At 32.7% G+C, this 72089-nt stretch overlaps 4 protein-coding genes and 1 long non-coding RNA gene across 5 annotated transcripts; 1 reads left to right on the top strand and 4 right to left on the bottom strand.

The window, feature by feature from the left end:
* Positions 1-14452: 14452 nt before the first annotated feature.
* LOC115700128 (polygalacturonase-like) lies at positions 14453-16278 on the bottom strand. The gene is made up of 5 exons (XM_061103334.1): positions 16275-16278; positions 15945-16012; positions 15397-15705; positions 14785-15300; positions 14453-14686 (listed from the first exon to the last, which is right to left on the bottom strand). Exons 1-5 carry the CDS (start codon positions 16276-16278, stop codon positions 14453-14455), a joined length of 1131 nt encoding a protein of 376 aa, XP_060959317.1.
* Positions 16279-19369: 3091 nt separating this feature from the next.
* LOC115700129 (exopolygalacturonase-like) lies at positions 19370-21585 on the bottom strand. Its single transcript, XM_030627691.2, has 4 exons — positions 21260-21585; positions 20836-21144; positions 20141-20662; positions 19370-20045 (listed from the first exon to the last, which is right to left on the bottom strand). Exons 1-4 carry the CDS (start codon positions 21389-21391, stop codon positions 19821-19823), a joined length of 1188 nt encoding a protein of 395 aa, XP_030483551.2. The 5' UTR covers positions 21392-21585; the 3' UTR covers positions 19370-19820.
* A 29711-nt stretch (positions 21586-51296) lies between these two features.
* LOC133030245 (uncharacterized) lies at positions 51297-55060 on the bottom strand. Its single transcript, XR_009684107.1, has 2 exons — positions 54657-55060; positions 51297-53695 (listed from the first exon to the last, which is right to left on the bottom strand). It is a non-coding gene; the product is annotated as an uncharacterized LOC133030245 (long non-coding RNA).
* A 475-nt stretch (positions 55061-55535) lies between these two features.
* On the top strand, positions 55536-57254 carry LOC115699051 (exopolygalacturonase-like). Its single transcript, XM_030626260.2, has 3 exons — positions 55536-55773; positions 55849-56157; positions 56247-57254. Exons 1-3 carry the CDS (start codon positions 55645-55647, stop codon positions 56994-56996), a joined length of 1188 nt encoding a protein of 395 aa, XP_030482120.2. The 5' UTR covers positions 55536-55644; the 3' UTR covers positions 56997-57254.
* A 6626-nt stretch (positions 57255-63880) lies between these two features.
* LOC115699751 (threonine--tRNA ligase, chloroplastic/mitochondrial 2) lies at positions 63881-67771 on the bottom strand. The gene is made up of 8 exons (XM_030627291.2): positions 67294-67771; positions 67062-67208; positions 66812-66959; positions 66171-66424; positions 65681-66058; positions 65127-65435; positions 64667-64867; positions 63881-64383 (listed from the first exon to the last, which is right to left on the bottom strand). The coding sequence occupies exons 1-8, from the start codon at positions 67609-67611 to the stop codon at positions 64123-64125; spliced, it is 2016 nt and encodes a 671-aa protein (XP_030483151.2). The 5' UTR covers positions 67612-67771; the 3' UTR covers positions 63881-64122.
* Positions 67772-72089: the final 4318 nt, after the last annotated feature.

Genomic DNA, 72089 nt, shown 5'->3' on the forward strand with positions numbered 1-72089 from the left:
ATAATCAAAGTGATAAAAATCACAAAAGGATTATTTGAAAAACTTCCTGAAGAAGTCTTACATACAACTGCTACTTCGAGTAGTAAAATATATTTGTATGTACCTAGATGTATAACTTTTATCTAGTTATGAAATTAATAAGAAATAACTTATTATATGTACTGGTTGTACATTTAAATATATAATATATCAAGTCATGATAATTAGACTGATGAATAGTCTATTAATAAATTAGACGACTTGTTAAAAAGATACCAGGAAAAATGAATGATATATTATGGTTATATCTATTTGACCATTACAATAACGTGATGAAGTTTTCATGTATCTTTTAAATTATACAGATCATTGAATTGATGATAGTATTCCTGAAAAAAAAAATATAAAGTTTGATAAACATAATAGTGACTCCTGAAGAGTATTCCTGAAGAGTGTATATGTTTTGGAGAATAATATAATTATATTATTCGTGTATATAAAAATTAAACTTGTAATGATTATGTTGTAATAAATTTACATTACCTTTTGAAAGTTTCATTGAAATAAAAATTATAGTGAACCTGAAGTTCATGAATTGAATTATTTTGACATGATCAATCATATGCAATAAATTGTCAAAGAATTTGACTAAATTTTGTTGAAGAACCAGAAGATTCTTCTCATTGTTAATTTATAAGGCTCAAAAGAAGAATGTGCATATATTTGCACATAGAAAATATTTAAATTATATTTCTTTAACAATCTTGAGCCATTGTTAGATTTTTATTGCATAGTTTCTTATCGATGTGATAAGATCATTATATGATCATGTATTTACAAAATGTGTAAATTTATGTATTTCTAATTATACACGTATGACTCATTCTTAAAAATGAATTAAGTTCATAATATTGAACTTGAAACTGAAGTTTATTGAACCTGAAGTTCAATGTCATATAGTATATATGAGTTTAAATAAATATTGATTCATTGTGATATATTGAAATCTCTACAAGTATATTAATATTATTAGATATCACAATTTTTAAAAATTCTCTCGATCAGGGGGAGAGAAGCAGTTGGGAACGATGATAATTTTTAAAAAATGATCCTTGCACAAAGTATATAAGAACAATATAGTTCAAAATGATATATACCAACTGTAAATCAATATTATTTAAAGTTGAGTTAAAATGAGTTGAAAACGCCTGAAGCGTAAATGAACAATATAAAAATTATTAGTAAATGTTCATTTGATTTGCCCTGAAGTTGTTAAATCTAGAGGTACTCATGGAGATACCTTAATGTTATAAAGTATTGATGATTAAAATAATAACCGTGATGAAAACGGAACTTGAAGAGACTCCCAAGAGAAGTTACACATAACACATTTGATTATAATTGAATCCCTGAAGTGATTCTATATAGGTACCTATAAATGATAAACATATTTGAAAATATGTAATTTAAAGAGATCTCTATAAGTTATGTCAAGGGAGGAAATTATCATTTATTGAAATTTTTGTCGACAATGAATATTGAATGTGTGCATATGCAATAAACTAACATGAGATAGCAAGGATCATGGTATTAGATTTGTTGAGAATCATCGACATACATTTTGTTTTTGGCCAACATATTATGACGCAGTCCAGGCAAGTTTACTTGCATAAAGTGAAGTAAGACTTGTAGGGTGTGCAAATAAATATTTCTAATGAAAATTTTGCATATATGTATTTGTACATAATGAATTGTTGTACAAAGTTTGCATAGACATGAGATTGATTGAAGTAAGGCTTAAATATTGAGAAAATATAATCATGATTTGATTATAGCCTGAAATATATTTTATGAGAATTTATAAGTGTCACATAAATGTTGCAACAAAAGGTTATTTATTTGGAGCTCCTAATATAGTGAGATCTTTGTATGAAATAAAGACATGTAAGTAAATTATTGTTTGAAAAATATGTATGGTTGTCTATGAAGTATAAATTCGTAAATTATACGTTGTGATAGACTCTTAAAGAGTTTTTGATTAATTGAAGAACAAAGTTTTATTTCTTTTGTAAATCGAAAAATATTAAATGTATAAAGTTTGTTCATTAGTATTGAAGTCTTGAAGTATTTCATATGTATCAAGAATTATAGATATATGATCATTTGATATGGAAATTAAGATCATACAACAAGATGGAACAAATATATGGTCTTGGAGTACCATCATTGTCACAAGTGAAAATTTACAGTACCATTAATGTATTATATTCATATCTACTTGAAATTTTATATTTTTGTATGAACAAAGTTGTGTACACACATGAATGATACAACTAGTTGGATAAAAATTAATGTTCCACGAACCCCTCATCTATAATTTAGAAGTCCATACATACTCTGGAAGAGTTATAGAAAATATATGATCAAAGATTATATATGGTGATATTTTAAAAGTTAACAATAATCTATGAGATCTATTATCACCAAAAGAATTATGGATCATATGTGCATGAGGGGGAGACATATTTATGTTGTACTCTTTTTGCCTTAGTTCAGGTTTTGTCCCACTGGGTTTTTCTGGCAAAGTTTTTAACGAGGCAACTTGCAAATAATTATGAATATGAAATATATATTGTACTCTTTTTTCCTAGGTCAGATTTTGTCCTACTGGGTTTTTCTAGCAAGGTTTTTAACGAGGCAACTATAAATCATGTTAACATACTTGCATTTTATGAAGCAAGTAGAGAATGTGTGTGAGTGAGATCATTGACATAGCATATTCGGGAAACATATGGATTGCAATCAATAAAGAAGTATCAACCCAAGCAATTCTCTATGGATAATACTGCTTGCATCGCTCAACTAAAAGGAGGGTACATTGAAGGAGATAGAGTTAGAACACATTTCACCAAATTCTTCTTTATACGCTTCAAGAAAATGCATATTGGTGTTCAACATATTCAATCAAGTGGCAATCTTGCAAACTTATTTACAAAGTTATTACCAACATCAACATTTGAGAAGACGATAGACAAGATCGAAATTCGTCGATTAGAAGATCTCCACAAATTCCTAAATGAGGGGGAGTTAGTTTACACTATACTCTTTTTCTTTTGATCAAGTTTTCAGCAAGATTTTTAATAAGACAGTTATTATGGACTTCCAAGGGGGAGTGTTATAAATATTAATAATTATGTGGATGTGCAAATTTTTTATTTATTACCATTAATTCTAATCAATATTCCTCTTTTCTTAGTTTCCTTTTTTCTTAGTTTCTTAATATTTCACTCTTGTATTTGAATAAATAGGGGTTTACCCCATTGGAATAAACAACTGAGAAATTCTCTTTCACTTTCTCTTTTTCTCTTTGTAATCAACATTCCTCTTTTCTTAGTTTTTCTTTTTCTTAGTTTCTTAATATTTCACTCTTGTATTTGTATAAATAGGGGTTTACCCCATTGGAATAAACAACTGAGAAATTCTCTTTCACTTTCTCTTTTTCTCTTCTTCTTCCTCTTCTTTCTTCTCATCTATTTTATATTATTTTATAACATTTATTACATTATGGTATACTATTTTTTAAGAGACGATCTTTATTCCATGTATAACTACTATCTTTTTAATAAAAATTTCCTGTTAAAAAATAGTGTCTCATCTCATACTATATTAAGCAAATCTAATTGTGACAAGTCAATTAACTTAATTTATATTAAACATGCTAACTACTTTTGTTGACTCTTTTCTTAAAAAATTTATTGACGTATCAAACTTAGAATTGTTTAACACATTATGAAATACTACTTTTCCGGGGATCTTGATTAATTTTCTGTTTTGTGGGACAAAATAAAATTATACATATTCTTTTAAAAAAAATAAAATTTGCGGCACAAATACGTAAATTCAAAATATTGCGGCAAAAGTGTCAAAATTTTCAAAATAAATGGTTTGATTAATAACTAAATTAACATATCTTTTAGTTGCTTTAAAAGTGTCACATATCAAACAACAATTTGTTCACATTATAATTTTTCAAAATAATAAAATTAAAAAAAAATATATGTTTTAAATTTAATAAACATTAAACCACTACAAGAAAGGAGATTTTTTATTCCACTTTTAAAGTTTAATAAAAACAAAAAATAGAATAAAAATTATATTCATACATTTTATACCACTTTTAGATTTGGTTTTGAAATATACAGTTAAACTTTTTCAGACAAGACCCTTTTTAGTAGAACATTAAAAAAATATCAAAGGTCAAAAATAAGTTCAAGACTCAATTTTTAGGGATAAATTACGGTAATACTCTCCAAAAACTTAGACTTCATGCAGATTAGTTTTCCAACCTCAAAAATTGGCAGTAATAATCCCTAAGGTCAAGCTTTTTGTAAGTCCGTTGGTCCCTCTTTCTAACTTGTGAAACCCAAATAAAATACCACGTATGTCAAATTTTCATTACTCCAAATAATAATTTTAATTAAAAATTTAAAATAATATAAAAAAAATAATAAAAAATATATATTTTAAAATCATAAAATAACTTTTTTTTTTCTTTTCTTTTTTCCTTTGTCTTCTACCTCTCGCCACTCCCCGACCCCCACCTAAGATTTCTCTTTCAGCCGCACCCCATTCTTACCCATCCGTAGATTTTCCTATATGTAATAAATCCAAATATATGTTAGTGTAGAAAAAAATATAGTAAAGAGTAAAAATAGTCTAAAATAATTGAATCACCAATAAATATATCATTTTTCCATTTAATACCTTCAAGAAATTTCTCCCATCAAACCTGTAACAATAACACAAATAAACTAAACACAAATAGTCAACATCTCAAACCCCCAAAAATTATGATAGAAAGAAACTAAGAAAAAACCAAAATGGAAAATTAAGCTCCCATTCCTAATAAACCTAAACCTAGATCTTAACTCACACATCAAAAACAAAATAAAACTATACCCGAATTGAAATTTTTGTCTTCATCTTCTTCTGTTCCATCCAGTTCTCTTTTCAAAACCTTCAATCCCATAAGGAGAGAGACGAAAGAGTATTTAGGCTTCAATGGTCTCGATCTAATCACCGTCAGGAACAAATTTGTGAAGATGCTCTATAAACGTTGTTGGTGAGGGTCGATTGGCTTATTGTGGATGGGATTGAGGATGATGACATGAAGTCATAAGCTCATAGCGTGGTCTGGGTTTTTTTATGTAAGAATTGTCTGTGTAATGACCGCTTAGTAGTTTAGATTAGTAAAGGTAATTAGCATTAAATTCTTATATTTTTATAATTTTTTATGAATTTAATTATTTGTGGGCCCCATTGCTAGAAATGGACATTAGAGTTTTAATTTCTCGATTCCGGAGATTTTATTAAACTTTAGGACTATTATTTGACTTATATGTGAATTCTACAATTTTTGTAATTTTTGTTCGACGACAACGGAAAATGTGAGGGATGGCTAGTTCGATCACATGGGTAAATTTAAAATCTTATTTCTTAGTGGGATATATATTGGAGAAAATAAAATACCGAGGTTAAGCAGGGTTATGGAATTTGACTATTTTACCCCTAGTCTTGAGAAATACCTAAGTTATAACCTAAAGGGCATTTTAGTCATTTTAATTAGAGGATTAGGTGGCTGTGTGAGGGTGTGACAACTGCCCTTTATTTTTGGCTTAGTTAGTGAATAGTAAATGCATTATCTAGAATTATTGAATTAGGAAAATTAGGAAAAAAAAAACAAATTAAGAGAACTCTCTCTGTTTCTCTATTAGCTGAAGCAAAACCAGGAAGTTTCATCTTCAATCTTGGTGTTTTCTGAGTATTAAGCAAGATCTTTGTGAGGATCAAGCTAAGGTAAACCCTAGAACTCTTGAGTTAAGTGTTTCCCTTTCTCCTGAGTTAGTGTAATCCCTAGTGTATATAACAGAGTCTGAAGTTATAGGTTCGGGTTTCCTAGATTAGGGTTTCGATCATGTGATTTACCCGGTTTCGTTATGTGATTAGGGCATCCATCTAGCACGAGACTTTCTGTTCAGGTTGGCCAGCACACTTGAATCTGTAAATAAGTTAAGAGCTGTGTATAATATGTAATAGGAATATTTGAGTGTGTATATATATGTTAAGTGTATATGCATGCTTATATGTTAGTTGCACTACCAACACTTGTACGGTTATGGTACAGAGTGCATTGGTATAGTGAATATTGTCTAAGAGTACATTACAATGATACGAGCACAAGTACGAGAAAGTACAGGGTGTCTGTGGTATATCACTCAGTTGTACTCAGAGTACGAAACAAATCCTACCAACACTCGTACAGCAAGGTACGTAATGTATGTGGTATAGTGGTTGTACCCTAGTATGGAACGTTCTTACTCATCTGTTGAGCCTTGTAAATGTTGGAATTATTTTACCAGGATCTACATTTACTAACAAGTATGTTTCATTAACATCCTAATATGAATTTCTAAAACAATGAAATAAACACATAAGGGTTTAAGAAAACCTTACATTGGGTGCAGCGGAATATAACGACTCCTTCCGTTCAGATCTCTAGCCCTTGATTCTTTTCTGTAGCAGAGCATTATCAAGATCTCAACCTGGATCTCTTTCTCTCATTCTTGAGCCCGATTCTCCTTCTTATTGATTGGATTTTTCACAGTCTTACACACTATGATTAAGATACCGCTTGATGTGTGTGGGCACTCACTCTATCACTCAAGGTATGAAATTTTGAAGAAGAAAAGAGAAGAATAGTGGTTCAGATATAGGTATAGAAAAGGTGGCTCAATTTTTTTAAAGACAGGAAATTTCATCAATTTTTAAGTGTGAGCCATCACTATCTATTTATACGCAAACACTAGGTTTAAGTTAGATTTATTTGGCATTAAAATAATAAAAAAAATTAAATGGTAAAATCTACACTCAGTTGCCGACCTTTAGGATGTGGATTGGGCCCCACTTTGCAATTTTGCCATTTTGTCATTTTCCCATCTTATTTTCTTAAAAACGCCAATGTTCTAATTTAACCATGTAAATGCCAATTCTAATTATTTAATAACTAAAAATTAATTAATAAAAAATATTGTCATTTCATATATTTATTAATTACACTTAATAAAGTCTTTCAATTAATAAATAAGACCTAGAATCTCTTTTCTTCACATTTAAGCCATTGCTTAGTGAAAATTCATAAACTAGACATAGTCTAATTTTAGAATTATAATTGATTAACTAAAATCAATTAACTGAGTCTTACAAGCAGTATGGTCTCAACTAGTATGGGAACTATGGGCCTATATATCCGAGCTTTCAATAAGCGGACCCAGAATTTACCAAGTAAATTCACTGACTTATTAATTCGTTCTTGCATCCACGCATAGAACTTGAAATTTTACTCTCAGTCATATAGAACGCTCTATATGTTCCACGATATAGATACGCTATTAATTATCCATTGTTATAATCCCAATAATCAATGATCCTCTATAGATGATCTACATTGCATAGGGATAAAAATACCGTTACACCCTTTCAATGTATTTTATCCTTAAAATACTTGGCCACCTATAAATGATATTATAGTGAACTAATATAGTCACTAAAATGAGCGCTCTATCATTTATCTCTATTTAGCAATAAGCTTAAAGGAAATCATCATTTCACTTCTAAATACGTATAGAAGCTATAGATTCCATATCTATGATTAGTACTCCCACTCAATCGCACTACCATGTTCTCAAAATGTATGTATCGCTCTGACCAAAAAGTAGGCTTAACTAACAAATCAAAGAACACGAATAACACTCTTGAGATCGAACCTAATCATGTCAGGATTAAGATCATTTGATCTAGGATGAACTATTGAATTCAATAGATATTACAGTTAATTTATCATATCTATTCAAAGTTCAATATCGGTCCCTTCTAATTAAAGTATACTCCATACATCCGATACTGATAAATTTTGCCAATGCCCTGGAAAGGACATAACACTTATCCAAGGTGTAAGTATACCTATCGCTGATTATCAAGCCACTCTAAATCCAGTGAACTAACAAATCAGGGAATTATACTTTTGAATATACAATCATGATTATATTCCACTGTGTTGACAACACTATAATCATAAACAAATACATATGTTCCGGACTTAATAGAATTAATACATTAAAGATAATTATGAAATAAATCATGTGAACCATGCAACATAAAATGATTTCTGATCTTTATTAATTAGTAAATCTGATTATATTGAAATGAGTTTTATTTAAGGCATAAAAACCAACACGCTCATCAAGAGAACACGCACTTATGACTCATCAAGGAAACTGACCTCATGGTATCCTTGATAAACTAATCCGACAAGGAGGGGGAACCATGAGACTTTACCAAACATTGGAGTTTGCGCAGGACATGCACAAGAAACCCAGTACACTATACGAGATGTATCCTCAAAACAATAAATGAATCTGACTTCTATAATAGAAATAACAATTAAGACTCTTTATGATACAACTTATTTGTATTTTAAAGGACGTAATTAAATACTGATTTACGTGAATCAATAAAACTAGTGAAGTCATAACTTAAGTGGTTAAATTTTTAAAGAATCGGTTCATCTCAATAAAGTATGTATGAATATAATCTTTAGTATCTTAAAGATACCCTACCTCTTTGTATAAAAAATAAAGTTGTGTTAACTTTAGTTATTTTGATACTACTTAATGATCTTGAAACAAACGCAATGCAAAGTCTTATTCAGACTCTTAGGCATACATTAGTCTTCTAAAAATTGAAGCAAATGAACATTCTTAATTTATTCTCATTCCAGATCAATTTACAGATATTGTTGGTTTGAGTTGAATTTATCAAACATAAGGATAAAAGTAACATGAGATGAATAATACATAATTTTATTTAATCAAAAATGTTGTGACTACTCTCTAATTAATTAAAATTAATATATGTTATTTATATTCTTTATCTCAAAATAATAATTTAAGATATAAATTATTTCACCTTATATAGAAAACTTTTATCGTTATTTACAAGTAACATATTGTCTATATATAAAATAAATATTACTCCCACTGACCTTCTAGTATATAATAAATTCATAACTCTTTTCAAAACTAAGGAAAAAGATGACAAGATGAAATGCTAATTATGAGAAATTTGATTCAATCTATAGCTAGACTCTTTAAGCTTGCATATGTTCATCACTATTAGAAGAAAATCTTTATAGTAATTTGTATACCTTCTCCTTTAGTTCACTGTTTGGAATTGATTGATGAATTAAACCAGCAACAAATACCAAGGTTACTATGATAGAATCTTTTATAATCATTAGAAACATTGATCTTATTGTCCTAATAATTTATGAGTAATTTGGAGCATAACCTCTATAAGTTCTTAATTTATTGCAACTAACCCCCAATTTTAAAATTTTTGTGGTGAAACTCCCAAAACTCGTGTTAGCACTTTAATATTTCCATCCATTTTGGGTGTTCAATGTCATGTTGGAATATCCACGTGTACACAGTGTACACGTGGCACAATTTAATTAGCCCACGTAAATATATATTTAAAATTAAAATAATATTTAAAATAATTTAATTTATAATAAAGAAAAATACTTTTTTCATTCCAAAAATATTTTTCTTCATTATTTTTAATTTTTTTTCTTCTTCATCTTCTTCATATGATCAACATTCACCACCACCAATCCACCGAAACCACCACTACATACTAACCACTGTACAATCCACAACCACTACCCAGCACCACCAAAACCACCACTACTCACCAACGCCACTACTGTACCCTATTTTTTTTATACCTAAATCACACATACACACAAAAAGAAAAAAAAGAAACAAAAAAAATAAACTAAATCAGAGAACCCCAGATTTGAAAACACTTTCACGTTCATCCAACCCCAGATCTAAAGCCTTCTTGCGTAAGCCTCCATCGCTCCTTCTCTTGCCAAAAAACTTGGCAAAAAATTGAAAATGACCTCCCTGTCCACCTGGGGCTTCTTCAGTCATCAGACGGTTAGGAAGCCATTGGTCACTTCCATTTTGGGCGTGGATGGACGGAGATAACCCTACGGCGTTGGGTCGATCTAAATGTAGAGAGAGAAAGAAAGAAAGAAAAACGAGAGAGAGAGAGAGAGAGAGAGAGAGAGAGAGAGAGAGAGAGAGAGAGAGAGAGAAAGGAATCAGGTTGGGGTTTTAGGTCATGTGAATTATTCAGATGGCGATTTGACTTAGCGGTGGTTGGAGGATGGATGGGATGTGGCTGTGCGATAATGAACAGAGGGATAGAGTGGGAGATGCGGCTGAGAGGGAATGGCTGAGAAAGAATTTGGGTTTCTAGTTTTTAGGTTTCAAAATTACGGTTTTTCTTTTTTAATTTTTAATATAATTATGTTTTATATTTTATTTATTTTAAAATTTATTTTTTCCTAATTTCAAATTATTTTTGAATTTTTTAATTTTTGAATAATTATTTATGTGGACCAATTAAATTATACCATGTGTACACTGTGTAGTGAAAGTTCCAACATGGCACTTAACACCCAAAAATAGATGAAAATGTTAAACTACTAACAGAACACGGGTTTCAGGGGTTTTACTACCAAAATTTTGGAATTGAGGGTTAGTTACAATAGGCACTTTTGGAGATTATGCCGCAAATTACTCATAATTTATTTTAAGGATAAACCAATAAACTCTCTTAAAGGGCGAATGGCTCCACACATATGTTATTTAGTAATTGTATGCAGCTACTAAATAACATTAATTGTTAGAATTTTATCAATGTCTTATGGATTATTAATGATTAGTTATGGATTCTCAATAACCATTAAACTTAAGGATTGTTGTGAATCGCAATTAATCTAATACTTGTAGTAGAATTTTGAGAAAATATTAATGATATTTCTCAAAAATTATGTTCTTGGATTGATTACTCCCACTGATCATGTTAATTCTTCATTCCACAATTCTAGTGTTGTGAGATGGATAGTAAAAATATGTAACCCATAGACCTTATATCATTTTTGATGAAATGCTCATTTAAGGTATTTGAGCCTATATCTTTCCTTTGACAATTGTACTCTAACTATATACGGGTACTTCTAAAATGTGGACTTGTCATAAAGTTAGTTTCTAACGTTATCACAACTCAAAATATGTTTGAGAAATAACTTTGGTTAGAACACGCGCGATCTGATATGTACACTCTCGTTGAAGATTATCAACCAACAACGATTTAAGAAAATTTTGAGTTTGCTATGTAGACTCCACCCCATATCTAACAATGCTTAGTTTCGTAAACCTGTTACACACTATTGTTTTGGTGTACCAGACATATGTATTAGGCAATAAACCCTTGCGTTTTAAGAAACATTGCAAATAGAAAATAAGTTGATCCATCCTCACGAATCTTAATGTAATATTCTCCAGCGATATTTGATCTCACTATCTTAATATATAAATTGTATTATTTCTCTACTTAAGATTTAAATGTCACTACAACATATAAATCTTTCATTTTTGTTGAGACATAATTTATGCGAGTGATCATTTATAAATGGGATAATAAATTTTGTAAAATATGAGTCCATATCTATAAGTTTTAATTAACTTGTATAATTTTTAATATGATAAAAATTTTATATTCATCGATTTTGACTTGTTAGAATGTATTTTCTTAATGAAATTCACACAAGTTTTAAATAAATTTAGTAAATCGAGAGTAATGAAGTAACCCGCTATTTACTAATATTTATTCTCTTTATGGAGATAAGATATACAGTACCATAATATAGATAAATTCTTATTAATGACACATTTCTTATTGTCAGATTGAACTTGCATATCCTTATGAGTGACACTATTTTATAAATTAATGTAGTAAAGACTTTTAAATATATTTTTAATTTAAGTTTCTAACGAAACATGGAACATAAAGGTCTTTGATAATTTTAAAACAAAGTTACTACTATGTTACTTGTTCCTTAAATTTCTAAATGTGAAAACTCATCTTGTCTGTGGATAAGATTTGCTCACAGTTACTAACTTATTCCTTAGGTCTATTAATTTGTAAACCTTGCAAGAAATTATGAATGTGAAATAACAATCTAAAAGAATTCACTCTATTAGAATGAATTCATATAAAATAAATTGAATATTTATTGGTGATAATGATGTGTGATTGTGTTTTCTTATTTATACAGTAAAAAAAATATATATTCTAGATGAAGTTATCAGAATAAATTTTATCAGAATAAATTTTAGAACTTTCTAGCTACTAGCTCTGTAAAAATTTATGATTAGTGATGTAATAAAATCACATAATTATTAATATATAGTTTTGTTGTTTAAATGAATTATGTGTTTAACAATGTATAAACATGCTTAAATATGAAATCTTATTAAATAAAATTTGCATGTGGGCTACATTATTTTTAATTAATAAGATTAGATTTAGATGTAGATTATGATAGATTTGAACAATTTTTGAAAAAACTTAAAGTTTAATATTTCTATTTTAATGAAATATGTGAAGCATTTAATTATTTTATAAATGATTTAAAATTTTATAATTCTAATAAACTATTAAATTAAATCTACATAATTTCATGTTCGATAAATTAAAAGAATTTAATTTAACATATTAATTATATAAACATATAATGAAATCCTTGTAGGGTACAATTATTATATCCACATAAGTAATTATAAAACATGTCTATTATGTGATCCTAATCCACTTAATATATATAATTTTATATAATTAAAGATGCCGGCTACTCCCAAATTATTGAAAATTATATAATAGTTCCCTAAACACTAAAGTATAAGCTGAAGATGAAAATTTTACTAAATTTAAAATTGCATGTGGCTAAATTTTAAATTTTATAAAATTTGGTAAACCTTATGATAGATTTAATTAAACAAATAGTTTAGGAAAAGTGAAGGTTTATTATCTGTCTTAATTAGATTTATAATAACACTATTAAATTAAATCTTCATAACTCCTTGTGGGGCAAATTAAGAGAATTTATTTTAACATATTATCCTAAATAATTATATAAATATAATAAAATTTCTGTGGGGTAAAATTATTACACTGATATAATTAATTATAAGTTATGTCCATTAAGAAGAATTTTAATTAATATATATAATTCATATATTAAAATCGTGGCTACTCCCTAATTATATAAAATTATATTTTCACGGTGACATTAGGTATTGGGTTCTACCTAATAGTAATTTTATTTTATTTTTATTTTTCTTTTTTTTTGATGAATCAGCTTTAATTTCATTACTCCAATAAACCATATTTACAATCAAAGAGCATCCCGATTAAAGGGACCTCATCTAGAAAACACCTGATTTGTACATTTGTATATCTATTTTCCAAACACTTTCTATTACATCTATAAATTTCTAAACCATTCCAAGTCTTTTGTCTCAACCTGTTTCGGCCATGTGCTATATATTCTATGCTTTACCATTTCTTTGACTGTACAACATACTCTATTTACATCCTCATCTTTCCCATTCCATATCTTATCATTCCTAGCTCTCCATATAAGGTACACTAGGCTTGCCACTACAGCCGAAAGGGTGTTCTTCTTGAACTTGCTGTATTTGCTTCTTTCAATCCATCTCAAGAGTCTTGATAAGGATTGGGTAGAAACTTTCCATCCCAACCAATCCTTAATCATCTGCAAGCAATGTTGTGAGAACGAACAAGAGAAAAAAAGATGATCACATGTTTCTTCCTGAGCATTGCAAAGCACACAACCCGAATCATTGATAATACCAAATCTATGCAATCTCTCTCTTGTTCTTAGCCTACCCTGGATAGCAATCCACAGAATAAAGCTACATTTTGGGATATTAAACTTTCCCCAAACTTCCTTACTCCAATCCACAGAATAGTAATTTTATTATTAACACAATAGACAATCACTGAGATAAGTGCTCCTACTGTGGTCGTCCAAACATTATTAAAAATCGTTCTAAATATGAGCATTAGTTCCGATCTCAGGCTTTTTTATGTCAAATCACAAAAATACTTACGTTTTATTTTATGAATAGTTTTGTTAAATTTTATAAAACTTAATATGCTAAATAAAATACGTAACATATCTTAATGCTTGAATAATATCTAGCACTATTATAAAATTAATATATAGCATTTAATTCATATAAAATTTTAATCAATTGGACTAATAATGCAGAAAGACTTCGTATTTTGGGGTATTGTGATCAATGGTAATTTAGAAACAAGACTTGGAATTTTTTTTTTCATGAAAATATGATTATATTATGAAATTTATTGAGCACATTGTTAATAGTATCATATATACTTATATAATTCCCAAGACTTACATAATAAAGCCATACATAATTTTTTAGTCAAAAAAAGATATGTAGTAACAATGAAATCATATTGCAATGCATGGAGGAGGATTTTGTTTGCCGATTGTCTTTGGCTTCACATTTTTGCATTGAGACGTAATACGACCTTCTGGTCCATTATATTTTAGATCGATGTTCTCAACTGCCACATTTTGACATGGATATCCACTGCTACAAATTAAGTTTATCGCAATTGATGATGTAGTAGTACCATGAATATTCTTGAAGCTAACATTACTGAGCTTAATTTTTGACGGAACCTGGAAATTATAAATAATGGGATAAGTTGCTTAATTAGTAATGATTATGTGTGTCTTAGATAAGAAATTTTTGAAAAGATTGTATTTAACAAACACACCTTTTTGTTGCAATTGTTCCATGGACAATACTCTTGATCTATGAGGATTGGATTGCCAACATTTTCCATGTTAATATCCTCAAAATGCATGTTTGATGCCAAACCATCTGTAGAATCGGGCCATGTTTTGATTCTAACACCATTCATTGTATTTTTCATTGTACAACCCTTGAAAAGGACTCCTTCGACAGGTTTTTCATCTTTATATTTTCCCAAACTTCCAATGCTAAAACCATGTCCTGGTCCACAAGTAACATTTCTAACAGTTATTTGTTTACTACCATCTCCTAAAGAAACACAATCATCCCCTGTTTGAATAATTGAGTCAATGATGTTTACTCCATTTGAACGTCCAATATGAATTCCATCAGTATTAGCACTATCTTCTGGAGCATCTACTCGAACACGTGAAAATGTAATGTTTTGGCCACCCAATACATTGATATGAAATTGTTTGCTATCACGTGATATTACATCTTGAATTATCGAATTAGTGACATAGTCGAATCTCACATTCTGTTCATGTATACACATAAATAAATACAGTTAAACAAACTGACATGATTGTTTTAAAAAACTAGTTATACATAAACGATTTAAGTAAGAGCTTACAATGGGAAGTTTACTGCAATATTGTCCTTGGGAGCAATGCTTGCCCCACACTCCTTTGCCTTGCCCATCAAAACTACCACCACCCATTAAAGTTAGTTTGTCAATACGTTCAAAAGTAACCCATCCATCTCCATCTTTGAAACCAGCGGGGTCACTTGGAGCTTGCAACGTGCCTTGGAGATTAATCTTAATTGGAGCCTTACATGGTCCGTTTAATGTCGCTCGTTTTAACTTGAATGTGCCTTTTGGAATTCGTAATTCAGATTGGGTGGGAGATGCACATGCTTGTTTCCAAGCATTGGAGAGAGCCTATATACATATGTATGTATAAATATGTGAGAATCAAAATTATTGAAATTAACTTTCACATTCATATTGATATGGTGCAATACGAAATTATAATTTGAGACTATATTGTTACTCAACATAATCAATGACAAAGGCAAATATATTAAGCAATGAATAATGTGAAAAATTTATGTGTATATATATGTATGTCATTTACACACACATATATATATATATATATAAATATATGTAATACTTACTTCACCAATATCAGTATTAGGTCGTGCCCTTACATCAAAAATGGAAGGATTCACAGCAAAAGTAATGCCTAATAACAATGAACAAAGTGTTATTGTTAGATTAAATTTTAGAGCCATCTTCTCTTATGCTTAGGACACTAGTTTTCTTTAATTTAATGAGCTAGAATGAATAAACTATGTTTTTCTTTAAGTAACTTGATTCATGGATATTTATACAGATTAATAGAAAACTATTGCCGTGAATTTGTAACTAATCAAAGAAAACTATATACTAGAAAGAACAATATATAACAAAAATACTACTAAATATATGTATTCTTGTGTCACTACCCATTCTTTTCTAAAATTAGTTTTTTAATTGTTATACATCCATATATTATTTAATTTATGTGTGAATAAATGAGTACAACACAATATTTATATGTAGTAGTTGTTTTATAAGCAGTGTATATCGTATGTTAATTTTTTATTACTATGATTTTACTTTTTTCTAAAGACCGTGATATCTCTAATATTACCTTTTCGAAATGTCCATTATACATTTTCTTAGAGATATTATTTCAATATTACCATGAAGACAACACAATCAACAAGATGTAAATGTTGTAACGATAAAATTATGCTTTATCGTCGACTCTTGCATTTGATGTTATTCTGTGTAGTGATTAGTGAATATAATTAGAAAATTGTATTATCGATGCTTATAAATTTTGTGTCTTTTCAATATTATATCTTGATTTTATTTGTAAAAATACTTTTAAGAAAATTATTTGTACAAATATCGATGCTCCACATCAGCATAAATACCAAAATCCGAAATCATTGATCTCTGAAAATAAAAATAAAATTGAAAAATCTCGCTTCTAGAAATTTCAGTGTTTTGAATTTTTTTTTTAAAAAAATAACCTTTTAGTTACTTTTGATGTAAATAATATATCAATAAATTATAATTACTTTTTATTTAAAAAAATTAGTTGAAGATAGTTTTTTCTCATACATTTAGTTGTTTGTTTTGATCAGTCACTTTTAAAATTAATATATATATATAATAATTTTCATAATATAACTAATTTTATTATGTTTAAGATAATATTTGATAACTTTTTAAATTTTTGTATTAACATATTAATAATTCTTTATTAAATAAATTTAGTATACTATATCGTAACTTTTAAATACAAAATAACATAAGACTTAGAGCCATCTTCTTTGATGCTTAGGACACTAATTTTCTTCTAATTTAATGAGCTACAATGAATGAAATATGTTTTTCTTTAAGTAACTCGATTCTTGTATTATTATATAGATTAATAGAAAACTATTACCATGAATTTATAACGAATCAAAGAAAACTATATACTAGAAAGAAATATGTAACAAAAATATTACTACATATGTATTCTTGTGTCACTACATCTTTTCTAAAATTAGTTTTTTAATTGTTATACATTGATGTATAATTTAATTTATGTGTGAATAAATGATGAGTACAACACAATATTTATGTGTAGTAGTTATTTTATATTAGAGTTAGTCCCAAATTGCTCATGTGTGGGAATAAATTGTGATATATATATATATATATAAGATGAATGGACTACTTCTTCCATTATCAATTGGTTTTGAGATGAAACCTCATTCATCTTATCCTGAATTCTAACATGGTATCAAAGCCGCTTGTAATCCATTGTGAGGCCAAAGTTCCACCGGTCCAAAAAGCCAAATTTACCAACGTAAACTGTCACGTTCGGCCCTGTGGTCTCTTAATGGTCGTTCGTTGTACCAACACTTTCCAAGACCAAACGTGAGGAAGGTGTATTTGAGTTAGTCACACATTGCTCATGTATGGAAATAAATTGTGATATATAAGATGAATAAGCTACTCCCAAACTCTAACATTTTATAAGCAGTTTATCGTAGCATAATGTTTTATTACTATGATTTTTCTTGTTTCTAGAGACCGTGATATCCTTAATTCTTACTTTTTCGAAATATCCATTTTACATTTTCTTAGAGATATTATTCCAATTTTAGCATTAAGACAACACAATCAACAAGATGTAAATGTTGCTCAACTTTTAGTACTATCTGATTCTTATGTAATGACTCAGCGAGATTGCTCTGGAAGATTACTAGGGGTGTCTCCCTTCTGTGCTCTGGTTCCACTACCAGCTCCACCCTTTCTATTTCTATAACCTTTAAACTCAGATCTTTAATCTTCTACCTATTTCTAATTATACCTTTGCATTTATTGTTATAAACTTTATTTTCCCAGAGGTAATTTATTATTGCCTCTACAGATCTCTTTTGGCTGGAGGGGAACGATTACATCAGGGTGTTTAATTTTTACTGCTAATAATATTTTTTTTAAAATACAATTTAATGGCTCAGGTTAATTTCCTTTGGCCAAAATATTACACCATCTTATCAGCTATTTAAATTTCATCGTTCTCCTTCTCAGTAGGATCTTCTTCATCAGAGAACCTATAATCTCAGGATTTGGTCTATGGGTAGGGTAGTCATTTCAGCATCTTTCAGGTTCTTAACAAGTCCCTTCAAATCGAGGTTCTATATTGATCTATTTAAAGCGTTACCAAACACACCTTAAATTAAATAAGTTTTTCTTCAATTTCATGTTATTCCCATGTGTTCGATCTTGTGCTTCACAATCTCACACTTCGATAAAAAATTTGTACAATAGCGAGCTACTAAATTTACAATGTACCATTAATTTTTGGAACTATCATTATATATAAATATATATATATATTATAATATTTTTGTATATATATTTTTGAAATATATTTAAATTTTAAATATATTTAAATTATATATTATACAATTTACTCCAAAAAAAAAAAGTATTCAATTTAAAAAATAAATGATATTTTAAGGGTAAAAACCATTTTGGAGCTTGTGTTTTGTAAAAGTTATTAATTGGACTTTTTATTTTGTTAAATAACAAAATGGATCTTGTATTTTTCAAAATTGTACAAATCAGACCCTGAACTGATTTTTTGTCAAAATAAAACTTATTAATAATCTAGTCTAGAGATGTTATAACAAAACTAGTCACATTTTTTTATCTGTTCGTGTTAGAAATTGTCTTAAAGTTGATTATGTTAAAAAAAATAAAATTATTGAAAATGGAGCTCAAGATCCTACTTTTACCATTTAACAAAATAGAGGGTCAATTTTCCCATTTAACAAAAGAGAGGGTCTAATTAGTAACTTTTGCAAAACACATGATCTAAAATGGTATTTACCCATATTTTAAAGTAATTAATTTTAATTTTAAATAAAGATATATAAAACTATAGTATATAAAACAACTTGAGGAGGTGATTTTACATTCTGTTTGTCTTTCAATGTACTTTTACTATTTTATGAGTGTTACATCTAAAACGAAATCAACAGATAAAAAATAAGTTAATTGACAATTCTATGTCATATTTTATATTATAACACTCATTACAAAAATTTTGCCACTAAAAAAAATTATTACAATGAATATTAAGGACCGCGCTTTGCGGAATAGTTCCTAGTTATTTTATAATTGAAAAAAAAAACACCAAAAAAACTAAAACAAAACAAAACAAATTGCTGATTATCTTATTTCTCTAGCCGCGACGAAACTCTGCATCCGCGGGCACCAAAAATCATACAAATGACTTAATGATCATCTAACCAGTAACCATACGTCAAATAGTATGGTAAAGCAAAACAGAAAGCTAACTAAAAGAGAGAGGTGTATATAGCTTTAGATGAAGATAGTAATCATGCCCGTTAATTAGCATGATTCATGAATACTATATAACAAGGAAAAAATGACTTCAACTTGTATAATAATTGTATTCGTGCCATGGGTAGTACTAATTACTGTTTGCAAACAGCTGGGTTCACGTAGCCAGAGACCATGGGCTTCACATTCTTACAAACGGACTTAGTGGGCCCATTGCCATTGTATTTTAGATCAATGCCACTAATTTCCACATTTTGGCACGAATATCCCCCGCAAATAAGCTTCACTCCAACAGCAGTCGCGGATGTTCCCCTGATGTTCTTGAAGCTCACTTTGCTAAGCTTCACTCTTGATGGCTTCTGTATTATAATTTCATCAAAATATATGTATATATTTTTATATTAGCTAGGGATAAATTTGAATTTTTTTAATATTTAAATGAATATAAATTTACCTCCTTAACATTGTTGCACGTGTTCCATGGGCAATACTCTTGGTCGATGATGATGGGGTTCTGAACATTGTACATCATGAGGTTCTCAAAGTGCATATCTGTTGCAATACTATCCTGAGAACCTTGCCATGTCTTGATCCTAACTCCATTTGTGCTACCCTTGAATGTACAGTCTCTGACATAGATACTTTGTACAGGGAGTTCATTGTTGTACCTTCCAAGACTACCAACACTAATTCCGTGGCCAGGTCCACATGTAACTCTCGTTATTGTCAATTTCTTTGTTCCATCCCCGATGGAGATGCAATCATCGCCTGTTTTAATGATCGAGTCGGTGACGGTGATGTTTGTTGAACGCCCAATGTGGATTCCATCAGTGGTCCAACTATCCTCGGGTGCTATAATTTTAACATTTTTAAACGATAGATTCTCTCCTCCGTAAACTATATAGTGGAATTGCTTGCTGTTTAGGGATGTCACACTCTTGATCACCGAATTCGTCACATAGTTCAACCTAATATTCTGTGTGTTTTCATTGCAATAACACAATCAAATCAATAATACAAACAAATTATATGTGCACCAAAAAAAAATATAGACCAAAATATTACAGATAGTAAAAGTTTTAAGGAATCGTATTTTAATGCAATTTTTTAGGTGTAATATGAAAGAAAAAGAGGAAATGCAGTACTGACAACGGGGAGTTGACCGCAATAGTTAGTCCTGGCGCACTGAGTTCCCCAACTATTTTTTCCTTGACCGTCGAAAGTGCCGCTACCGTACACGGATAGCTTGTTGATGCGCTCAAAAGTAACCCATCCATCGCCCTTTTGGAAGCCGTTAGCTGTGGATGGGGCCTGCAATGTTCCTTCCAGCTCAAACTCAATAGGTGACTTGCATGGTCCCATGAAATATCCTTTTCTTAATTTGTATAAACCTTTTGGAATTACTATCTTAGCTGAACTTGGTGCCGCACAAGCATCTTTCCAAGCAACTGCTAGAGCCTAATTAATAATAATATTATATAAACAAACAACATATACATTATAGGTATTTGTTTCAAAAATATTGTAACTCATTCTTTATACATATATAAAGAAAATATGTGTGGTTAATTACCTGAGAAATATCAGAATTGGGTTTTCCACCATATTTGGTCACATCAAATGTTAGACAATTGACGGAGACTGAGACCGTCAAAAATACTAGCAAAGCTATGATTGCATCAATCGTGTTTCGTTGGAGATCCATTTTTGTAATCTTCAGGAGTATTGTTTTTGTTTTAGAAAGAAATAATGAAGAATGAATTACTGTTGCTTTTGGATTTCATTTGTTTTATAGTCCTGATACAAATTATAGCACCAGCAATTTCCAACAGATTATTACTAAATTAACTATACTATAAATTTGAATGGTAAGTATACTTCAACTCTAAAATTAGCACTTCTTTTTTCTCTCTTACATATTGGGATTAATTTAGAAATTAAATGTGGAAAAATTTGTGGTATTAATCCTCAAGTAGATTGCTTTGTTCCAAATAAAAAAAATGCAACTAAAATTGCAGCACCATAATTTAAGTTGAACGTGTGAGTGTATGGTAAGGTGCATCAAATTCCATCTTTAAAATTAATTGGCAATGAGTAGTCCATGCATCTTACGTTAGATATTTTAGGTAAAAACATGAAACATATGTATAAATTGTGTATAAAGTGTAGAATTAATTGAACATATATAAAAAAATTGGATAACTGAAATAATTAGTAATTAAATCTTATTATAATTAGAATATTTTAATTAATTATTAAATAATTAACTATATTTTATAAATCAAATCAAATAAAATATTTAATTTGTTACTACATAAAATTTAGGAATTATTACACAGAAAATATAAATTGAAATTTTATTTACAAAAATACCTCTATAAGGTAAAGATAACATTTACACCTTTTATGTGATTTTAATTACTAAAATACCACTTACACTATCACAACTTACACAATCAAACGATTTGCTGCGTGATTGCACGGTGGTTGCATCAGACGAATCAAACGATGGTTGCAGGGTGGTTGCTAGATGGTTGGCCAAAGGTTGCATCAGACGAAGGTTTCAATCAGACGAAAGTTTCTGAGTGGTTGCTGGTGGTTGGCTGAAGGTTGCATCAGAGGAAGGTTTCAATCAGACGAAATAACTGTTAGCAAAAATTTTAGGCAACTGTAATGCAACTGCAATGCAACTGTTGTGAAACATTAAAAATCAAAACAGTATTTCCACGTACGTAACTCTATCTACATGTCTCTTAATGATTTAATATGAATAAATTCACCATTAGAAATTTGGAAAACAACAAAAATACACCATGATAAATATTTTACTATAGTATTGATGTAATTTTTTTGGATTATACTTGAGTTGGATTGTTTGGAAACTCCAGTTCAACTTTTTGAAATCTATCTTTCATAAATCTAAAAATTGAAGTCAGGACATTAGTTTTATGCAAATTAAATTGGATTTCTAGTTGAATTTTAGTTTCGTAGTAGTTTTTCTGCACTTTTTTTATGAATTCGAAGCAGCTCCTGTTTTGATTGATTCTGGTCGTCTTCTCAGGTGAAGTCGCCAGAATTAATGGTGGTTCTCTTTCTCATTGAATTTTCGTTTCGGTTGCGTTGGGTGGCTACGTAGTTGCACGATGGTTGCACGATAGTTGCCCAGGAAGCATGGATTTTGAGTTGAAGGTGTGTGTAAGTGTTATTTTTGTAATTTTTTTATTTTGGTTGTATATTTGTTCATTTGGCCCGTTGAAAGTATTTTTGTAATATTGTTATTTTTTTTGGTTAAAACCTAAAAAAAGCCCTAAAAATTATTCTAACATCTTATATATGGTATTATCTTTCCACATATTATCAATGTGCGTGCGACTCTCTAACATTTCTTTTCAATATGGAAGTTATTTTTTGCTCACCAATTTTGGATGGCTCGTTCACAGCAAGCGGCACTTTTTTCGCTCTTTTTTAAATTAGCGATACTTTTGGCTCACATCGGTTCTTTTGACTCGTCTTTTTGGACCCATTATTAGTAAGGCTGAGCATGAGTTGGGTTGGCCAGATTGAAGGTAATTTAATAACCCAATCCAATGGCATCGATCTAGACATTTTCAACCCATTCACATCCTCAATTTTTTCTAACCCAATCCATTTTTTTTCTTTGTGAGTTGGGTTGGGTTATAACTCTTATATCATATAACAAAAACTATTCATGTTTTAATATAATTGAATTTTGAAAAAAAAAATGATCAAAAGTTCAAACATAAACATATATATCCATCAAATGTTAAACAATATTGCAGTCAACCAAAATCAATAATATTAAAATATTAAAATTATTCATAACAAACTTGACACTAAGAATTAGAATAGTTATTATTAGTTATAAATAGTAATTAGTCTTTGACACTAATGTGTGTTAAGTATATCTTTCTTGTGTATATAATATAACTACCTTCTCTGTCTGTCTGTGTATGTATATAATATAATCTGTTAGTTGTTCTTGGCCAAAATCTTGTTTGGGAAAATGGGTTTGCTTAGTGAAGGCCTGACTCAGGTTGTGATACCTCTTTCTGCCTTAGTTGGAATTGGGTTTGCTCTGCTTCAGTGGTTTTTGGTGTCAAAGGTCAAAGTCTCTACTGCCTTTGGTAATGAACATAATGGCTATAAAGATAGGCTTATGGAAGAAGATCAAGAAAAGGGTATTGATAATCATGAGGTTTCCATTAAGTGTGCTGAAATTCAGAATGCTATTTCTATTGGTACTCTCTCTCTCTCTCTCTCTCTCTCTCTCTCTCTCTCTCTCTCTCTCTCTCTCTCTCTCTCTCTCTCTCTCTCTCTCTCTCTCTCTCTCTCTCACGCATAAGCCTGTCTCTATCACTTGAGATTTACTAACTGTTATTCTCACATTGTAATCTTCAGAGAGCCACTACAGATTCTACTACTTTTGTGATCTAAGTGGTATTATCTCTAGTATCAATACAACTAAAAGGAGAGTAGGTCATTACCCGCTAATAAAAGGGGTTAAACCTCTATAAAATCTCGTATCTTATTTACTTTTCTATTCTTACTGTGTAACATGTGGCAAGCATCAATATTAAATACAACTCCGCTGTCGGTTGGCTGAATATGAGGTCAAGACTAACTATTTTTATATTAGTTTCTTAGAAAAACATAAATATATACTATTATATAGCGTAACAAATAATATGTATGTGTTAAGTATTTTGAATTATAGCTCAATTTTCTAAAGATAGGTATTAAGAAAATAAGTGAAGGCTCAAATAAAGAGAGACACCACTCATATTATGATTAGAGTTAGTCTTGTATTTTATGATGTATTATTAGGAATTATTAAGTGACCAAGATTAAGGGAAATCTACTAATTTCAGTAAACACATAAGTGACAAGTTTAATTTTGAATATAGTGGCAAACTACAAGTAGGATACGGCGATCATAATAAGTGAGATTAGGAGTGAGATACGACAATGACAACGAGTGAGATACAGTGATGACCGAGTGAGATACAATAATGATAACGAGTAAGATACAATGATCGAGATATAAAAATAATTCATTATAGAGAATACTCTAATTTTTTAAACTACCCTATTTATTTAATATTATAATAATAATTTTTATGAACAACCCAATTTAAAATTCTTATTATGTATAATTAAAAGTATAAATATTAAACTTCTTAATATTTTTTGATGGAGTTTTATTTTTAATAAATAAAATTATTAATAATAACAAGTAATTAGATAATATAATTCTATTATTATTATATTTTAGAATGATTTTTTCAATTAGTAGTTTCATATTTAATTATTTAATAGTATCTTTTTATTAATTAATATGGTATTTAAAAAATAAAATTAGTCGCACAAAGAACGACTATGTTGTATCTAGTTTAAAAAGTTTGGAAATTTTCGTAATGTAAAATGTTATTTGTAACAAAAAAAAATGCAGATATTTAGTTAAATAAGTTAAAAAATAAATACTAAATAAAGTGAAAAATTGAAGGAGAAATGATAATAATAATAATAATAATAATAATAATAATAATAATAATAATAATAATAATAATAATAATAATAATATCAATTGTGTTTGATAATTTCACATTGGTAATGTGTAGAAAGTAGGCCTGCACAGGGGTTGGGTTGGACGGTTTTTGGGCGGTTTGGCGGTTTTTTTATTTGGCGGTTTTTAAAAATCACAACCCATACCTGCCCAATAAAAGTTTGGGTTGGGCGGTTTTTTAGAGGGCGGTTTTATGCGGTTTTTTTGGGCGGTTTGGGTTGCTTAAAAATCAAAACTTTCAAAGTATATTGCCACAAGTATAGACCCCACTTTTTGCCTAAACAACATATGTAAATTTACTCAGCAAAAAAATATCTCCCTCCCTTCCCCCATACCAATACAACCTGTGGTATACTATATTATCACCAAAATTGAAGCTTTGGTTTGGTTTACAGTCACAAGTTAAAGCCACCATCTAAATAACTATAAGGCAGTTATTTATTTTCACACATAGTGGGACAATTAGTTTTAGGTTTTTTTTTTTTTTGGTTTTTGTTTTAGGCAGCCTTAGGAATAAATTTTTAAAATATACATATATAATAATAAATAACGGGTACGGGTTGGACCCGCTCCTTTTAGGCTAACCCGTACCCGCCCGCCAATCAACGGGTTAAAACTCAACCCAACCCAATTTTTGCGGTTTTTTAATGGACGGTTTCCATGCGGGCGGATTCTAATGGGTTAGGCGGTTCCCACGGTTTAGCGGTTTTTATGTTCCGGCCTAGTAGAAAGATAATATAATATATAAGGTGAATGGACTACTCCTACTATTGCCAATTGGTTTTGAGATGAAATCTCATGCACCTACCATACACTCACCTATTCTACAACCTTAACATTACACTTCTGTTTTCTAACATGGTATGAGAGCAAAAATAAAAAAAAAATAAAAAATCCTCTAACGACTATCTGACCCAAGAAAAAAAAATCAATCTAAGTAGAGCAAAAAAAACAGAGCCACTAAAAATTCAAAAATAATTGATCCAAGAGCGAAAGTCAAAAATGCCACTTGTAATTCAGGGATAGTGATCCAAAAAAAAGGCCACTAATATCCAAAAAGTAAAGCAAAAGAGCCACTTGTGATCAGCGATAGTGAGCAAAAAAAAGTCACTTATGATCGAATTTTCTAAGATGATGAGCAAATAAAATAGTTACTATTTTGAGGGGGATGTTGAGTCCCACATTGCTAATGTGTGGAAAGATAATAGAATATATATAAGATGAATGTGCTACTCCTCTCATTGCCGATTGATTTTAAAATGAAATCTCATGCACATTAGCATACATGCACTCACCTATTCAACTACCTTAACCATACACTTCCCTATTCTAATAGTACTAGGAAATATTACCGTGCTTCGCGCTGTTTTTATAACAATTGAGAATCGCGTATATTTAAAAAAAATTATATATTTTTTAATATTTTTCTTAATTTTTTTAAAATATATATATATTTTATGCTTGAGGCTACAATCCCCTATTTTTATTATTTAAAGTAATTTTACTATTCTATTAAAAAAAAAAAAGAAAAGTGATTTTACTACCACTAAAATTCATGGTGAACTTGTATTCAGAAAAAAATGCATGGTGAACTTTATAGTTTTGGTATAACTTAAATTATATTATAATGGTAATAGTTGTTATTTTTTTTCTCTCTTGAATATTTGTCCAATAAAATCGTATTTCTAAACTATTACCGACACTAAATAATTGCCACATTATAATATTTGACAGATTAAATAAAATTGTTCAGTCATATATTATAGTTTCCCAAAAATAAAATGGATGTGTTATAAAAAATAATGTATAAATACAATAATTTTTTTACAAAAATTAACATTATACATATTGTTTATGAGATTTTATGGCACACTCCTGTTTTAGGTATATAAATAGTTTTTTTTTTTTTCTTTTGTGTGCAATGATGTACATTGTAGGTAATTAAAATATTGAGATAATTTAAATAATTAATAAGCCAAAAAAGAGTATAATTAGTATAAAACATTGGTTTCGCATTATGAGGTTCAACTATAGACGTGCTCTTAGTCTTCTTATAACTCTTTTATTAAATTACCTATAGATTAAATATTCATGAATGCCACAACAAAAAGACCTTACAAATTTATAATGATATATGAAGTTATAGGATGATATTTATGTGCTCCTAATAAGTTAATTATTATCAACTATAAGTATAATTATTGGTTGGTTACTTATTTATTTTTTTAGTAAACTTAAAGATAATTAAATTAAAAAAAATAAAATTAAAAACTAATAAAATTTTTAAAGATTGAAAGAAGCAAGATTAAGAAACAAATTCACATAGGCCGTACATGATTTTTCAAACAAAATCATGATATAATGTCAAAAGGCATTAGAAGCTAGTATTTTGGTATTTTCTCCCTCCCCTTAATAATTCTAAAAGATAATAACAAAAAATAATATAATAAAGAATATATTTTAATAAATAAACAGTACAATTTTTTTTAAAAAAAAAAAGAAATACATAATAATTTATTAACCTAAACCAAAAAGATAAATGGATCATTTCTATCGTAATTATGATCACTATTATATATTGATATCAAGATTTTTTAATCTGATTAAAATTTTCTTAAAGTTATATTTGTAACACCCTAACTAGCATAGGCGTATTACGTGATTTTTAAACATGATGTGCAGCTCGTCGCTAATCAACGAGCTTTATGGAAAACGTGATTAATTAAAATTTTTGCTTTTTAATTAAACTTATAAAATATTTATACAAAAGACTCGGGATCCCGATTACAAAATCATTTACAAAAGTTTACTGTTCATACAAAATAATTGTCGCCTAGCGACTAGTTACAAAAATAGCCTTGCTGTCCCGAGGATCGTACGCTCCAGGCCTAACCGCCCCGACATGTACAATCTTCACCGGCTCGCTCACGGTCCATCAGCCCTAGCCTTGCCTTTACCTACACATAAACATAGCACTGTGAGTCGACAGACTCAGTAAGAAAAGCATAATAATACTCATACATAAATCCCGGTCATGATCAGACGCCCATACCCCTGATCATAACCCTAACTGCCGTGCCCAACATGATACTGAGTCCCCCTAACTGTCGTGTCCAACACGGTACTGAGTTCTGAACGTTCATAGGGACGGTACTATTGACAAGTAACAGCCTGATCGGTCGAACCTGTCATACTCCAGCTGCTGGTCATACTCCAGCCTGTACCGACGTGTTACAGTATCAGCCTGATCGGTCAAACCGATCATACTCCGGCTGTTGGTCATACTCCAGCCTGTACCGACGTGATACGTCAATAGTACGGAACCACCAACCTAAGTGTCAACCTGATCGGTCGAACCGGTCATACTCCGGCTGCTGGTCATACTCCAGCCTGTACCGACGTGACACAGTTGGATGGTTCGAAGCCAACATACATAACTAATGTAATCTAACAGGCTTCATACATGCACGCTAAACATGTAATCTACATATGCATACTGTTATACTAATCTTACTTGGATTCCGAATTCAGGTGTGCCGGTCAACCTGACTGGAACTATCTGCGCGGCGGATTACAGGTCCTAAACCATAAAAATCACAACACTATAAGTGACACGCTAAATCACTTCCCGGGGACTTAAACTAGGAACTAAAAGTTTCCCTATCGATAAAAAGCATGGCAATACCCCCAAAAACATAAAATCGAGGAAATCTAGGGTTCAGAACCCAATCCGGAATTCCGGATGTACAACCGGAATTTCGGTTCCTCGCAGGCAGCAAATTCAAAATTTCACACTTTCCTCAAATCAACTCCAAACCATACCAAAACTTCCACACCTGTTCTATATAACCCCTAGAACATTTCTAAAGCATCTAATCCACCCAGAAAGCACAATAACAAAAATCACCATTAAAGCTCAAGCTTTGAGTTCTAAACTCAAACTTGGTTAAAAACAACTAACATGCATCCAAATCATGATTCCAACTAACATGCATCAATCAGCCCTAGCCTTGCCTTTACCTACACATAAACATAGCACTGTGAGTCGACAGACTCAGTAAGAAAAGCATAATAATACTCATACATAAATCCCGGTCATGATCAGACGCCCATACCCCTGATCATAACCCTAACTACCGTGTCCAACATGATACTGAGTCCCCCTAACTGCCGTGTCCAACACGGTACTGAGTTCTGAACGTTCATAGGGACGGTACTATTGACAAGTAACAGCCTGATCGGTCGAACCGGTCATACTCCGGCTGCTGGTCATACTCCACTGTACCGACGTGTTACGATATCACTGATCGGTCAAACCGGTCATACTCGGCCTTGGTCATACTCCAGCTCGTACCGACGTGATACGTCAATAGTACGGAACCACCAACCTAAGTGTCAACTCGATCGGCCGAACCGGTCATACTCCGTCTTGGTCATACTCCGGCTGTCGTACCGACGTGACACAGTTGGATGGTTCGAAGCCAACATACAGAACTAATGTAATCTAACTGTGCTTCCTACATGCACGCTAAACATGTAATCTACATATGCATACCGTTATACTAATCTTACCCGGATTCCGAATTCGGGTGTGCTACCAACCCGACCGGAACTATCTCGCGCGGCGGACATGTGCTCCTAAACCATAAAAATCACAACACTATAAGTGACACGCTAAATCACTTCCCGGGGACTTAAACTAGGAACTAAAAGTTTCCCTATCGATAAAAAGCATGGCAATACCCCCAAAAACATAAAATCGAGGAAATCTAGGGTTCAGAACCCCATCCGTAATTTCGGATGTACAACCGGAATTCCGGTTCCTCGCAGGCAGCAAATTCAAAATTTCACACGTTGCTCAAATCAACTCCAAACCATACCAAAACTTCCACACCTGTTCTATATAACCCCTAGAACATTTCTAAAGCATCTAATCCACCCAGAAAGCACAATAACAAAAATCACCATTAAAGCTCAAGCTTTGAGTTCTAAACTCAAACTTGGTTAAAAACAACTAACATGCATCCAAATCATGATTCCAACTCATATTCAAGCATAAAAACACTGCAGAAACTAAAACCTAACTCAAGCAAACACTACAGCCACTAAAACCTCAATTTTTCTTTGAAAACTCAAGCTTTTTACATAGAAAATCTATCCAACTAGAGCAAGAACAACTAACATGAAATTCAACCTAATTAAACCTACTTAACTCAACATTTTAATCATGGAAACAACAACAACAATTAACAGCAGCAACATCATCAAAATCCATGCATAACTCATTATTTTTCATTATTTTTTTCAAGAAAACAAAGGGACAAAAGCTAGAGAGAACATACCACAACAAGAGTTCACAAATTAGATTGAAGCTAGCTTGAAAATCAATGAAAACTCAACCCTAGAATCCCATGCAACCAGCCGAGAGAGAGAGAGGAAAAGAGAGAGTGTTTTGAAATTTTTTCCTATTTTTTTTTCTAAGTGTTGAAAATATGAAGCTTTGAATAGTAAAATGAAATAAAATAAGGGATTCTTTTCAGCTAACAAATAATTAAAATAAACACATAAAATTCATTTACTAAGTCCACTAAAGGACAAAATATCATTGGGGCAAAAGGACCAATTTGCCCCTCCACACTAAAATAACATAAATAACACTAAAGGGGTATTTTTGGGAAATTCTAAATGCCCGGCCATTCCCGACATTCCCAACGTCTAATAAACCGTCCCAAACTACTAACATACTAAGTTGTGATTTTACTGAGCCAAACACCGAGTTCCAAAATACCGGGCACCGGAATGCAAAATTATGAAAACTACTACATGACATAAAAATGCATCTCTGAATTCAATAATAACAGTATAAATAATTATTTAAATAGGTATAAATAATTTCATAATTAAACGTGATTAACTGCTAATTTCCAAATTAGACTAAGCGGTCTTTACAACTATTCCCCCCTTAAAAGGATTTCGTCCCCGAAATCGAACCTGAATAACTCTGGGTATTGAGCTCTCATATCTGACTCTAGCTCCCAGGTGGCTTCCTCCACCTTGTTGTTTCTCCAGAGAACTTTGACCAATGCTATGGTCTTATTCCGAAGGACTTTATCCTTTCTATCTAGGATCTGCACTGGCTGTTCTTCATAAGTCATGTCTGGCTGCAGTTCTAGGCTCTCATAACTGAGTATATGAGAGGGATCTGAAACGTATTTTCTCAACATCGAGACATGGAATTCGTTGTGAACTGCTGATAAAGCTGGAGGCAATGCTAACCGGTATGCCACTTGACCTATCTTCTCGAGAATCTCGAAAGGTCCTGTAAATCTAGGGCATAACTTGCCTCTTTTCCCGAAACGTTTGATCCCCTTCATCGGAGATACTCGTAAAAACACATGGTCCCCTACTTGGAACTCAACATCTCTGCGTTTCGGATCTGCGTAACTCTTCTGTCTACTTTGTGAGGCATGCATTCTAGCTTTTATCTTCTCTATTGCCTCATTGGTCCGCTGTACTGACTCTGGACCTAGGTATTTCCTCTCCCCTGTCTCATCCCAGTGAATGGGAGATCTACACTTTCTACCGTATAACATTTCATAGGGAGCCATCCCTATCGTACTCTGATAACTGTTGTTGTAAGAAAATTCTATCAACGGTAGATATTTATTCCATGAGCCTTCAAAATCCATAACACAGGCTCGCAACATGTCCTCCAATATCTGAATTGTCCTTTCGGACTGACCATCTGTCTGAGGATGAAATGTTGTACTAAATTTCAGCTTTGTACCCATTGCTCGCTGCAAACTCTGCCAAAATTTGGAGGTGAACTTCGGATCCCTATCCGAAACTATAGACTTCGGTACCCCGTGAAGTCTTACTATCTCTTTGACATACAACTCTGCCAACTGATCCACTGTAAATGTTGTTCTAACCGGCAGAAAATGAGCAGATTTCGTGAATCAATCCACCACTACCCAGATGGAATCAAACAAACCCGTGGTCCTAGGTAACCCGACCACAAAATCCATCGTGATATCTTCCCACTTCCATTCTGGTAGGGTTAGAGGCTGCAACAACCCTGCTGGTCTCTGATGTTCAGCCTTAATCTGCTGACAGGTGAGGCATCTCGATACAAATTCTACCAAATTCTTCTTCATACCGTTCCACCAGAAGTACGGTTTAAGATCTTGGTACATCTTAGTGGTGCCGGGATGCAGAGAATACGGGGTAGAATGAGCCTCCTCAAATATCTCATTCCTGAGTTCCACACTATTCGGAACACAAACCCTAGCTTTATACAGAAGCATCCCGCTGTCTAACACTGAAAAGTCCTTGGCTTGACCAGCCAACACCTCATCTCTGATCTTCACTAACTCTGGATCCGTCATCTGAGCAACTTTTATTCTTTCCAACAGATCAGGTTGCAGCGTTAAGTTGTGAAGCTGACCTACCACAAACTCAATGTTGGATCTAACCATATCCTCTGCTAGCTGAGGTGAGATCTGAACCATACTAGCTACTTGCCCGGGACCCTTTCTGCTCAGGGCATCGGCCACTACATTGGCCTTCCCAGGGTGATAAAGAATCTCGCAGTCATAATCTTTCACTAATTCCAACCAACGTCTCTGTCTCATATTCAAATCCTTCTGAGTAAAGAAATACTTGAGACTTTTATGGTCGGTATAGATTTCACACCTTTCCCCGTAAAGGTAATGCCGCCAAATCTTCAATGCGAAAACCACTGCGGCCAACTCTAGATCATGAGTAGGGTATCGCTGTTCATAATCCTTTAACTGATGGGAGGCATAAGCGATAACCCGATCGGCTTGCATCAACACACACCCCAAACCCTGTTTGGATGCATCACAATAAACTACAAACTTCTCGCTGTCTGAAGGCAAAGCTAGCACTGGAGCGGTAATCAACCTTTGCTTCAGCTCCTGAAAACTAGCTTCACACTTGTCTGACCAAATAAATTGCTGATTCTTCTTTGTAAGTTCGGTTAGGGGCATTGAAATTTTTGAAAACCCTTCCACGAACCTACGGTAGTACCCAGCTAAACCCAAGAAGCTTCTGATCTCTGTCACTGTCTTCGGTCTCGGCCAATCCCTGACGGATTCGATCTTCCCGGGATCCACCTTGATCCCATCTTTGCTCACAATGTGCCCTAGGAAGGACACCTGAGATAGCCAAAATTCACATTTCTTGAACTTGGCATAAAGCTTGTGTTCCCGAAGCCGTTGCAATACCATTTGAAGATGTAATTCATGCTCCTCTTCTGATTGAGAGTACACTAGGATGTCGTCGATAAACACTGTTAGCCCAAGATATGTTTCCAAGAGGGGGGGTGAATTGGAAATTTATACTAATTTTGGTAAATCAAAACTTTTAACACAAAATTAAGCAATTAGCCACTTAATCAAATAAAAGCAAGTAATATGGCAAGCAATATATTATGACAAATAATCAAACTTGTAAAGTAAAGAGTTTAAGGATTAGAAAATGCAAACTCTCGATTTTTACAAGGTTCGGTAGAACTATGCCACCTACGTCCTTGGTCTTCAAAGCTATGGACCTAGCTTTGAGTTCCAATATCGAGCCAAGTTAACGGGCTTGACTAACCCTTACAACCGGGGAATTTTTCACCAAGGTTTTTCCCAAACCTCTCACAATAGTTTTCTTCCAAGGACTATCAACCTCGCCGGATTGTTGAAGTGCCAATCTCACTTTTCTCGGGTTGTTTACAAAATCGGTGTCAACCTCACCTACAACCGAGTTGTTTTTCTACCGGTGCCAACCTCACCTCTCAATATAATGAATATGTAATTTTGAAATACAAAGCAAACTCTCTCTAATAAGATGGAAAACAAAGTAAAATCCTAGAGAGAATTGCAAGCACACTAGAGAAGATAAGAACAAGTTTGGCTCAAGTGTGTGTGGTTGGTGTGTTTATGAAAAGATGATAACTCTTTAGTTTAGAACACTTAGAATGATGTTATATGATGAATAGAAGCTCAACCAACCTCCATTTTTGAGTGAAAAACGAGTTTATATAATGTAGGAATGAAAACTAGCCGTTTATAGCCGTTAGCACATTTTTCGAGGCCACTTCAGCCATGATCCGGAATTCCGGATTGGTTACAACCGGAATTCCGGTTATAACCGGAATTCCGGATGGGAACCGGAATTCCAGATGCAAAAGGTTCATTTTTTTGAACTAAAACGTGCATAACTTTTTACTCGTTTATCCGATTTCAAAAATTCCAGTTGCGTTCTCTTAGTTAAATGATATGTGATCTTAAAAATCAATTTAGAAAATTTAAATATCATTTTTTGTGAAATAACTTGTCGCACAAGTTAGTGAGCCAAACTTTTAAACTTATAAATCCTAGTGTACTATGCAAATCACTTTAACAAGACTAAAGCAAATTTGTACCATTTGATTGTTTGTAGTCTTGATGTAGATGAGCCTCCTAGCTTGATTTTCATGTTTTTGATCCCATGTTGACTTTTCCCGAGAGTTGACCTTGACTTTGACTTTGACTTTGACTTTCGGGTTGACTTTTGACTTTGGGCTTTTTGAAGACCTCTTTTGAATAGGGTCTTGAGTTGTTGATCCCTTGATGAATCTTTTGCTCTTATGAAGTATGAAGTAGTTTATATACTTGTTGAATCTACTTCTTTGATTATGTTTGACTTTACCGAGTAAATATAGATACTCTGTGAACTTGCTTGCAAAATGATCAAGAAAAGATTAGTAACAAATAATAATCAAATATTTGTTTATCATCAAAATAAATGAGTGAATGACTTTTGGTCAACATTCTCCCCCTTTTTGATGATATCAAAATATTTGATTATTTTAACGAAAAGAAAAAGTAAATTGAAACATGTTGAGTTTAGCTCCCCTTTAATGTATGCATATGTTGTTTATACCGTTTTACCTTTGCATATTTCTTGTTACCCTTTCTTAACATGAAAAAGCTCCCCCTTAATCATATACTCAATAAACTTGTTAATACTTGAAAACATAATATGATTAATGCCAAAATAATCAATTCTAATATTTCTCCCCCTTTTGATTTCATCAAAAAGGGTGGCAGAGGAAGCAAGGTCAAGCTAAATATATTTCTCCCCCTTAATCATACAAGATATGACTTGTATCAATGAAGCACAATGGGTAAAGAGAAATTTCAAAATGCATAAAAAGATGAAAGTTCATATAGTCAAAACAAGTTTAAACATTCAATCTACCCTAAAAAATATGTCAAAAACCTTGAAAGTAAGAGATGCAGGTAAATAATGGCATGGTTATGATTTCAAACCTTTTCTCATACCTCAAGTATGATAAAACAAATGTGTTCATGCACTTAAATTAATTAGATGACAAGAGTTGAGACTTTTTGGTAAGTTTTTCAAAAATTTAAGCAAAAACAACATATGTACCAAAAATTAGTTTTATGCATCCTTTTTTAAAAATTCTTTTTGTATCAGCTTAAACATGATTAATATGAAGTGTACAAGCTGGAAAAATAGAAAAAGCTTCAAAAATGAGAGATTTTGGCAAGTTTTACTCGTTTGGGTCATATAAGGTCATTTTAAGCAACTTACTTACTAAAAATTGATTTTATGCAAAATTTTCATGCAAAATCTTTTTTGACAGCTGATATATGATAAAACAAACATGCTCAAACAAGAAAATCAGAAAAAAGTCAAAAATCTTAACTTTTGGGTAAGCTTTTCGATTTGCTTAAAAACTAGAAATCTACCAAAAATGAGTTCTATGCAACCAAATTGAAAATTTCTTTTTCCAGTAGGTCAAAAATATCAAATGTGAGGTGTACAAACTTACGGAATTGAAAAATAATAAAAATTGAGCACGTTTGGAGAAAAACATTCTTTTAGGTTTTAAAAAGTCAAAATTATGCAAGATAGTACCAAAATCAAGATTTGAGCATTATTTTTGAAAAATTCTTTTTGAGACAGTTTATATATGAGTATTTAGAGATGTACAAGCTTTCAAAACAACAATTTTCTAAACAATATGAAATTTTGGCTAATTTCACCCATTATATCCTTAAAAAGTTGAAAATAAGCAAATGACATACCAAAATTTTGTTTAAAGTATATTTCAATCAAGAAAACCTTTAGGCGTGCTAAATACACTCATTTGGACATGTACTCAAACATATAAACACATATAATAGCCAAATATGTAAAAATTCACATATTCACTAGTTCAAAAGTATGTCCAAAGTTCACCAAAAATTTGCATAATGACCTATAATGTGAATTTTTCACCATGTATAGTTCAAGAATGTCAAAACTCAACTAATCAAAACTTTTATTCATAGAAATAGTATGTGACATACCAATTAAGCATGTATGCATAAGAGAGTGAACAAGAAGGATCAAAAGCAAGTCAATTAGCCAAACACTTCAAATTTCATTTTCTTTTTATTTAGGCATCTTAATCTCATCAAAATAAGTAGAATGAATAAGAATGATATTACCGATTCCCAAATTTGTTAATTTAGGTTGTGTTCAAGAATTGACACGCTCTTTTTCTATGCTTTTTGAGACTTGTTGGTAATGTAGGAAATTGGCATTCTTCTTTAAGCATCAACACCCAAGAGCCAACTTTGGTTCCTCTTTATTAATACCTACAAAACAAACTTATATCTTTCTTATTGGTACCCACATGACTTTGGGTCCTTTGATGTTAGTCTTTAAAACCTTTGGTATCCAAATAGCCTTACCAAAATAGGCATTCTTTTTCACATGGCAATAGGATTTAGTATGACCATCTTGGTTACAATAAGTGCAAGTTAAGTTCAAATTACTAGATGATTTGACAAAGAAATTCCTAAGAAATTTTTGTTTCACACTAGTGTTATATCCTATACCACTTTTTGAAAAAGCACATTTTTGACTCCCAAGCATCATTTCAAAATTCTCTTTTCCTTTTGTAAAATTGTAAACCACATTGTTTAAATCATCAATTTTAGCTTTCAAGTTTAAAACATCTTTTTCAAATAAGGAACACTTTTTGCATTGGGTTTCAATCAGAAACTCAATTTCTTTGACTTTCAAAGCCTCAACTTCTTCAAGCAATAAACTTATTTTCTTTCTTTGAGTTGAGTTCTTAGCAAGCAATTTTTCAAAATCAACAAGCAATTCATTGAAGGATTTTGATAATTCATCATAAGACATATCAAGTGCATCATCATCACTTTCACTTTCAAAATCACTTGTATGGTTAGGATTACTTACCTTATCATCAATGGCCATAAAGCAAGTGTTGGCTATCTCATGTTGTTCATCTTCGGAACTTTCTTTCTTACTTTCACTCCAAGTAGCCATCATTGCCCTTCTTCTACTCCTCTTTCTCAAAGGACAATCCGTTTTCATATGACCGGGCTTTTTGCATTCATAGCAAATAATTTGATCATCTTTTCTTGAGCTCTCCCTTGAGTTGTAAAATCTATTTGCATTCTTCTTGAACTTCAAAAACTTCTTAAAATTCTTTGTGAGTAGGGTTATATCCTCCATATCACTATCACCATCCTCACTAGCTTCACTATCATCATGTGAAGTGGATTTGAATGCAATTGTGTTCTTCTTCTTTTTATCAACTTCCTCTTCTTCTTGAGCATTCATGAAAATCTCATGATTCATGAGAGAACCAATGAGCTCTTCCAATGGTAGAGTTGAGAGGTCCTTGGCTTCTTGGATGGCAACTACTTTGCCTTGGTAGGCTTTGGTGAGACTTCTCAAAATTTTGGTCACCATATCCTTTTGTGTAAGTACCTTGCCAAGAGAGTTCAAACCATTAGTAATAGTTGTGAAACGAGTATACATGTTAGCAATGGTATCATGTTGTAACATCTTGAAATTTTCATATCGAGTAACTAAAAGTTGAATTTTAGTTTCTTTCATGGCACTAGTTCCTTGATGAGTTACTTCTAACATTTTCCACATGTCATGAGCCGAGGAGGCATGCTCAATATTTTTAAATATATCTCTATCTAGTCCACAGATTAAAGCACACTTAGCCTTAGCATTCTTAGACATCATCTTCTTATCATTTTCATTATATGCATCATATTTCTTTATGGTTTCTACACCATCTACAACATGCATAGGAATATAAGGACCATAACATACAATATGCCACAAATCATAATCAATGGATTGAAGATACGTTTCCATTCTAATTTTCCAATAAGGAAAGTCTACCCCATCAAAGAATGGTGCTCTACTTGTGCTTAAACCTTCTAGCATGTTATTGTGTGAATTGCTTGGAAACGCCATGCTCTAGATTGTGAAATCTAATCAAATTATTTGAGCCCTTGCTCTGATACCAATTGTTAGCCCAAGATATGTTTCCAAGAGGGGGGGTGAATTGGAAATTTATACTAATTTTGGTAAATCAAAACTTTTAACACAAAATTAAGCAATTAGCCACTTAATCAAATAAAAGCAAGTAATATGGCAAGCAATATATTATGACAAATAATCAAACTTGTAAAGTAAAGAGTTTAAGGATTAGAAAATGCAAACTCTCGATTTTTACAAGGTTCGGTAGAACTATGCCACCTACGTCCTTGGTCTTCAAAGCTATGGACCTAGCTTTGAGTTCCAATATCGAGCCAAGTTAACGGGCTTGACTAACCCTTACAACCGGGGAATTTTTCACCAAGGTTTTTCCCAAACCTCTCACAATAGTTTTCTTCCAAGGACTATCAACCTCGCCGGATTGTTGAAGTGCCAATCTCACTTTTCTCGGGTTGTTTACAAAATCGGTGTCAACCTCACCTACAACCGAGTTGTTTTTCTACCGGTGCCAACCTCACCTCTCAATATAATGAATATGTAATTTTGAAATACAAAGCAAACTCTCTCTAATAAGATGGAAAACAAAGTAAAATCCTAGAGAGAATTGCAAGCACACTAGAGAAGATAAGAACAAGTTTGGCTCAAGTGTGTGTGGTTGGTGTGTTTATGAAAAGATGATAACTCTTTAGTTTAGAACACTTAGAATGATGTTATATGATGAATAGAAGCTCAACCAACCTCCATTTTTGAGTGAAAAACGAGTTTATATAATGTAGGAATGAAAACTAGCCGTTTATAGCCGTTAGCACATTTTTCGAGGCCACTTCAGCCATGATCCGGAATTCCGGATTGGTTACAACCGGAATTCCGGTTGGCAACCGGAATTCCGGATGGGAACCGGAATTCCAGATGCAAAAGGTTCATTTTTTTGAACTAAAACGTGCATAACTTTTTACTCGTTTATCCGATTTCAAAAATTCCAGTTGCGTTCTCTTAGTTAAATGATATGTGATCTTAAAAATCAATTTAGAAAATTTAAATATCATTTTTTGTGAAATAACTTGTCGCACAAGTTAGTGAGCCAAACTTTTAAACTTATAAATCCTAGTGTACTATGCAAATCACTTTAACAAGACTAAAGCAAATTTGTACCATTTGATTGTTTGTAGTCTTGATGTAGATGAGCCTCCTAGCTTGATTTTCATGTTTTTGATCCCATTTTGACTTTTCCCGAGAGTTGACCTTGACTTTGACTTTGACTTTGACTTTCGGGTTGACTTTTGACTTTGGGCTTTTTGAAGACCTCTTTTGAATAGGGTCTTGAGTTGTTGATCCCTTGATGAATCTTTTGCTCTTATGAAGTATGAAGTAGTTTATATACTTGTTGAATCTACTTCTTTGATTATGTTTGACTTTACCGAGTAAATATAGATACTCTGTGAACTTGCTTGCAAAATGATCAAGAAAAGATTAGTAACAAATAATAATCAAATATTTGTTTATCATCAAAATCCCTGACGGATTCGATCTTCCCGGGATCCACCTTGATCCCATCTTTGCTCACAATGTGCCTTAGGAAGGACACCTGAGATAGCCAAAATTCACATTTCTTGAACTTGGCATAAAGCTTGTGTTCCCGAAGCCGTTGTAATACCATTTGAAGATGTAATTCATGCTCCTCTTCTGATTGAGAGTACACTAGGATGTCGTCGATAAACACAATCACACAGATATCGAGGAAATCCTTGAATACTCTATTCATCAAGTCCATGAATGCTGCAGGAGCATTGGTTAGTCCGAACGACATAACCAGGAATTCATAATGTCCATACCTAGTGCGGAAAGCCGTCTTTGGAATGTCCTCCTCTCGGATTCTCAACTGATGATAACCCGAACGGAGATCAATCTTAGAAAAGACCGTCTTCCCCTGAAGCTGATCGAACAAATCATCGATCCTAGGTAATGGATATTTATTCTTCACCGTCAGCTTGTTCAATTCTCTGTAGTCAATGCACATCTTCATAGATCCATCTTTCTTCTTGACGAATAAAATCGGGGCTCCCCAGGGTGACACACTGGCCGAATAAACCCTATGTCAAGCAACCCTTGGAGCTGAATCTTTAACTCCTTAAGTTCAGCTGGAGCCATTCTATACAGGGCTTTGGAAACCGGTTCCACCCCTGGTGCCAAGTCTATCACAAAGTCGATCTCCCGCTGAGGTGGTAACCCTGGAAGTTCTTCAGGCAAAACATCCAAAAATTCCCGAACCACCTTGATGTCCTCTGGCCGAATGGTATCTGGCCGAGTGGTGTCCACTACCACGGCCAGAAACCCTAAGCATCCGCCATGTAACAATTCTCTAGCTGACATGGCCGAGATCACCGGGATCCGAGATCCCTGAACTGAACCAACAAACACAAATGGTTCCTCACTTTCCGGTTGGAAGATCACCATCTTCCTTTTGCAATCAATACTCGCCGAATATTTAGATAGGAAATCCATTCCTAAAATAATATCAAACTCTACTAGACTCATCTCTATCAAATCAGCACTTAACTCTCTACCATCTATCCTCATTGGCATAGACCTAATCCACCTGTTGGAGATAACCAATTCTCCGCCAGGTAATAGGGTTCCAAACCCTGATTTATATCTATCGTACGGTCTATCCAATTTACTAAAGACTCTGGCTGCCACATAAGAATGTGTAGCCCCAGAATCAAACAGCACTGAGTAAAGCGAGTTATTAACAGAAAGCTGACCTATCACAACTGATGGGCTGGCATCTGCATCAGCCTGAGTGATGGCGAACACCCTGGCTGGAGTGGGTATCGCCGGAGCTCTCGGTGCCTCTGAGCGGAGCTGGGGACAGTCCCTCTTGAAGTGTCCGGGCATGCCACAGTGAAAGCATCCCTGACCTTTACACTCACCCCGATGGTGCCTTTTGCAGCTAGGGCACTCGGGATAGGAGAATCGGGTCTCAGTACCACCAGGACGACTACCTCTATTCTGGTTCCCCCGGAACCTCTTGTTCTGACTCGAGCCTCCGGATGCAGTGGATGCTCTTCTCTTCTGATCCATGGCCGAACCACTACTCCCCCTGCTAAAACCTGATGCAGGAGGGGTAGGAGCCCCGCCACTCGCCGGAGTACTGGCCGACTCCGACATACATCCAACTGCGCCCTCAGCTCGTAGTGCCTTTTCCACCATCTCAGCATAGGTGGTCTTGTCGTCAGTGGTGATCATCAAATCATGTTTAATCTTCGCAGTTAACCCGTCCAGGTACTTCTCCTTCTTGCTGAAGTCGTGGCACAATTCCCGAGGCTAACCTCGCCAACCGGTCGAATAGAGTAGTATACTCGGTTACGCTCATATTCTCACGCTGGGTCAGGTGAGCGAACTCTTTCCTCTTGGCGCTTCTGACCGCCTCATTATAGTATTTGGCGTTGAAGAGTTCCTGGAACCTTTCCCAGGTCATGGTGGTGACGTCATGAATCTGAGACACCATGTCCCACCAGACCAGAGCGTCCTCCTGGAACTGGAAAGTGGCACACACCACTCTATCATTACCGGTGACACCCATGAAGTTCAGGATTTTGGTGATCACCGTCAGCCACTGCTCGGCCTTCATCACGTCTGGACCTCCCAAGAAAACACGGAGGTGCTTGCTTCTGGAACCGTTCATACAAAGGTTCCAATCTATTGGCCGCCACCACTAATTCGGCCTGGGCAGCAGGGGCAGGTGCCACTAGGACTACTGGCACCGGAACTGCAGGAGCACCCTGCTGTCTCAACCTCTGAATCTCGAGGTCTTGCTCTTCTATTCTGGCTTCCATTTCCGCAAACCTTACCTCCCAGTTCTGGGCTCCCTGATCGGCTGGGGGAGCCTGGGCAGCCTGTGGCGGGTTCTCATCACCCCGACCACAAGCCCTGCCCCGGGGACCTCTACCTCGGCCCCTAGCTGGCGGGGGAAACTGAGCTCCCTGACCTTGATTCGACCCCACAGAATTGCCCTGACTCCTGGTAGTCCGCCTGGCGTCCATCTAGTAGAAACCGCCTACGAAACCAAGAGTTAGCATATCAGGTCGTATTCAAGGAGAGCTTACTAATGCCACTTAATTTGGAAATTAAAAACGAAACATGCGCCTATTCTACTATCAGGCTACTAACATGCTTCCTATCAGGCTTTTCTTATTCATAAATAAATAAATAAACTACTACAGTAATAAAGGCTTACTGAACCGTGGAACGAGCTAACTGCTGATGATGATTGTACATGTCGTGACGATCTTCGGAAAACAACCTGGCGGCTCTGATACCAAATTGTAACACCCTAACTAGCATAGGCGTATTACGTGATTTTTAAACATGTTGTGCAGCTCGTCGCTAATCAACGAGGTTTATGGAAAACGTGATTAATTAAAATTTTTGCTTTTTAATTAAACTTATAAAATATTTATACAAAAGACTCGGGATCCCGATTACAAAATCATTTACAAAAGTTTACTATTCATACAAAATAATTGTCGCCTAGCGACTAGTTACAAAAATAGCCTTGCTGTCCCGAGGATCGTACGCTCCAGGCCTAACCGCCCCGACATGTACAATCTTCACTGGGTCGCTCACGGTCCATCAGCCCTAGCCTTGCCTTTACCTACACATAAACATAGCACCGCGAGTCGACAGACTCAGTAAGAAAAGCATAATAATACTCATACATTAATCCCGGTCATGATCAGACGCCCATACCCCTGATCATAACCCTAACTGCCGTGTCCAACACGATACTGAGTCCCCCTAACTACCGTGTCCAACACGGTACTGAGTTCTGAACGTTCATAGGGACGGTACTATTGACAAGTAACAGCCTGATCGATCGAACCGGTCATACTCCGGCTGCTGGTCATACTCCATCCTGTACCGACATGTTACAGTATCAGCCTGATCGGTCAAACCGGTCATACTCCGGCTGCTGGTCATACTCCAGCCTGTACCGACGTGATACGTCAATAGTACGGAACCACCAACCTAAGTGTCAGGCTGATCGGTCGAACCGGTCATACTCCGGCTGATGGTCATACTCTAGCCTGTACTGACGTGACACAGTTGGATTGTTCGAAGCCAACATACATAACTAATGTAATCTAACAGGCTTCCTACATGCACGCTAAACATGTAATCTACATATGCATACTGTTATACTAATCTTACCTGGAATCTGAATTCAGGTGTGCTGGTCAACCTGACTGGAACTATCTGCGCGGCGGATTACAGGCTCCTAAACCATAAAAATCACAACACTATAAGTGACACGCTAAATCACTTCCCCGGGACTTAAACTAGGAACTAAAAGTTTCCCTATCGATAAAAAGCATGGCAATACCCCCAAAAACATAAAATCGAGGAAATCTAGGGTTCCTAAATTTTCCCCAACCGGTAGACCGGTTGCCCAACCAGAATTTCGGTTTTGGGAAATTTCAAAACCCCATCCGGAATTCCGGATGTACAACTGGAATTCCGGTTCCTCGCAGGCAGCAAATTCAAAATTTCACACTTTGCTCAAATCAACTCCAAACCATACCAAAACTTTCAGACCTTTTCTATATAACCCCTAGAACATTTCTAAAGTATCTAATCCACCCAGAAAGCACAATAACAAAAATCACCATTAAAGCTCAAGCTTTGAGTTCTAAACTCAAACTTGGTTAAAAACAATTAACATGCATCCAAATCATGATTCCAACTCATATTCAAGCATAAAAACACTGCAGAAACTAAAACCTAACTCAAGCAAACACTACAGCCACTAAAACCTCAATTTTTCTTTGAAAACTCAAGCTTTTTACATAGAAAATCTATCCAACTAGAGCAAGAACAACTAACATGCAATTCAACCTAATTAAACCTACTTAACTCAACATTTTAATCATGGAAACAACAACAACAATTAACAGCAGCAACATCATCAAAATCCATGCATAACTCATTATTTTTCATCATTTTTTTCAAGAAAACAAAGGGACAAAAGCTAGAGAGAACATACCACAACAAGAGTTCACAAATTAGATTGAAGCTAGCTTGAAAATCAATGAAAACTCAACCCTAGAATCCCATGCAACCAGCCGAGAGAGAGAGAGGAAAAGAGAGAGTGTTTTGAAATTTTTTCCTATTTTTTATCTAAGTGTTGAAAATATGAAGCTTTGAATAGTAAAATAAAATAAAATAATGGATTCTTTTCAGCCAACAAATAATTAAAATAAACACATAAAATTCATTTACTAAGTCCACTAAAGGACAAAATATCATTGGGGCAAAATGACCAATTTGCCCCTCCACACTAAAATAACATAAATAACACTAAAGGGGTATTTTTGGGAAATTCTAAATTCCCGGCCATTTCCGACATTCCCAACGTCTAATAAACCGTCCCAAACTACTAACATACTAAGTTGTGATTTTACTGAGCCAAACACCGAGTTCCAAAATACGAAGACACTAGGAATGCAAAATTATGAAAACTACTACATGACTTAAAAATGCATCTCTGAATTCAATAATAACAGTATAAATAATTATTTAAATAGCTATAAATAATTTCATAATTAAACGTGATTAACTGCTAATTTCCAAATTAGACTAAGCGGTCTTTACAATATTACTCTATTTTTTTTTTTTTTTGTGGTTTATGTATTTTTACAATTTTAAACCTATATAAATATACATATATATCATTACTAAAAGTAATATTTTAGATTCAAGAAAATTATAGGAGTGCTCCATAATGTAATTTACTTGGTAGTCAAGTGTACTACAAACACTCTAAACGATATCATCAATAAAAAAATCAATAAATTATAACTTAATAATTCAAATTAGACTTTTTCTTTGCTTTGCTTTCTTTTTTGTTTTACTTTTTTCTATGCAATTTTCAATTGGATATTGAATGAAAACGACCTTATTGATGCAATAAAACCAACAAATAATACTAATAAAAATGTTGATCAAATGAAAGGGGAAATAAGAGTAAGATACAGTTGAGTTTGATTTTAAAAAAATAACAAAAACAATACTTGTAATATCCCGAGAATTATATTGATATTTATTTGGTCATATTTTATTAAATATGTGATTGTGTGGGTATTAGAGTAGGATTATAATTCTACTTAAACTAACCATGAGTTGATTAGGGAAATATGAATTAATGAATAATAAAGCGTAATTTATTAATTACGGAGATTGTATTGAAATATGTGGGTATCGTAGATACCATATGTAATATCCCGGAAAATAAATAATATTTAAATAGACATATTTTATTAAATATGTAATTATTTTGGAAACGAAGTAAGATTATGATCTTACTTGGGATAATTATTGAGAATTTATCTAATGAAATAAAATATTTTCGGGCCCAGCAATTGTGGAAATTTAGCAATGTGGTTAGTGATGTCACGACATTAATGGAAGAATTATTTTAGGAATATTCCGGACTAGGTTAGAAATATTGAAATGTCGGTTTAATGGAATTAGCAAAAATTATCAAAATGTCCCTAGGTTATTTTGGAGATTATTTAGTTTTTGAGGGTAATTTTAGTTACCTCTTTTATTATTATTTAGGGGGCTGTAGCTTTTAAAAAAAAAAGAAAAAGAAGAAAAGAAACTTTTTTATTCCTATTTAAGTTACTTGTGAGTTAAGTAACTTCACTTTTCTCAAGCTCTTCCTTCTCCTCTTCCTTCGAGCAGTTGCAACCAGCCATTAGGGGGACTATTTTTCTTCAGCAATCTTCTACTTCAGAGCTAAACTTAATCCCCAAGCTAACCTAGATCTTGAGGTAAGTTCCTCCTTATGTTTTGTTGGTGAAATCCTAGGTTCTAAGGCTAGGTTTTGATAATTCTTGTAAGTTTCAGGGTTGTAGACTTAGTTGAGGTTTGAGTGTGATATTCTAGTTGAATTAAGTCTAATTGTGTATGTTTTAATTGAATTCATGGCTGTTGGGATCGATTTATGAATGAGGAAGCTAAAGGAACTTAGTTTTCTTCACTTGAGCATATGAATTTGAGCTAGAGATTGAACTACTGCAATTTGCAGCTTGGGATATGCTATATTTATGATATTATATTGTTCTGGAAAGTTTGGTTAGGTTTGGAGAAGTTTTGGGTCGAATTTGAAGGAAAGAACCCAAGGGAACCTGGTCTGCCAGAACCGGTCGACCGGTTGCTTGCAGGGGAATTTTTCCGGGTTTCCTTCAGGTTCAGTTTTGGCCCGGGAAGTTGTGTATCATCTGTTTTAAATTTAATATGGAATGCTTGATCTATTTTGGAGTTGTTGGAAGTTAGGTTATGTTTGATTTTAACTAGGGTTTTAATCTGAAATTTCGAGTTAAGGTATTTATTGAGTTTCGATTTGTCGTGACATAGGACCGGGATCGCCTAGCTTGTTTTCCACTCAGGACGGCCCGTACACTTGAGTTCTGAACTAAGGTAAGAAAAGTATTAAATACTGTATAAGGTTAATGTTTTGATTGTTACAGATTCGATTGAGATCGAAATCTTGTTAAACGTTGTTGTGACTTAATCCTAATCGAGGTTAACGATATGTACTGGATGTGACTCGATTATGATCGAGGGAAATAATAGGAAACGATTATTATCGTTTGACTCGATTATGATCGAGGGGAAATATTATGAAACGATTATTATCGTTCGGCTCGATTATGATCGAGGGAAATAATAGGAAACGATTATTATCGTTTGACTCAATTATGATCGAGGGGAAGTATCATGAAACGATTATTATCGTTTGACTCGATTATGATCGAGGGAAATATTATGACACGATTATTATCGTTGTGGCTCGATTATGATTGAGTAAAAGAAACGGTTATTACCGTTATGAGTAATTACTCCTGAAACCGCGGATAGGTTTCTTACTTATCGTTTGTTGTATCGGACAACGATAGTGACATATACAGCTCGTGGTTAACGAGTGGTAGGGGTACTTTATGAAGTACCTAAATTATGTGGTTATAATGTTGTGGAACGATCAAGCGTGTTATTATGTGATGAGTTGTAATTGAATACATTTTTGTTAAGGTATGATTGAATAAATGTTATATAGCTTATGAAATTGGTCATTTTTCTTATAGTCTCAGTAGCTTAGGGATGTAAGAAAACATGTTGGTAATGATGTATGATTTTGGAGTGCTTTATGAAGCACTGAAATTGTGTGGATATGCTAATGTGTGAACTAGGGTGCTTTATGAAGCATTGAAAATGAATGTTTATGATAATGCATGATTAAGGTGTTTTATGAAATACTGAGATTGTTGATTATGTATAGCTGTAAATACTCTTAATTTTGTAATGAGTTTGCTCGTATAGACGTTGAAGTGTAAATGTACGTTGAAAGAGTGTAATCTACTGGTATGAATAATCTGTTGAAATGAAATCTACTATCACTTTTCATAATATTCTTTTGTTTAATAGCTTTTCTTGCTGAGTCACTATGACTCACGGGTGCTTCATGGTGCAGGTAAGGATCAGCGGTTCTGTTTGGCCACGAGTCAGAGGTCTCCTAGCAATGTACATATCAACCGTGTTGTCTTGGTTTCCAAGAAGCAGGATCACTTTTTTTTTTATGATTGGATGTATAACCTACTCTTGTATAACGGTTTTAAAATTGGTTGTAAAAGAATTTTTACCAACAGGGGATTCCCATATTACGACAGTATTTTGAATTAAGTTAAAGTTTCTATTTTAAATTTAATTAAAGATTTTAATTAAACTACACTTTTCCTAAACTAATAGATTAATGGCAATAAGATTATAGAAGCACACACGTGGCGTTCCTGAGGTTCAGGGCGTTACAATACTTGAGTTAAACAATGTCCAAAACATAGCGACAAAATAGAGGCATAGATGAGCGTGAGTGTATTCATAATGGCAAAAAGCCAACTCCAATCATTAATGTTTTAGAACTTCTTGAAAAAAAAAAAAAATAGGGAGGCTAAGTAGCTCCATGGAAACTACAAAAAACTCTACATGAGTTAGTCGTTATTACATAGGGTCTCCACCGACTACCACTCACTTGTACGCTTTCATAGAGAAAAAAAATGTGATTGAGTTAGGAAGATTCTAACTTGAATATTTGAAGATAATTTGTTAGAAGTTACACCTTATTCTATAGAAATAAGCTCTAGCTCTATGAGAATGAAACAATTGATTTTTTTTTGATAATATAGAAATTAACAATTAATTAACAAACTTTCATTTAATGATGTATATATAACATTGAATATATATAAGTACAACAATATAGATATTTTCAGAATCTAGAAAAAAAAAAATATATATATATATATATATATTTAGAGATTTTAGCGTACCTCCAAAATAGTATCAAAGAGAAAATACATAAATTTTTCTTTAATATATTGAGGAGGGTAAACCTCAATACCTTTTTTTGGTTGTGCATGAAATTGTGAAGAAATGTTAAAATGGAGAAATTAGAATTGAAAAATTAAAAAACAAAGTAAATAGATAAATTAGAATGAAGAAATATTAAAGTGTCATCCCCACCAGCTCCAACAAAAAGATTATTGAAGATTAAGAGGAGAGAATGCCACTTCATCTAAATTTATATAGATCACAGATATATACATAAATTAAAACTAAAATTATACTAATGGCATAAAATAAGAATGTCACCCAAGAATAATGTGCTAAATGGGGTCATATATCATTACTTTACTATGTCGTGAACAAACTTATTGTCTCCTGGCTTTCTTCATTCTCCTCACACAACACACCAAAGTAATCAAATGCATAAGAAGAAATATAAGAAGAATTTTTTAAAAAAAGAAAAAAAAATTGATCATTATTATTACTAACATAATGTGTGGTCTCTTATGATTATATATGTATATATACTGTATATCTTTACAAATCTAGAGCCACTTGAGAAGGAAACTCAAAAATATTTGTGTTTTGCTTTGTCAAATCAGCTCTCATCTCTTTTAGTTAACATATAAACAAATATAACACATGATAAATTAATAGTTGATTTCTTATTTTAATAAAAATGTACACTACTCGTATAAAAAACAATTATTGGCATTGATATATATTTTTGTAACCATTCAATATAAAACGTTTTCTTAGTTTAATATGAAACCAATAAATATATAACTAAATGCTTACCTTAATATGCATACACTCAATAGTCATTAGGTTCTTTCTTTAGTTGTTATTCTTTTCATATTCTTATTTTGGAAGAATAAAATATATAGTTATAACAATAAAAATAATACTAAAGTCCTTTGTTTAATTATTATTAATGATAATGGATGATAACTCATACAATTATTGTTATTTTTTGAGGAATGGTTTTGAGTTTCATTTGTAATATTGTAATAATGTTTACATTATTGAAAGAAAATGAGAAGGAAAAAACTAATAACAAATAAAAAAAAAAAAAAAAAAAAACTACAAATTAGATAAAATAAAAGATTAAAAAGAGAGAAGGCCACATCATCTACCTTAACAATAGAATTATAAATATATATATTTATATATATATATTGTAGAACTATACCATAAACAAAAAGATATGACATGGTTCTCAAAATATATTTATATATTTTTATATATTAAAAGTACCTATCTAACGGCAATTCTTGGTTTAACGATTCTTGGTTTAACGATTCTTTTTTTATTTAGCCTTACACGATTAACTTAACAGACGGTTAACGTTAAACGTTAACAAATAAATAAACCCAATAATTAAACCCAAAAAATTAAACAATCTTTTTTAAATTAAAAAAAATATCTTACCCACATATCTCTCTAACAAATCCTACAATTTTTGAAATTTTTTTACACGGCTACATTCAAATTTCAAAAAATAAACCCAGTAATTAAACCCAAAAAAATTAAATAATCTTTACACTGCTTCATTCAAATTTCAAAAAATAAACCCAATAATTAAACCCAAAAAATTAAACCATCTTTACGATTAACTCATTCATCACCCATACAGGAAACACAACCAAAGCATACTCTACACAGATATTTTTTCACATACACATATATACAAAAATTTCATATAATTATTTTCATAATTTGTTTATAAAATTTCAAAATTAATATTATAGGAACATCGCTTTGTTCAAAATACTATCGAGAAGTTATCCGTCAAGAAAATTGCAAATGGACAAGATTAGATAAACCACTTTAATGTACTCCTTTATTTGAAGAGACACTCATTTCCTCTAATTTGTTCATGGTATTAATTTTTTTATAAGTTATATGTAGTTCCAGGAAATAGAAAATTAAAAGAATCCTCATAAACATTTCATTTTAGTTTTCCCCTGAGTAATGTTTTGTTTGAACTTTGTATATTCTTTCGATTCATTTTTTTTTTAAAACACAATAGAATTATTTCTATTAACTTTCAAAATTAAAAACAAAGATATCTATTATTTAATAATATTTCAGGCTACTCTTTTCAAAAACCTACAAAATTTATAGATTATTATACTTTTAATTTCACAATTTATATATATATATATATATATATTAAACTTAGGTTTTTTTTCTATTATACCTTTATTACATCTAAACTTTACTTTTTTATCTCCAGGTATAAAAATAAACAAAAATAGAAAAGTAAACTTTCTTTTTTCAAAAATACGGTCTCTACATGAGACTTTTCCAAAATAGTTTCTCCCAAAAGTTTTAGATCTGAAATCAACATGAACATGAATCACCTCCAAAAAATCCTAGATCTCCTCCATAATCGACGTATTCTCCAAACAACACCACTAAAGATGTAGAAGTTTTTGTCGAACACCATGAACGCCGGCGGAAAGCTTTTTGTCGATCACCATTAACGCCGGTAAGAAATTTTGATTCGATATTCAGTTATGGCAGCGCGACCAACGATCAGAGATCTCTATGAGAAGCCAACGAAATAAGATCAACAACTGAGAGGAGATGCCCATGAACATTTACCCAAAAAGATTGGGTTTTTCTTTACTTTCTTTACTTTCTTTTTTCTATTTTTTCTTTTTAGAAAAATAATAAATCTGATATTATTAATTGTGTTTACTTTAATTGTTTTCTAATCTATTATTATTAACGTTATTGAGTTGATTCACATATATTAGTTGTTTTTGTTAATATATTGTTATTGTTTTTCGGTGTTTTTTGAAAATCTAGAATGAAAACCATGTAAATTGATTTTTTTAGGTAGTATAATGAGAATATTGAGTTTGTGTTAAAATTTCAAAATAAAATTATGTTGTTTTAGCGTTGTTTTTATGTTTTCTTTTTGTTGTTGTCTATGATTGTGAAATAACAAATGTATAAATAACACAATAACAATAATAAAATAATGACGAATATAACTTTATTATTTAGAACAATAAATAATGAAATAAAGAAATAATTAATTTTAATAGTATGATCAACTTTTCTTAAATTTTCAACGAAAAATTAAAAACAACTCGGAAGAATTTGACAAATAAACATACAAGGTACCAATATTTTAAATATTTTTTTCGTAATCAGGTTGTAATTTAGTATTTCTGAACTATTTCAAAGCAAATTCATACTGAAAATTAGTTTATCTGAATAAATTGGTGGCAATAATTTAAATTTGAAAAAAAATAGTGATTCATTTAAGGTCATTTACTGATTACTGTCATATAATAGTTGTTTATAAGTTGTTCTCATGTATTAAACTGGTTGCTTAACAATATAGAAAAATTAATACACTAGTTTCAGGCATGAAACCTTTGTAAATTTTAGTACAGAGCAATGATCATTGGGATGACAACAACCACTATGTTGATTACGAATTAAGTGGAGAATTAATATCAAGAGATTGCACTTTTGCTAAACTAGTGCATATAATGATGGAGAAACTAAAATTAAACCATAAAACAACTCAAATACAACTGAAATACCAACTGAAGGAAGGCTGCCAACCACTCCAAATCAAGGATGACAAAAGTCTGTTGTTTTACATAAAGTTATTAACCAATGAAACTGATTTCACACAGTATTCGTTGTGTGTGAACACATTCAACAACACAGAAACACAATCCTTTTTGGCAACTACCCAAACAATGGTGTGCAACAATGTGATAATGACAAAAAGTGACAATCACTCAGTACACTCAAATGTGCAACAGCCCGACAACAACACAACAACAACAACTAAATAACTTTTATCTGCTCCAAGGAGGGAATCAGTTTCAAAAAAAAATTATTTTAACATGAACATATTTTATTTACCATACTTCAAAATCTTAGTTGCTTCTTAGGCAACCACTCTAAATTAAAGATGACAAAAGTCTGTTGTTTTATGCAATCTTTTTTGGAAGCTACCCAAACAATGGAGTGCAACAATGTGATAATAACAAAAAGTGACAATCACCAGTATACTCACAGTGCAACAACCTGACAACAACACAACAACAACAATTAAAAAACTTTTATCTGGTTTAAGGGGGGGATTTGTTTTAAAAGATGTTATTTTGGTTGATACTATGACTTTGACAGCAGAAACAACCGTAAAGCAACAAGAAAATAACCAAAAGCAAATCCCCGAAGATGTTGAATATTGAAAAACCTATAATTATTTGTTCATCAATTGATATTGTAACTAAATATTGTTAATAGCTAAAAAAAACTACTAACAATTATTATCTTTTTTCTCTAAAAAAGAAGACAAACATAATTATATAAATACTTAATGTATAAATTAAAAATACAATAATAATTGTTTTTCACGGTACTAAAATATATAAACAACTTAAATAAAATTATAATGTTCAATATCACGTGCAAGATATATGTAAAATTAACAACAAAGCAATGTTTCTTAAAAAATATTACTCTTCAATGCATAACAAAATCCATGCACAATAACTTGAACCTTCTTGGAAGATTGAAATATTTTCGTGTACACTTTCAATGTATGTAACTCACTTCATTCTATCAAAGGAATAGAAATAGATGACAAGCCTATTCTGATCAACATTTAAGTACATCATCACTGGAAGTCAAGTTTCTTGCATTCAACTGCAGTAGCAAAAACAACAAGATAAAAAATGAATGTATTTACAAAATAACATATAAACATCTTATAAACAACGCTATATCAACATAATCATTGAACGCATTTACAAAATAACATATAAACAACTTATAAACAACGTGAACACAACACTATATCAAAAAAACATTAAAAATCTGTAAATAAAAATTGACTAATTCATAAAACTAAAATGAACAAAAAAACAAAAGAATAGCAATATGAAAAGTTCAGCTTAAAGAAGAAGAAAAAATATAATTGAATATGTTCTCTTTCTTTATGTTAGTGAAAACTTAGTTCTTTTGGACATTTCACCAAACACATGGCATGGGTGTTTTTACACACGCACACACACACAAGTTACACAACTATAGAGCATTTTCTTGAACACTCTCAATGTGTTCAACTTACACACGAAAGGAATAGAGATTGTCACAAAGCCTATTCTAATCAACTTGGAAGTACTTCAAAACTAGGAACTAAGGTTTTTCCTTTCTACTGCAGTAGCAAAACAATACGTATAAACAACTTATAAACAACGCATAAACAATTCTGTATCAAATTTATTGATAAATTGACTAATTCATAAAATCAGAAAGAACATAAATAACATCAGAATAACAATATAAAAATCCCAGTTTGAAGAGGAATAAAAATTACAATAGCACAATTAAAGATACCCTTTTTTTTTAGGCTAGTGATTAAGAATAACTATGTTAGGCATTTCGTCAAACACATGGAAGGTATGCTCTTATATACACATTAACAAAATATTCAGCTTAAAGAAGAAGAAGAAATTTACAAAATTTGAGGGCAAATGAGTAGAATCAATAATAAACAATCACACTACAACAATATTTTTAATTAACTTTCAAATCTAAACTTTTATTAATGTAATTTGAAAAGGAAAAAAAAAAAAAGAAGAAGAATAAGAAAAGAACAACTTACAAATCGAAGCTTCAAAAAATATTAATAGCACTAAAAATAAGTTTGAAAAAGAGGGAGATGGCTTGATCAAGAGGGAAATAAATCTGAAAAAAAAAAGTCTCTCTTTCTCCCTAGACCACAACATAGAAGGTTGAGTAGATGTTTTGCTTGACATCGAGGGCTGGGACAAGAGAGCGGGAGACGATCGAGAAAGGTTGGATGTGAGATGGAAATGGTGGAGATGGTTGCCTTTTGAAGTGGATCTGTGTGAATAGGAGGAAGAAGGAAAAATAGTATAATGTATAATTGTAAATATCAAACTTTGTAAATAGTATTAAAGAAAAAACCCCAAAGTAAAAAAGTAAAAAAAATATAGGGCAAGCATAAATGTTTAATATTGGAAAAAAAAGTCACTTAGTGTAAATTTCTCTTAAACTTATTATTATCATTTCCAATATATTTTTACTAATATTTGTAGTTTAATTTAAACTCCATTTTACTAGACATAAAAGTTTAATTTAAATTTATTATTCAAATCTCTCTAAATTTAATATTATTTATTTTTGATTCATTTATTTTCTTTCGAACTCATAATATAATACTTAATATAAAACATAGCATACGTGCATCGCACGTAACAATATACTAGTATATATATATGACATGGTGATTCCATGTCAATTAAGTTAAAATATGACGAGAATTTCTGGATCATTTTCTTTATTAATTTGTCTTTCTTACTAAATCTGAGTTATAACCAATGTCAGGTCAAAAATGGAGAGATTAAAGGAAGAATGTGCTAATTTTAGAGTTAAATCCTTGGTCGAAAATATGGGAGAATCAATAGTAAATTAACTTAATTTAGTAATATTTAGTTGGGAATCATTGGTATTCATATTTGTATCGGGCCTATAAAACTGATGGAAATCTAATGTAACTTTCATTCTTCAATCAAAACAAAAAGCAAAAGCAAAAAAAAAAATTAAAAAAAAAAATATACAAATACAAAATGGGTCTCATCGAACGAAACAAGAATGCAATCTCTTTGCTTGTATTTTTGACGATTTCAGTCACAATTAACTGTGTCTCCTTTGATATAACCAAATACGGTGCAAAACACGATTCTGATGTGACTCAGGTAACTCCACAAATTTGTTAATTATAATAAATTTTATATATATATTTATATAATTGGATCGTGTGTTGTTTATAGGCTATAGCAAATGCATGGAAAGACGCTTGTGCGGCACCAACGAGATCGAAAGTATATATTCCAAAAGGAACATTCAAATTAAGCAAAGCATTTTTGGCTGGACCATGCAAGAATCCCATCGGGTTTGAAATCGCAGGCACACTTCAGGCTCCATCTAAGGCTAATGGGTTCCAAGAGGGGCAGGGATGGATTACTTTTGAAAAAATCAACCAGCTAACCATTTATGGTGGCGGAACTTTTGACGGTAACGGTGAATCCAGCTGGGGACAGCATTGTAAAAGGACCCAATATTGCAGCAAACTCCCCGTTGTGAGTACTATATATTTATTTTATTTTATTTTTATATGTATATTGTTTGGATAATTAATTAATGGAATGGACTGGAATGGAATGAACAGAATATTAGAATGAACTATCTGAACGACACAGTTATTAAGAGCATAAGATCCGTGGACAGCAAACAATTCCACTTTGCAATTATAGGAGCAGTTAATCTAACGTTTAAGAAAGTGAAGATAATAGCACCAAAAGATAGCTGGACGACTGATGGAATCCACCTTGGGCGTTCGAGTAACGTGACCATCACCGACTCAGTGATTCAAACAGGAGATGACTGTATCTCAATTGGGGACGGAACCAGAGACTTAGAAATAACAAAAGTTGTATGCGGACCTGGCCACGGAATCAGCATCGGAAGTCTTGGAAAGTACGAGAATGAACAACCAGTAGAAGGTATAATCGTGAAGAACTGCACATTCAAGGGTACCTCAAATGGAGTTAGGATCAAGACATGGCAAGCTTCTCGTGAAGGTATTGCAAGAGACATGCATTTTTCGGATCTCATCATGGACAATGTTGAGACTCCAATCAGTATTGACCAGGAATATTGCCCATGGGGTGTGTGCTCTCAGTTTAAGGGGAAGCCATCCAAAATCAAGCTTAGTGATATCAGCTTCAAGAACATTAAGGGAACTTGTTCCACTCCTGTTGGTATCAAGCTTGTTTGCGGTGGATATGGATGCAAAGATGTCAAGCTCTCCGGCATTGATCTCAAATACAATGGCAAAGATGGCAAACTTACCTCAGTTTGTAAGAATGTCAAACCCAGCGTCTCCGGCTACATGAACCCCTCAGCTTGCAGCCATTAATTAAATTAACTCATTCATTTTCTATGCATGCCTTCCATCCAATAATAATCAACAGTTAATGCTTAATTTCTTTATTAATTAATTATGTATTCTTGCGCGAATCAAACAGCGTAATTTTTCATTTTATCTGTTTTTGCCTCAATCACCATATATATGGTTCGATAAAGTGATTTGTATCATTTATTTTTGCTGCATGCAGCCAAGTTATAAATCATTGTTAGACATAAATTAATAAATATGTATAAACTTTTTGACAAATAATTCATACGTGTTTTCCCTTTCTTTTTATATATAAATTTAATTACACCAAAGTATTACTTATTCATTATTGTACTTATATATCCGTTTTGTTAGATAAACTTATCAACTGTGTAATTATCTCTAATTATACTAATTTAAATGATATATCGTTACTCTGTTTTAATCTCTCCACATTGCCATTGAGAAAATTCCCCAAAGGTCCTTTGAATTAAAAGAAGAATGATTAGAAAGCATCAGAAGTGATCAGCCCACTTCCCTTCGGAACGTGGCGATTCTCACTCTCGCTGCTCGTTTTCTCCATCTTCTCCCAAGACTTTTTATCATTAGTGGCACCTTTCTGCTACTCTTCTTTGACCCGTTCTCTATTGTCACTACAACAATACCAATAATTAGGGGGAGAAGAGTCCACCGGTATTAAAACCCAAATCAGTCGGTATTTGCTATGACCGGCGGGGTTCTGCCGGTATTGCCCCGCCGGTAATACCCGGTCTCTATTAATCATTAATAACGGCGGATTGACACATCCGCCGCTATTAATAATTAATACCGGCGGACCATTAGCGGTGATCCCCGCCGGTATTTAATGCGTCAAATTCAATTGGTGACACATTAATAGCGGCGGGTCCCGCCGTTATTAATGTTTTTATAAAAAAAAAAACAATAAATTATAAATATATTTATATTGATATTGATATTTATAAATATGTTTATAATTTATTTATTTTTTCAGATTAATATTATTAATAAATATTAAAATAAAAATTAACAATAATCCAATTACTACACACATTATGAATTAAAAATTATCTATCATAAAAATTAAATAATTATCATCCATACATAATTTAAAACTTAAAGAAATCCAAACGTAATTAAAAACTTAATAAATCCACACATAACTAAAATAAACATAAACTAATTATTATTGTCTTCATCAAACATATCATCTAAAAAATTTGAGCCGGTAGTGTTCAAGTTAAGATCAAGATTTTGTGCATTGTCCTGAGCTTGCGATACTGGCGGTGATGGGTAATATGGTTGCTGGGAAGATAGAATCTCCACAAATTTTCGAGTATGTCGTTGTTGTGGTGAATTCGGAGATTGTTGTTGTTGCGAAACATTTAGAGATTGTTGATGTGGCGAAAAATTCGGTGATTGTTGCTGAAACTGATCAGGAAAAATATATGGATTTTGTGCACCGAAAAATTGACCCAGAGATTAAGGTTGCTGCATTGGACCCCCACAAAACATCGGCTGCTGAGATGAACTCCCAAATTGACCAAACATCGGTTATTGGGATTGTGATCCTCCAAAAAAATTAGAGTAGAAAAATTGAGGAGACTGAGAGGAGTCTCCAAACATGTTCGGAATAAGAGGAGATTGGGAGGAACTTCCCTGCACAATAGGAGATTGATGAGTCTGCTGAAAAGGTTTTTGTTGCGGCCTTGGACATGTTGCCCTACTCTAAGGTTGGGTTGGTAAATATTGTTGAAGGAATCTGCTAAAGCGCGGGTCATACAGATAAGAAGTGTCGTGTCCCGGTGGAAAGCGTTCACGCAATCTCTGAAACATCTCAGCCATAATACCAACATCTCTGAGAAAAAGTAGACCCTGCTTGAGATTGAGTTTGACTTTGGCTTGAAGAGCTAGATGATGTTGTTGATCTTTTCCCATTCTTTGCTATGTTGTAACCGACTCCTCAAATATAGTCACTCCTCTCACCAAAAACATTGCCCATGACCTTGTATGGGATGTTAGGTGGCACCTCCGAGGATCCAGAATCACTGCCGAATTGGCTTTGAAATCTACTTCTCGCCATCTCTTCCTCCATTTCTTTGGTGAGTTCCTCCTAACCATAAATAAAAATTGTTAAATATTTAATTGTGTGATAATTTTAAGAAAAAAATGAAATATTAGTGTAACTCACCCTTTTCTCTTTAGCAGCATCATTAACCCAAGATTTATCCTTTTTTCTAAGATGGTTGTCTTTCCAAGTTGGTAAATATATTTTTCTAGCTCCTTCTGTATTGTTATCAGTGTTAGATTCTGTAAAAATTATAATTTCATTAAATGAATTAAATATATACTTACAAATTCATGACGCTGAGCTCCCATAGATTTTGTGCCTTGAGTTGAGGGGTACTTCATTTGTTTTCTGTTTTTCTTGTTTTGATTGGAACGCTCTATAAATTTTGGGCTAAAAAAACAAATCAATAATCTCTTTCCAATGCTCTCTTGTTACATAGTGCTCGGGCGTAGCATTGAGTGCCACCTCTAGATTATCAGGGTTTCCTTCGTAATATTTTTGAAAGAAAGTATGCCTAATATTTTTTCTTTCTGAATATCTTTTGCCCAGCTCAGGGTAAAGAGTCATCATCACTTTTTCAGGTTCTAGGTGACCATCGATATCATAATAATACTACATTTGAAGAATTAAATTATTAGTTAGTTGTTTGATTATTTATGAATGAAATTTATTATATCCATTAATTGATTACCTTCATTCTCTGCACAACTTGTTCTTTAAAATGTTGAGGTACATCACTAAAATTTAAGTAGTTCCCCTCCAATAATGTGCTCACTTCGACACCCAACAGTCGGATGAAAGCTTGGTTCTCCAAGCCAACAACTTTTCCTGTTGCAGGATCAAGCGTAAGCGGCAATGGCCCTTGATTCGCCCGCCTGCGAGTCTCTAATGGTATATTACTAGCAACACCACGACTTTTTCTTTTGGGCAGTGGTGTTGCCTCGCAAGTTGAGGGTACCCTACTAGGATCTGGTGGATCAAAACCATCACCGTCTCCCCCGTGAGAAGAAGCTATATTGGCTGACATTATGACTCTTTAAAAGCAAAGTTATATTACTAAATTAGTATGAATGTAAATTAGCAAAACAATATTTATAGTTTGACTTACAATTAACATAATCAAATTCATCACTTATAATATTACTACAAAAAATTAAAAACATAAGTAAACTAATAGTCACTATCACACTCATCATTTTCAGAAACTATATCATCTTCACATCGATCAATTAGCAACTCGTCACCTTCATCAGCTATTACATCATCAACGTCACCATCTATAGCATTTTCATCAGCCTGATTAACATTCAAATTTTGTGTAGTATCAATTATTGTCGCCACTTCAGAAGGTTGCAAAATTAACTCTCTTAGATCCACAGTCAACCGAAAATTTGAGCAGCTTAAATCATGTACAATATCTTCATCATCTTCATCCTCCTCAATATCCCAAATTTGTCGATGGTTTACATTCTCAACTATTTTCCAATGTCTACCTTTAAGCAAATCATCGAGGTAAAATACTTGCTTAGCTTGGGTAGCAAGTATAAATGGGTCATCTTTAGACCATTCACCACTAACATTGATACTAATGATATTATTCTCAATGATTGTTTTCTTCCTCCGTGGATTGGTATTGAACCATTTACACTGAAATAATGTCACTGAATACACACCACAAAAAGTTAACATCATCACATCTTTCATCGTTCCATAATAATTAAATCTTTCTATTCCCACCACAGAGACACCGCTATTTTACGTAGTACGCTTCTTATCACGTTCAGCTACCATGTAACGAACACCGTTCACTACAATCCCTTCATAATATGTTACTAAGTGATCTGACCCACATACTAAGGCTAACAACTCTTCACTGTTCTATAATGATCCAAGCTTGTGTAAATCATATATCTAAATGAACAAAATTATCTTAGAATGACTCATAATTAATCATGATAATTTTCAAATCTTAATTGAGAGTCTCATATCACCTTCTTATGAAACCATCGCTGGAGATTTTTTTTGTGTAAGATGTTATGATCTCCATTTGGGTATTGAAGTTTAATCTCTTCTAAGTGTTCACTGTAAGTCATATAGCATCACTATGTTAAATGTTATACAAGACTATTTAGAATTAGACCAAATATTGATTAATAAAGGGAAAAACTTACTCTAAATATGGTCTGATTTCAGGTGAATTGTCAAAGATGAACCACGCCTTTTCACGAGTTTTTCTGTCCAGAGGCATGATATTTGCTTTTGTTAGGGGACGACATTGTGATTGGAAGACGATAAGAATTCTAGGAATCACATCATCTTCATTGCGATCAAGTCTGTTAAATTTGGTTTCTACGCCCTTAAAATACATTGAACAAAACGTCAATGCCTCATCTGCAACATAGCTTTCATCTATTGACCCTTCAGGACGAGCTTTATTTCCAACATAGTTCTTCAATTTTTTCATCTACCTCTCAAAAGGGTACATCCATCTCATAAGCACAAGTCCACCCAAGATTGCTTCTTCAGGCAAATGTAAGACCAAATGAATCATGATATCAAAAACGCTCGAGGAAAAATCAACTCAAACTTACACAATATCAAAACACGGTCTTTTTGTGCTTCCTCCATATCTTTAATGTTTATAGTTCTTGAACATACTTGCCTAAAAAAGTTACATAATTCAGCAATAGTTGTCGATATATCTTTCGGGAGAAACTTGCGGACACAAACTGCCAATAATCTTTGTATAATTAGATGACAATCGTTAGACTTTAATCCAAGAATATTTGATAAATAATTGTTCACTTTCTTCTTCAAATTTGAGCAAAATCCATCGGGAAACTTCACGTCTTTGATAAATTGAAAAAATTTCAATTTTTCATCAACTTTGAGAACGTAAAGGGCGTGTAACTTCATCAACTTACCATTGTCATCTTCATAAATCCACATCCATTCCTTTATTCCTAATTTCTTCAAATCATGCCTCGCGTTAGTTGTATCCTTTGATTTATCGTTGTCCAAGATTGTGCCCAACAGACTGTCACACACATTCTTCTCAACATGCATCACATCAATATTGTGTTTTAAAGTGTTTGTACACCCAATAATCAAGCTCATAGAAGATACTTTTTTCCTCCAATTTTGATCTTCTGCAACCCGTCTGCGAAGTACACCACTAAACTGGTCATGTTTTCCAAGAACTTGTGGCACAAGTTTGTTTACTTGTTCGAGAATTTCATCACAAGTAAAACGTCTCGGTGGATGTCTTCTTTCAATTTCTCCATCAAAGTTGGTGTCCCTTCTAAATCGATGGTTACTGGGCAAGAATCTTCTGTGACCTACATATGATGTCTTACCAATCACTCGTATCGAAGAAGTGTCTTCGTTACATGTTGGACAAGCTTTGTATCCTTGACCACTCCATCCAAACAAACTACTTCGAGCAGGAAAATCATTAATAGTCCATAAAAGGGTTGCACGCAACTTGAACATAGTGTTTGTCCTACAATCTCTCGTATCAACTCCATCAACCCACAACTCTTTCAGCTCATCCACCAGTGGTCTTAAAAATACATCCATGTTTTTACCTGGTGATTTTGGTCCAGGAATTAGTAGGGCCAACATGAAATTATTGTCTTTCATGCACATCCAAGGTGGAAGATTATAGTTTGCTAACACGACAGGCCACATACTGTATGCTAGGGTCATGTTGCCAAATGGATTAAAGCCATCAGCAGCTAAACCTCGTCTAAGTCTTCTTGATATTGGATAGAGAATGGAGTGTCTTTTAACATGGATTTCATCAACTCCAAACTCTTTAGGGATAAAATCCATTTCCAAGTTGTAGCTTGTTTACAATATTTGGTAAATTGTCACTGTTTAGCATACTGGAAGATTCTCTGTAAAGAGCAAAGCATAGGAAATGTTGTACAGAATCATGTTCCAACCATATCTCTAATCATCTTGATATGTAACCCAAAGCTGTCCTGTTCAAATTTTCTATAAAAAAATAAAATAAAATAAAGAAATCCCATCATCAACAGCTAATATCATGACTATATCATATGAAAAATAGATAATAAGAACAATCATATATGGGCAAGAAATCAGAAAAACCATATCAAAAAACCTAGTAGCTTAAGAAAAATAAATACAAATTCAATTACTCACGAGTATATGTTGAAAATCAAATAAAAACAAATATAATGTCATGTATTGTATGATTTTCAATATAGGGACTCACGTTGAAGAGTATAAATGTGAGCTCCCATGGATGAAATGCACCCTCTTTAGGACCCGAAAAGTTACAAAAATCGAACGACGGAAGAGGGTCGTGGTGGTGGTCGGTGATGAAGGTGTTGACGGAATTCCCTGGCTGCTTACAAAACTACGACAGTGATGCTACGATTCCTCGGGTCTTCAGTTTGTCTCCTTAAACTTCCCCAACGCTTCCCTCAAACTATTTGATGCCCTGCTTGTACACAACAAGTTCGGTTCCCCCCTCAAGGCCTTTCTGTTCTCCTCAAGACGATTGATCTCCTCTCTCTTTGTACCTCCCAAAACCTTATCCCTAATTCTATTACCTCTGACTCTGACATCCCCGAAAGTCTCCCTCCAAGCACTTCTTTGATTGATGATACTGATAAATCCAAAAGACAATTACGACATTGATAATATTGATTTTTCATCTTTCCTTTCTCCATTAGGTTTACAGTTTTAAGGATTTGAGACGCAAAAGGTGATGATAAGACCAATTTATATGCTAATTGAGTTAGAGATTTAATTTAACGTGAGAGTTAATAGCAGTTTTAATATATAAAGATAAAGATATATAGATTTTATAGCGAGTGAAAAACAAAGCTGGTAATCCAATTGCGGATTTACATTTGTACTCTTTGTCGACTGTACAAAAAACAAAAAATATATATCCTTTATGTGACAATTCTTTCTACGGAGTAAACTTGTATAGAGAGAAAAGTAATTTTCTATCTCAACTATTCAATGCAATAAAATTACTTGTACTTTTTCCAATACATTCAGGTTAAGCACACAAGAACCTCAAAAGGCTGTTCTGTTTTCAATGGCAGACATGGTTTTGCTGATAAAATCGTCAACTGTCATGGTGCCAATATCTCCAACAAACCTTGTTCGTATTGTAACAGTACCTGTATCAAGCTCCTTGCCTCCCACAACTGCCATTAGGGGAATTTTCTGAGTTTCAGCATTTCTTATGAGCTTGGGGAGGCGCTCACCGTGGCAAACTTCAGCTCGAATTCCATTTTCTTTCAGTTTCTTGGCTACTTCATTGCAGTATTCAAGCTGTGAAAAGGCATTCATTACACAGAATTTAATAATCAACACTCTCCGCGATATGTAAAAAAGGACTAACCTAAGGTTTGCATATTAAATAAATAGAACAATCCACCGACTCCCAGATTTTGTGCCAAATTCACAATATACATATAGAGCATTATGGTATTGATAATCACCACGAATAATGAATCAGATTTCACAAAAGAGAACCCCATTTTAACAAGAAAACTTAAAGAAAACCCATAGTTTACATATTACTAATTCTTGCCAATTACTCTTAAGTACTTGCCTGTTTATCAGTAACTGGCAAAATTCGAGCTTGGATTGGAGAAAGCCACAGTGGAAAATCCCCAGCATAATGCTCTATGAGGACTCCAAAAAATCGTTCTAAGGAACCAAGCACTGCCCTGTGAATCATGATAGGCCGCTTCTTTTCTGAGTTAGAATCAACATATGTGATGTCAAATCGTTGTGGAAGGTTAAAATCAACCTGTAAAATTAAAGAAAATAAAACTCAGCCAATTGAACACGAGAATTAGCCACCATTTCCCCCCCAAAGGAGATATTATGCATCTAGTAATCGAAAAGGTAACTATAAGTATAAAGAAGACATGTAAAAAAGGAACCGAACCAAGATGATATAAAAGCTATGGAGCTATGCAAAATTATGCTGATTAAATTTCCCTCTTATCTTACAAAAACAAAAACAAAAACAAAAAATTGATTAGAACAGTAAGTTGATGAATTACTTGTATGGTTGAGCACTGCCACTTCCTTCCCAGAGCATCCTCAATCTTAAGATCAATCTTAGGTCCATAAAACGCACCACCACCTTCATCGATTTCATAGCTCCAACCCTTGTCGTCTAAAGCATCTTTTAGGGCAGATGTTGCTTTATCCCAAATATCATCGTCTCCCACGGACTTTTCTGGCCTTGTAGAAAGATTCACCTCATACTTACTAAATCCAAATTGCAGTAGCATTTCCTCTGTAAGATCCAGGACACCCCTGATCTCATCTTTGATTTGGTCACTTAAGCAAAATATATGTGCATCATCCTGAAAATTCAATCTGAGAGTTAAACTGACAAGCTGCTAAATTTTATGCATTTGGTTAACCATTATAAGGAACCCCCAGACACTATTACATGGTAATAATATGACTAAACCAAAACCTGCATACTATTTGAGTAAAACATCCTGTTCAAAATTCAAATAGCCCCTACCTCGTTAATTGACTTTAGTAAGGAGAATAAACAATATCACAGTAAGTTCAAGGAAAAAAAAAAGTGATGTGTATATACCTGAGTGAACCCTCTTACTCGAAAAAGACCATGCAAACTTCCAGATAATTCATATCTATATACTGTTCCCAACTCCGCAACTCGAATAGGAAAATCCTGATAAGAGTGTTGCTTTCTTTTGTATATCAAAATATGGTAAGGGCAGTTCATTGGTCGAAGCTGATAAAGTTCATCTTCAATGTTCATCTGATCATACATATTCTCCTTGTAAAAATCTATATGCCCACTAATCTTCCAAAGATCTGCTTTTGCTACATGTGGAGTGTAGAGCAGATCATAACCACGATCTATATGTATTTTTCTCCACAAGTCTTCAATAATGTTCCTTACAACAGCACCTTTGGGATGCCAAAACACTAAGCCCCCTCCAGCATCATTCTGCAAAGTTCAGCCTATAAGCTAAAAAAATTTCAACACAAAATCTATTTTGATAGAATGCAGAAAACACAATGTAATACAGAAGAAATCTAACAGAACTCAAATAGTGTACCTGTATAGAGAACAGATCAAGATCTTGACCAAGGCGTCTGTGATCCCTACGTTTAGCTTCCTCTTTGAAGTGAAGGTAAGCCTTCAACTGCTCTTCATTTTCCCATGCCGTGCCATAAATTCTCTGAAGCATTGGTTTATTTTCATCTCCTCGCCAGTAAGCACCAGCAACCGATTCAAGTTCAACAGCTCTTCTGTTAATTATCCCAGTTGAGGGGACATGAGGTCCAGCACAAAGGTCCCACCACTCACCACCTAATAATATTTAGTCCAGGAAAGAAGATGACATTAGATATGCTTAAATGAAATCTCACAAAAAGCAAGTAAAATTATACAGAAAGGAAATAATTAAATATGGGAATGTGATGCCAGGAACACATACAAAAGAGCCCACAAACTGTTTTTTAAAAGACAAACAAAAAAAATTTGAAGAACCAGCGAAGGCATAACTTCTTTACAAGTCATGGGTTTATTGTTATCAACATTACCATCAAGTTCTATCGTTAGTTTGATAGTAAAGTATTAGAGTGCATAATATATCCCCAAAAAGTACTGGAACACTGTCTTTTGTTGCATATTGTAAACTTGATAAGTAGTAGAAAAGAACTTGGAATAGTAAGCAGCGTGATTAGTAGTCCTTACCAATGTGGTAGATGGTAATTGGTTCTTCTTTAATACTGTCTAAAATTTCTAATTTATATGGTTCATTGAGAGCCTTTATTCTGCTGTGTGCCTCATCCCTGGAAACTTCTTCTCTAACAAGTGGCAAATTTCTAGCAATAATGCGATCCTACAGATAATTGCAAATAATTTAAGTCTATATCCTAAAAACATAAACTTTTTCAGAACGTTAAAGCAAATGAAGATTAAAGGAAAAGTGAGCTTGTCTAACCATCTCCTTCTTAATTTTCTTCAAGTCTTTGTCAGTTAATGGTTCCATATCAAAATCATAATAAAAACCATTATCTATCCATGGCCCAATCGTAACTTTTGCATTTGGAAAAAGCTTCTGGACAGCCATGGCCATTACATGAGCACACTGCACGAGTACACAAGTTTCAATTAGATGGTAGACCCAATAAAAATAAAACCACACACAGACAAAAGTGATAAATTTAACAGACCGTGTGGCGAATCCTGAGCAGCTTCTCAGACGACTCGTTGGTGGGAAGAACGAGAGGTTTTTCAGCAGAACCCTTTTCCAGTGGGTCGTTCTGGTCAGAAAGTAAGGTGTGGGATGCGGAATCGGTAGCGACAGCGGAAGAAGTGGAGAGGCCATTTCTGGTCTTGTAAAGAGCCAAAGCCCTGAACTCGAGCTTGGGCCATGAAAAGCTGCGACTGAGATTGGAGTGTAAAGAAGACTTGTTTAAGATAGGGCCTGAAACGAAAGCTGAGGCGGAGAAGAGGGAGTGAGTGCTCACCATTCTTTGAAGAATGAACATTTGAGCCTTCTTCTAATGGCCACACCAATATTATTAGGTGGTGAGTGGTGGAGGTTACGTTTTGCGCTGTCTCGGAAGTCTTCGAGGTTTAGCTGCCTGTAAGGAGAGAGGACTACGAGTACGGATATTGAAGGGTGGGTTAGGAATTTGGCTACCCCAAAATTTACTTTTTTTTTTTTTTTTGGAAAATTTTATTTAGACCCGAAAAATTTATAAAGACACCACATTTTAATAATTTTTATTTTATATAAAATTTATATCTTTAATTGTATTAATAAACCTATTGAACAAAAATAAATTATATTTTAAATATTATGACAAAAAATTAAAATAAAAAATTATATTAAATTTTCTTAGAAAAAAATTAAAAAAATATATATATACATGAGTTAGAAAAAATTATGAAAATAATATAAAAATAAGTATTGAAATTAACATGAAATAGAGTGAGGAAAAAATTAAAAAAAAAATCTTAAGAGTAATTTATTAAAATAATTTAAGTTTATATTTTTTTTAAAAAATTGGGTGTATTTATCATTTTATAAATGCCCTTCATTTTAATTATTTTTATTTATATAAATATGTATTTTTAATCCATCTTTAACGTGGAGAGAAATTATGTGGGAAAAGAATTACTTGTCAGAGAACTTCGATGGAAGGTTGGTAATGGGGATGAAATTTTTTGCGCCAGAGACCCTTGGCTGCCAGGTTTCACCTCTTTTACGCCTCTAGTTTTTCAAGGTGATGACAAAACTCTAAAGGTTTCGGCTTTACTCTCGGACAATCGTCAATAGAACTTGTCCATGTTAAAGTCTTTATTTTTAGACTCTGCTGTCAACAAAATACTCAGTATTTCTCTTACTCTTGATGAACAACAAGACACCCTTATGTGGTATCATGAATCTAATGGTATGTATACAGTTAAATCTGGTTATGGTCTGGCTATGCAGTTAAAAGACCAATCTCCATCAGCTAGTGGCATTCTTGCCCAACAATAGTGGAAAAAATTCTGGGGGCTGTCCTTACCCTCAAAGATTCGAATTTTTCTTTGGCGTGCCATCCATGACTGCCTTCTTGTTGTTGAAATTCTTCACACCATGCATATAAATGACTCTGCAACCTATTCTATTTGCAACTGTTACAAAGAGACAATCATTCATGCTCTCTTCCTTTGTAAACGGGTTCAACAAGTTTGGAATCACTCCACTTTTAGTCTTGAAGGTTTGTCTTTTAACAATAGGAGCTTGAAAGAAATATTGATGCATTTTTCTGTATCATGGACTTCATTACAGTTAGAATAGTTTGCAACTATTCTTTGGAGTATATGGAGTGAACGAAACAAAGAAATGCATGGTTCTGTGCCAAAAAATGTTGATACTATTTTTTATTTTGCCCTCTCTTTCTCAAAAGATTATCATAAAGCTAGGGAAGGTTCAAATCGAGTTGCAGCAAACAACCACTCCAATGCAAGATCAGTGTCACGAGATGCTTCATAATTGCTCCCCCTGTGGCCATCTGAAACTTAACACAAATGTTGCAGTAGACAGAATGAAGCAAGTTACAGGCTTTGGTGCTGTCTTTAGAAATAGCTCTGGCGATATAGTCGCTGCTATGGCTGTCCCATTTAAAGGTTGCTTTAAACCTGAAATAATGGAAGCTATGGCTTTAATGCACAGTCTGAAATGGCTTTGGGAGCTAAAACTACTAGTTCATTTAATTGAAACGGATTCTCTTTTGGTGGTTCAAGGATTGCAAACTGCCCAAATGTCAGTTTTTGATTTTCATTGTATCTTAGATAATATTTCCCTTTTAGTATCCAACTTTCCTGGTGCTCAGATCTCTCATGAGTTTAGGTCTGCTAATAATGCCGCTCATTTGTTGGCAAAATTTGCACTCTCGGTGGATACTAATTGTTCATGGTTTGACGAGATACCTCTACCACTGATGCCTATTGTATTATAACTTCCATATTTTAATATAATAGCATTTTATCTCAATTAAAAAAAATATGTATTTTTAATTGTATTATTTTTTTTTTTTGTAATTTATATTCTTAAAAAATATATTTATTAAATAAAAATAAATTATAACAAAAAAAAATAAAATAAAAAATTATATGAAATTTTATTAAAAAAAAATAAAATAAAATTACACGATTTAATATATATATATATGAAAATAAAATTAAAATAATTTTGAATTAATACAAAATAATATAAGAAAAAAATTAAAAGTAATTTTTAAAAATTATTTTATCCTTAATTTTTCAAATATTAAAGTGCACTTATCATTTTATAAGGTATAAATAGAATTTTTTTTATTTTTTTATTAGATTAGATTAGCATTCTTCTCAATATATATATAGATCGTTTCTTAATGGAAACCAAAATATATTATTTTATTGCTGATGTGGCACGGTCACTAACTTGCCATAGCAAGTACTTAACAACTTTGAAAAGTCAAATTGGTGAGGTGGCATAATGGAATCTTTCATTGTATTTTACATTTAATTGGAGATTCTTTTTTTTGGCCAAAAGGAATGGTGATCCCACCCAATCAAAACAAGCTCTCTTTTTAATCTATTGACTATATATTTCCAATGTAATGTTTGAATAGTTTTAAATTTTTTTTTTTGAATTATTATACAGAATTGAATCCAACTTATTATTTCAAATATTACATGTAATTATTCATATTAACATAGATGAACAAGAAAAATATCATACCACCACCATTGTTGAAACACCTAACCCAGGGTCGAAAGTTTGAAGAAGGAAAAATCGACCAACAAAGAAACGTTTTGAGGGTTCGATTATTGGAGAATAAAATCGCACCCGCCATAGATCGACCAACAAAGAAACGTTTTGAGGGCTCGATTATTGGAGAATAAAATTGCACCTGCCATAGATCGACCAATAAAGAAACGTTTTGAGGGCTCGATTATTGGAGAATAAAATCGCACCCGCCATAGAAGATTATGAAGAAGACGAATAGAAGTAGAGAAGGAGAGATGGATGTTGTGGGGAGAAGAAGAGAAAAGGATTACAAAATGGAGAGAATGCTTAGAAAATACGAATCTCACAGGGATGGTGAAACATGCAAAAATAAGAGAAATGTCAAATATGAATCTCCAAAACGTAGGATGTCCAGATCTATTTTAGATCGTGCTCGTCTATATCAATCCCCTACTAAAAAGTTTGATTCATCTTCATTTTCTAAATCTAGGAGAGGAGCTCGTTGTTGTAACATTGAAAACTCTGAATGTTCTTTGTGTAAGGTAATATACAAAAATTATTTTTTATTTTGGTATTTAGAGTAGTCCATGAATAATTTCTTTTACACTTGTGAACTTCGCTGTTTTTTTTTTTTTTTTTTTTTTTTTGTAATGATAGGGACATAATTGTCACAAATGTGTTCATAATAAAGATGACAATATACCTATTCCTCCATGGAGTTTTGTGATTCTGGATGAAGATGGTGAAGCTACAATCATTATTATACCTACAAATGTTAACATGGACTCTCTAAAAATTCCGGAACACATAAAATGTGTAAGTATTTGTATCTCTTGTTGTTGTGATTTTAGCGTAGTCCTACATATATATTACATTTTTAAAGTATTCATAAGTTTTTTTTTTTTTTTTGGATGATAGGTTAGTGTGCAAAAGGTCAATACTTTGATGACAATATGATTGTTGGATTGCACAATGTTTTGGTCACGAAGATCCTTGAATCTAAAGAACGATTGAATGGTTCTAATATCTCATACATCAACTACGTCGTCGCCTAGTAAGTTTACATTGACAATTTAAAAACCTCATATATCATTACTCTACATCTGTTTCTAACTATTATAACAGTTATTGACTCTTCTTGCCACTTTTTATTTTTTTGTTTTACTTTTAGGTTGAAATCGATACAATAAACTTGCATGCGGACAATAGTGTGGAAAATACACCACATGAGAGTATTGAGTAATATTCAAACTACTAAGTATAAACTAATATTGAAGATGTTAGATGAGTGTATGTATTATTGATTGTAATCTTTGGACTATGGATTTTAACCATGTTTTATTATTTTTTACAATTGGTTAGCATTGTATTCTTTATTTTTGCACAATGTATGTTTTTTACTGGGTTTCAATCTCATACTCAACCCAACAAAGGACCCTCCAATCTCCTCCACACACACTTGAGGTATTCTCAAGTTTTGTTAATCTTTGTTTTGTTTTCAAATTTAAGTTTTTAAAAAAATATTGGTTAATAAGATATGTGAATTTTAGTAGTACTCATGTAAAGGCAAAAATCACAAAGTATAGATGAAAAATAAAATTAATTAAAAAAGCATTTGAATATAATGAAATCATAAACCAAACATATATAATACATAAACTATAACATATAGTTTAATATAAATTTGAAAAACATGAACACATATTTTCCAAAAAAAAGATAAGCAACACTTAATTGTCTTCA

This window comes from Cannabis sativa, chromosome 8, assembly GCF_029168945.1.
Source record: "Cannabis sativa cultivar Pink pepper isolate KNU-18-1 chromosome 8, ASM2916894v1, whole genome shotgun sequence".
Lineage (NCBI taxonomy): Eukaryota > Viridiplantae > Streptophyta > Magnoliopsida > Rosales > Cannabaceae > Cannabis > Cannabis sativa.

Coding starts and splice junctions, on each gene's coding strand:
- LOC115700128 (XM_061103334.1), bottom strand. Junction 15,301..15,396: donor ATTGCAGTAAACTTCCCATT/GTAAGCTCTTAC, acceptor ATACATGAACAG/AATGTGAGATTCGACTATGT. Junction 14,687..14,784: donor GGAACAATTGCAACAAAAAG/GTGTGTTTGTTA, acceptor TATAATTTCCAG/GTTCCGTCAAAAATTAAGCT.
- LOC115700129 (XM_030627691.2), bottom strand. CDS start 21,391: ATGGATCTCCAACGAAACACGATTGATGCAATCATAGCTTTGCTAGTA. Junction 21,145..21,259: donor CCAATTCTGATATTTCTCAG/GTAATTAACCAC, acceptor ATTATTAATTAG/GCTCTAGCAGTTGCTTGGAA. Junction 20,046..20,140: donor CGTGCAACAATGTTAAGGAG/GTAAATTTATAT, acceptor ATTATAATACAG/AAGCCATCAAGAGTGAAGCT.
- LOC115699051 (XM_030626260.2), top strand. CDS start 55,645: ATGGGTCTCATCGAACGAAACAAGAATGCAATCTCTTTGCTTGTATTT. Junction 55,774..55,848: donor ACGATTCTGATGTGACTCAG/GTAACTCCACAA, acceptor TGTTGTTTATAG/GCTATAGCAAATGCATGGAA. Junction 56,158..56,246: donor ATTGCAGCAAACTCCCCGTT/GTGAGTACTATA, acceptor TGGAATGAACAG/AATATTAGAATGAACTATCT.
- LOC115699751 (XM_030627291.2), bottom strand. CDS start 67,611: ATGTTCATTCTTCAAAGAATGGTGAGCACTCACTCCCTCTTCTCCGCC. Junction 67,209..67,293: donor TGCTCAGGATTCGCCACACG/GTCTGTTAAATT, acceptor GTACTCGTGCAG/TGTGCTCATGTAATGGCCAT. Junction 66,960..67,061: donor AGAAAATTAAGAAGGAGATG/GTTAGACAAGCT, acceptor AATTATCTGTAG/GATCGCATTATTGCTAGAAA.